General features: G+C 44.2%; 3 protein-coding genes across 8 annotated transcripts; all 3 read right to left on the bottom strand.

The window, feature by feature from the left end:
* Positions 1-1719: 1719 nt before the first annotated feature.
* C13H8orf33 (chromosome 13 C8orf33 homolog) lies at positions 1720-11859 on the bottom strand. 6 transcript variants are annotated; one of them, XM_035130772.3, is made up of 9 exons: positions 11713-11859; positions 10572-10632; positions 9884-9974; positions 9079-9216; positions 7571-8092; positions 7126-7262; positions 6056-6143; positions 4790-4936; positions 1720-4075 (listed from the first exon to the last, which is right to left on the bottom strand). In XM_035130772.3, exons 2-9 carry the CDS (start codon positions 10578-10580, stop codon positions 3870-3872), a joined length of 1338 nt encoding a protein of 445 aa, XP_034986663.1. In that variant the 5' UTR covers positions 10581-10632; positions 11713-11859; the 3' UTR covers positions 1720-3869. The 6 variants fall into 6 exon arrangements, with proteins under 6 accessions (XP_034986663.1, XP_034986664.1, XP_034986662.1 ...); XM_035130773.3 differs by having other exon boundaries at positions 11679-11829; XM_035130771.3 differs by having other exon boundaries at positions 11549-11798.
* A 2166-nt stretch (positions 11860-14025) lies between these two features.
* Positions 14026-28947, bottom strand: AMDHD2 (amidohydrolase domain containing 2). Its single transcript, XM_035130775.3, has 12 exons — positions 28704-28947; positions 26951-27057; positions 26360-26496; positions 25286-25425; positions 21509-21563; positions 20568-20780; positions 19845-19933; positions 19260-19404; positions 18976-19083; positions 18135-18203; positions 17222-17323; positions 14026-16011 (listed from the first exon to the last, which is right to left on the bottom strand). Exons 2-12 carry the CDS (start codon positions 27034-27036, stop codon positions 15923-15925), a joined length of 1233 nt encoding a protein of 410 aa, XP_034986666.2. The 5' UTR covers positions 27037-27057; positions 28704-28947; the 3' UTR covers positions 14026-15922.
* A 7667-nt stretch (positions 28948-36614) lies between these two features.
* Positions 36615-55778, bottom strand: ATP6V0C (ATPase H+ transporting V0 subunit c). The gene is made up of 3 exons (XM_035130777.3): positions 55423-55778; positions 40805-40988; positions 36615-37501 (listed from the first exon to the last, which is right to left on the bottom strand). Exons 1-3 carry the CDS (start codon positions 55505-55507, stop codon positions 37297-37299), a joined length of 474 nt encoding a protein of 157 aa, XP_034986668.1. The 5' UTR covers positions 55508-55778; the 3' UTR covers positions 36615-37296.
* Positions 55779-62416: the final 6638 nt, after the last annotated feature.

Genomic DNA, 62416 nt, shown 5'->3' with positions numbered 1-62416 from the left:
GTACCATTTTCAGGGTCCAGATGAACCAAAGCACTTATTTCAGCAAGAAGCACTACAACCCAGCCCGGAAATTAGTATTCTTGAACATTTAATTTAGAACTCTTAAAAAAACATTTCCTTCATGCTAAATGTCATTCGGGAGCAGTTGACAGCAGAAGCAAAGCTATTTTGAGCACAGGTGAAATATAACAATTACTTCGTTTCTGAACAGAGGCTTAGTTTCAGAATTAAAGATGCTTCGTATCATAAAACCAGTTTTCTCACAGTTCATTAATTTGCCAAAGTCACTTCTCTATATCTTCTTTCAAAACTCAGTCACTTTTGCTGCAGAAAAATGTTAGTGATTTTGAATACTGTCCTAGAAATTTACTGAACGTTTCGTTGTTGTTGGGAGTTTTGTAACGCAACAATTTTAAAATGAGCTCATGTTATGTGTTAGGGTTTTTTTTTGCCGCCTAAAGAACTAACATTACTCAGGTTATCTCCTAGTAATTAAACGATCACATCCAAAATGCCTGTGTTCTTTTTAGACTTTTAAATCAAGAGACAAAAACAGCCACTCAGTGTGCTTGCTCTAAAATGTCTTTTAAAATAAAATAAAATAAAATCTAAATATTAAAGAAAGAATTATTTGTAGATTCCCCTTCCCTCAGTTTGTAAATAGCACCAATAGTTATGGAACATAAAGGGGTGAATTTCTCTCTCTCAAGTAGGCAGTCTGGAAGAGTATTTGATGGTCCTGGGAGTTAGGAGTTAGTCCTCTTCTGAAGCTTTGCTCTGCATGGCTACTGAAGACAAGATTGCCCTTTCTAAACTCTCGTTGCATCCTTGCCTTCCTTTCGGATCCACCACCTAACTATCATAGACAAGGGACCAATCAACGGTCACCAGCTCCGCCCCCACCATTAACCAATCCCAGAATAGGGATCATGAATATAATTCCATTTCCTTACAGGGAAGTTGGACCAAAGGGCCAATAGTGGAACTGGTGAGCCAAAATGTGAATGGAGAAGGCTTGGGCTGACGCTCCTGTTTTCTTTATATCTTCCAGGCAAGGTCTGAGCGAAGCTGGAATTGCATGGCATCGTCCCTGCCAGAAGCTATTTTGTTACAGATGAAAATTCCAATGTTAAGAGGAACAGACAAAATTGGACTACCTAGGCACCTGTTGCCTATTCTGTCTTACACCCCTCAGCTTGCCAGCTGATCAATTCCAGCATTTTTAAATGGTTTGTTCTTAAGACAGTGTCTCCTTATGAATGGAGGGGCAAGTGGTGGCCTTGCCTGTCCCGGGTGGTGGTAGTAGGCATTGTTGGCAGAAGCAGACTTAGCCCATTCGTATCTGAATGCCTCCACCTAAAAGGAAATCTCCAGGATTTGATCGTAATACGGATCAAATCCCTCATAACAGCAGAACTCAGGGACATCAAATGAAGCTGAATGTTGGAAGACTAGGATAGACAAAAGAAATTACTTTTCCCACATAGTGCATAGTTTAAAGTTTAAACTATGTAATCTCCTTCCACAAGATGCTAGTCCTACCCAGTGTAGACCCACGGAAAATAACAGGCATGACTTAGATCCATTAATTTCAATAGGCCTACTCTGAGCCTATTAGATACAACCCATTTTAAATAAATAAAACTTGAATGCCTGAAATGAAAACAAATTACACAAGAATAATGAAGAAAAAAAGAAAGAGAAAAGAGAAGGGCAAGATCTGGAAATCCATTTATTTTGTCTCTGATTTAAGGCATCCATCTGTTCACTAGATCATTTGCTCCTGTTCTTGCCTAGGTGCAAAAGAGACTGGCTTTCTTTCTTTTTTACTTGACATATTCACACAAGTAGGCAATTTGCATTGCATAGGTGTGAGGAAGCCTCCCATGATCTCTAATGTTACAGTCAACAGCTGATGTCACCATGGGAAATGCCTGATCTCCCAACAAGGCAGCCATCTAGGCTTGACTGTACCCACAATGCTTGGCAAATTTCATCAGGCAATTTTTTTCGATATCAGCTATTCAGCATAGCTGCCAAGTTATCCCTTTTTTAAAGGGATTTTCCCTTATGCTGAATAGGCTTCCTCGCGAGAAAAGGGAAAACTTGGCAGCTATGGCTATTCAGTGCCAAGTGACCAATCTTAGCAGCTGCACAGGTTCAGGGTTTTTGCAGATATTCATTTGCGTATGTGTGAGAATTAACAATTGCCAGCAGTGATGCCTTTTCATATCAGGTGGATATGCAGGAATCAGCAGGTAATAATGATAATGCCGTGAAAATCTACTTTGTTGTGCTGATTTCTGAAGATTCGGCTGCTCTTGAAGCCAAAAGAACAAGGCAGGCTATTGTCTGTGGTCAGCTGGCAATCACATTCACTACAGCAGGGGTCAGCAAACTTTTTTAGCGGGGGGCCGGTCCACTGTCACTCAGACCTTGTGGGGGGCCGGACTATATTTTGAAAAAAAATATGAACGAATTCCTATGCCCCACAAATAACCCAGAGATGCATTTTAAATAAAAGGACACATTCTACTCATGTAAAAACATGCTGATTCCTGGACTGTCCGCGGGTCGGATTTAGAAGGCGTTGGGCCGCATTTGGTTTGGGGACCCTGCACTACAGTAACTAAGGAAACAGAAGCATTTTGCTATAAAATTAATATCTATCTCCCAAATGACATGCTATAAAAATAAATGTATTGTTAGTCACTATAAAATATATGATTTTAGCGATTAACTGCACCGTACCAGGATCCAGTGGAAACATATATGTGCTGTACAGAGCTTTGAACAGGGAAGTCACACCCACAGCATACATTTAAAGCACACAGCTTCCCCCAAAGAATCCTGGTAACTGTAGTTTATGAAGAATGCTGGAAAATGTGTCTCTGTGAGGGGTAAACTACAGTTCCCAGGATTCCTTGGGGAAAGCCATATGTTTCAAATGTGGTTTGAATACAGTCGTACCTCGGGTTACGAACACCTCGGTTTGCGAACAGTTTGGGTTACGAACTGCGCAAACCCGGAAGTGTTTTCGCCGCGCACGCGCAGAAGCAACACACACGGTCTGCGCATGCGCAAAGCGCAAAAAATCTTCGGATCGCGTTTGGTTTACGAACTATTCGGGTTACGAACTGCGATCCGGAACGGATCGCGTTCGTAACCCGAGGTATTACTGTAAATGGTGTGCATGTGACCTGTCTCACACAAAAACTCTAAATGTAAATAATGGAGGATTCAATTATTTTATTTCATAAAATTTATATACCACTTGATTGAAAAAATAACCCAAAAACGTCAAAGTGGTTTAATTACAAGGTGTAAAGTAATTCTGATGACATAGATGCACCTGCTGTATTTTTACAGTCCATCTTTGGCTAGGCATTCTTTTGCTTCCTGCTGATTACCTCTCTTCTCTACCAGCTATTTTACTAGATTTCCACCAAGATTTAAAAAGAAAAAGACACCCACTCTGTCTGCATGCACACCGTACATTTAAAGTAGATCCTAAGCACATGGCTTCCCCCAAAGAATCCTGGGAGATGTAGTTTGTTCAGAGCGCTGGAAATTGTACAACTCCCAGAATCCTTGGGTGCAAGCCATGTGCTGCGATGTTTATTAAGCTACCACTTATTTCATGGGGGCCTGCACAGATTACACCAGACCCCCCTTTCTCCTCCTCCCCTAAGGCACTTCCATTAGGCTTTCCAGGCTACTCAACAACATACCTGATTCCATTTTTTTGCAGCCTTTCTGCAAGTAAGTTTTTGGCTTGCTTGTTTCTTTGGTTTTTCAAAACGCAAACCTTGCCCAAGTTTCTAAGACCCAGGTGAAAGAAACCTGTTCAAAGTATTCAACAAACTTCCTTAGAAAAAATTGAAGCAGAATTCCTCTTGGGAAGATGTGAGTGCAAAAGAGCACGTCTCAGTAGAAGCTGTCTGCGTAGAAGACGGGATAAAGGACCCTGCAGGTCTCTGGTCCCTCCTGGCCATGACTGCGGACTTCCTGAAAACCCGGCTGCTCTTCCTGCAAGCATCTTCAGTCACTTCTGCAATACGAGCTGCTTTCGACGCTTGGAGATAGAAAAGATCACTGTTAAAAACTCTTAATTGCGTCACACACCTCAGTGAGTCTGTCCACTTTCTCATCCTGAACACTTTTGCTTGCACAGGCATCTTTTAAAAGGTGAGATCGAGCTGAAAGTAACTGATCGTGTTTGGGGAACCTGCTACCTTTTACATCTGGGACACAGCCCTCCAAATGCTCCTTCTCCCTAGAAAAAAGGGAACAGGAATAACACTGCTTTCCTCTGTTTAAGGCAGACAACTGACCACATTGGCTGTGGCTGGTGGGAGTTGCAGTCCAACAGCACCTGGAGAGCACCACATTGGCAATTTCTGGTGTAGACAATACTGAGAAAGGCCGACCAGCTTAAAGCAGCTTCTGATGTTCCCAAGCACCAGCTACAACTTTGTTGCAGTAAGAACAACTGAAACTTAGGCACACAACTCCTTTGGGCGGGACAGAATTTACAGCATCAGCATCTAGGCAAGGGTTCAACAATTATCTGCAATCTCTTGTCAATCCTTTACTCACTTATCTGGGCTTAAGTCCCACTGAATTCCAAGCAGACATGTAAAGACTGAAAGCTGGAGACTGCTCTGTGCAGTTGTATTCTGCCTACCAGCCCCAATATTAGCCCCAGTCAGAAACAGCCCCTAATATGCTATCGCTGTGGCTCAAAACTCTGTGTCCCCAAATTCTCAGCCATGCTTCGCTTCCTTACCTGCTTGCATGAGCTTCAGCTGCTTCTGTTTTTCCTCTGCAATTTTTTTCCTGTAATCGCCAAATAGGGCACGCATCAACTGGCGCTTCTTTGCCAGCACCGCCTTCTCGCTGCGCAGAGTCTTGATGGCCCTGAGTGCCTCATCCACTGAACCAAAGCAAATGACATTTTTTTATTACTACTTACTATTTCATGTGGTTTTCATAGTCGTCACAAGAGGGGGGCCTGCCACAAAATGTTACAGTGTGGACTGTGGGAGGGAGAGGGATCACACAATCAGCAGAGCATGAAACCCTTAATCTCAGGTTTATGGGCGAGATTTCTGCAGTGCAGGGAGCTGGACTACATGTTCTTTGTGGTCCCTTCCAGCTCTATGAATCTATGATGCTGAACTGTTCTAGTTCATGGTGCTGATGAGCCAGCCGCACCCTCCTCTAAGCTACAGTGGTACCTCGGTTTAAGAACAGCCCTGTTTACGAACTATTCAGTTTACAAACTCCGCAAAACCGGAAGTAGTGTCCTGGTTTGTGAACTTTACACCTTGGTTTAAGAACAGAAGCCGAATGGTGGAAGGGCACCGGTGGCAGGAGGCCTCATTAGGGAAAGCGCGCCTCGGTTTAAGAATGGTTTTGGTTTAAGAACGGACTTCCAGAATGGATTAAGTTCATAATCCGAGGTACCACTGTACTCCGTTCCATCTCCCACCCACCACCCACCCCTGGTTTTTCACCTCATCCATACACACAAACCCATCAACCAATTGGTCTTCTGAGCATGCTCAGTCTTTGTTGGGCTCTTTTTCTCTGCTAAAGATTTTTTTTATTTTTCTGTTCCCCTAAGACTGTTGGCACTTCCTTCATGTACATGGATGGTGTCATTTTTTACACATAAGAATCCACACACACATAATAAGATAAAAAGAGCCCTGCAGGATCAGATCAGTGGCCAATGTAGTCCAGTATCCTCTGCTCACAGTGACCCACAGTGACCCAAACCAGGGCTTCCCATGGGCAGACGCAGGCAATTAGTATATAGCATTATGAAATGTGCACAACACTCATCAGCAAAAGCTTTCAGAGCAGCCAAGAAATCACAAAACAGAATGAAAGCATTGAAGAAAAAAACCCCACACACAAACATTTGCAGATCAAAATAAATGAACATAGCAGAACAATGACTTCCTCCGTGGGGGGGAGGGATCCACATAGGAGAGATACTCTATTTACTCCGCCCCCCCCCCCAGTCTTCCCCAGCAAGTGGACTCACTCTGCTTGGGAGTTGATTTCCGAGTCTTCAGGCCAAGCTCCAGCTGCTCAATGCACCAGTCCACCTCCCTCTTCATCTGTTCATCTGACTGTTGCAAGAAAAATGGGGGTGGGACACAGGAGAAAAGGGAGAGTCAATTAAGACTAGCTGGGCAAGTACCTCCTTTGCAACTGACTTCCCTCTAGGTTTCTGTCGGAGAGGCAATGGATTTCTCTTTCAAGGAGTACAAAAAAGGAGGAGTGGAGAGAGATTTGGTTTCCAGGCAGGACGTTTTAAAAGGCAAGCACAATTTTTTTTAAAAAAAATAGAAATTAAAGTGACCTTAGAGATCATCAGCCCAACCCTTTGCTCAAAGCAGGAACTGTAGTGTGGGATGCAACTACAGCAACTCTGAAAGGTGGCTGCCCAGCCTCTGCTTAAATCCACCCAGCTAAGGAGGGCCCACCATCTCTTGAGGCAGCCTGTTCCACTGTCAAATGGCTCTTAACCATAGGATGTTTCTCCTATTTTTTCTCTCAACAATGGTGGCAACTTGACCTTCTATCCCCATTCAAACCGGTGTGCTGATAAATATGTTTCTAATCAGGGAGTTAAAGAAAGCTTACCCTTCTCAATTCTAAACAGGGTGACATTCTGCCCTTAAAATTTTGCTGCCACCAGGATAAAGCATGCAAATTCACCTACACATAAGTGCTTGCTTCCCCCTCTCCCTGAAAGGAAGAACGTTTATAAGAACGTTCTGAGTTTGTGTTTTCCCTCCACCCTCCCTATTCCTTCTCCTTTGTTTTAATGTCTTTCAGATAATACAGTTGAGGACAGGGACTCTCTTATTATTGCTATTAAAAGTCACTCTGGGGTGCTTTTTCCATTGAAGAGTAGAGGAATAATAATAATAATGATAATGATAATTTGTACCCTGCCCATCTGACTGGGTTACCCCTTAAGTAACAATACTTAAATAAAATAAATGACTACCATGCTGTCAACTGGAGCTACGGGTGGCAGAACTTTGGAAATATTTATACAAAAATTTAGCCGCATTCCTTCTGACGCACAAGGTGTTCACATACCTGACACATGTCAGTTTGGTCAAGTCTACCTTCTCCACAAGGTCTGGGATCTCCATTTACATTGCCACCATGTGCTCCTTTTAAAGGTGGCTGTTTCTTTTTCTTTTTCCTATTGGAAGATCCACTCAGCTTTGTTCCTAGGGGAAAAAATGAAAAATTCTTATTCGTTCACCTGTCTTTTAAATCAATTTAACTGTATGCATATGTCTTATTGGAAAGGCTCCCACAGGCAGAGAAAAAAGGGCCCTTTATTGCATGAGATTCTTACTGCAACAATGCAATAAATTCCATATTACCCTGAGCAATGGCAACAGAAGGCCTTATAAATGAAAGAACATTTGTTAAAATGAGCATCGCCTGGAACCAATTCTCTACTCACTGTAGGCGAGCAGGCATACATCTATTTCAGAAACTTGATTAAAACTTGCAGTTACAGTTTCCATACCTGCTTGGGCAGTCTCTGATTTAGAAACCTCTTGCACGGGGCCTTCATCTCTTCTACCTCCATTGCCCTTCACAGCTGATTTATTGGGTTTTGAAAAAGTCGCACTCTCTGGTGGCATGGTCTCTGTGGCATTTTGGGATGTGGAGTCTACCTCTGTGGCTGCTTCTACCACAGCTTCAGAGCCTGGATCTTCGGCAGCAGATGGAAGAGGGGGAACGTCTGGTATGACAAAGTTGAAAGCAAACTCGGGCTTCTCTGTTCCAATGTCCAGTGTCCCAGAGAGACGGCTACCAGTGGACTGCTCTCCGGAGTCAGCCACCTCATGTGCTTCTCTCGCAGTTCCACCAATTTCTTCTGAGGTTCCCTTGGAAATAACAAAGTCAAACTGAAAGCTGTTGTCTGACGGTGCAAACAATGATGTTGGTGCTGCAGAAGGGTGGTTGGCTTGCTTCCTGTACGCCACGCTGCTTGAACTGAGGGTATCTCCTGGCTGTATCTGCACAGTGTTCTCGGGCTTCACAGCTACAGGAGAAGGAACAGAAGGGTGAGTGTTTTCACTATGTCACTATGGCTTTTTCTAGGGAATTGGTCATTCGCCTGCACTTCTGGCCACATCTGACGAGAAGATGAGACACAACTAAAGGCTGGTCTGTATTTGCTGATGGAAACAACATGCAGCCTGAGGCTTTTGGCAACAGCAGCAACAAGCAGTTCCAGCCTTACAGGCAAGGGTGTGAGATTAAAATGTCTGAAATCTTGTCAAAACTACTCCAGGCCACAGCTCTCATTGGCCTTGCTTCATACCCTCCAGTGTTTTTGCGTGGCTGGGCTGCGCCCTTGAACTCTGATAAGCCTCTTGCTTGCTTGGGCATAGGATAGAGAGGGATTTCTGAGTGTGACATTAGTACTACTTAAAGGTAATTTATATTTGTTGTCCCACCTACTGACCCCACCCACCCACCACTGGCATGGGCCCCCAAAAGGTTGCCCAGAAGGAATTTCATTTCATTTCATCTTTAATTTGTGTATCACCTTTTCTATATTACTACGCACAAGGCAGTTTACAAACTGAAGAACTGAAGAACCTCTGGGTATAAAATTCAATATAATATATAAATTCAATAATACTGTAATAATAAAATAAATAAATAAGATCACACATCTTATAACAATCTGATCAAATACAAAAATATCACACTAAAAAATAACTTTAAAATAAACTTACATCAAATAAAGTAATATTCAATAATCCATTAGAATATAGTACACCATAAAATTTAATATCAGCAAATAATAATTAAACAGAAATTCGCCCTTATCAATTACAATAAATACTTTCTAAACTGTAATCGATAAAAATAACAGCTAGTCAGTGCATAAAATAACACAATACAAATTGAGAAGAATTTTAAAATTTAAAATTGTGGCCCCTCGGACCGATAAAGTTTCCCAACTCAGAGGAAGTAGCATTGCTGAGTGATGCTTGACAGCACAGCTTTCCACCTCACCTGCTTTTGCTGCCCTCTGCCTCTCCTCTGCCATCTTGAGCCGGTAGTCTCCAAAGACATGGTGCATCACCTGCCGCTTTTTCACAAGAGGAGATTTGCTCGAGCGAAGGACCCCAAGGATGCGCTGCGTCTCCTCTACTGCTCACAAGAAGTGGAAGAAAAGACAAACAACTCACAACGATAACTCTGCTTTTAACTTGATGCTCTTACAAAAGTATTTGACAGTCCACAAGTAATCTCAGTAGCCCCTACAAGTACTCTGCAAGGTAACTTCAGTAGTACTTCTCCCCTCTCTACACATGCTGTTTAACATGCACTCCCATTCCATTTTTTAAAAAAGAGAAGAAACATTGCACTACAAAGATGCTGGGTGATTATCAATATCTCTGAAGTTCAAGTCATGTGTGCTGTTGCCAATGTCGTCAAAATGGCACAAGGTATCTGAAGTCTGAATGGCTCAAGAGAGATGGTATAAGCAGGCTTGGGGAAACCCTAAGGTTTTCAGTACAGTACATAAAAACTAAACAAAAAAAATACAGAAAAAAATCCTAAGGGGTGGGGAACAAGCCAATGAGACGTAAGCATGTTCAGTGGGCATGGAATGGTGGCTGGCAGCGCAATGGAGTGGCTGGTGGGGGACCGTGACATAGTAATTTGATTTAATATTTGTATTCTGTTTTTCCAACAACAAAAGTTGAGCTCAAATGGAGCAGGTTAGCAGCCTAACAGCAGCACTCCACACCACAATGTTTTGTGGCTGATCTTACTGGTTTAGGGTTAAGCCAGTGACCTTGAGGCAACACACCTTGCTTTGGAGTTGGGTTGAGATGCAGGAGACCGGTCTCCAGTTGAGAGATGCACCATTCCAGTTCCTCCTGGTATGTTGGTTTGGGAGCCTGGATTAATGGAAAGATAACAGAGATGGCATAAGGGCTGCTACTTAAAAGGTGTTTTTGTGTGTGTGTGTGTGTGTCCGTGTGTGTCCCTCCCTCTCTTTCCACATACTGAGAAACACAGGTGTTTCTAATGCTATTTCTCTGTTAGTACCAGAATTGGATGGAACCCAGACAATTTTTCAGTGGGAAACTCTATAATATTTGGAGACTGTGCCTCCTCTCTTCCACCACAGTAAAGCACAACTCCAAGGGATTTGGGGGAATGTGGGATTTATTCCTTGTGCTTACTTATTCACACATACACAACCACTGTATTAAACCCGTTTGTTTTAAATTGCAATTTAGTGTGACTTGTGAACCAGATCTCTCTCCAGACATAGACATGTCCAAAGTCCAGAAATGTAATAAAAAATGTCATCTGAAACTGGAGGGCTGGTCTCTGTATTTTAATTGTTTTGGATGTGAAGATGCAGTTATAAAACACCTTGCAGCACTGTGACATGACTTGTACTTGCTAAAATTCCTCCTTTTTTAGCTTTTACAGGTATACAGGAGCAAAAGACCCAGGGAACAGAGAAAGGCCCACACGCTCCTTACCTCTTCCATTGGGATAGTTGGCAATGCAGGCTTGTGTACAAGTCCTTACATCATCATTCACCTAGAAGCACAAAATTACAGATCAACATTCCAGAACATTAGAAATTTACAGTTCAATCCCCCACCGAGTTCAGGGGGCTTACTCCTAGAAAGATATGTGTGTATGGTTGCAGCCCTCTGCTGAGGTAGGGACCTGCAGCTCAGTGGCAGGGCATCTGCTTTGCAAATAGAATGTCCTAGGTTCAATCCCAAGTGTCTCCAAGTAGGGCGGAGAAAGACTCTAATCTGAAATCCTGGAGAGCCACTGCCAAGCAGTGCAGGCAATATTAACCAAGATGGAATGATGGTCTGATTCAGTAGAAAGCAGCTTCCTGTGCTCCTATGACCACTGAATACAATGGGACTTACATGTGAGTAAACATGCTTTCCATGCAGATAACTCCAGGTTCAATCCACAGTATCTCCAGCTGCAAATAAGGAGCTGAGGCTGAGAAAAAGTGGCTTGCCTGAGGCTACCTACAATGACCCAGTAAGTAGCTTCCTATTTGTCCACCTAGCCCAGGTAGCAGGCTGTTGGAAAGACTGCTTAGAGACCCTAGACTCGAGCAGCTATAAGTCAGGGTAGACACTATGCTGGGCTAATTCACAAACATTCTGACTGGGCCTAAGTGAGAGTCCTTCCTAGGCAGGTGGCCTTAGGCAAGTCCCTATCTCTCAACCTCAGTCTTCAATCTGCAAAATGGGAACCATAAAAGCAGTTTCAGGGTTCTTAGTGAAGCACTGAGAACCCTACATTAATGCTAAATGTCGCTTTTTGGAGGGGTGTGCATGCACTGACATAACACTTAGAATAAAGGAAGAAGGTCCCCACAAGCACCGAGCTCACAGCCCTTTCACGCACAAACACACCCTTGCTTTATTCATTTCAGCAGCTTAATTAGGACGACACCCACCCACCGACCGCCAGAAAAACTTACTATTTGTTGTTGCTCTTGTTAAATGGTTAGCAAATTCCAGGTCACTCTATAGCAAGTAACCTAGAGTTCTACCAGTAGGTCTCCAATCTATTTTAAGATCATCTATTTTAAGATCATCTTTCTCGCTCACCAAATTCCCCCCTTCCTGTGCCAGCTTCACAGACCTGAGCAAACTGGATTCTCTTTCAAGTTGTTATGTGGATATTTCTGCAGCTCTTCACTCCTTAATTGGCTGCTCAAGCTCTGCCATGCAAATAAGCGAGGCGGACCATGTCCGGGGCCGAACCTCTTCCCCGTCACCTAACATTCTCTGCGTTCAGTTCCGCCGTGAAGTCATTCCGGCTATGCAACCGGTCTTGAAACTGAAGCGGTAGCTTTCGATTGCTGCAAATCTCTTGCTCAGGAATCGCCCACAAAGTATATCACACTTTAAGGAGGTGTTTTTAACTCCCACATTCGGGTTCATTATTCTTTTTCTTTCCTTTCCCCCCCCCCCTCAGTGCTAAAAGCTTAATCTTCTACTCAATCATTTCTACTCAAGAATAATTCCGATTGAGTCCAATGGGGTTTCTTCCCAGGGTTGAAGTGGTATAGGATTGCAATCCTATCCTCCCTTTAAAAAATAAAATACTGTAATAAAAAAAAAGTTGTGGAAGAGGCGATGATAATAATCTCCCTGGGGACATTTATTAACCGCAAGCGCCCTCTGCTGGGGAAAAACAAAAGCGCAGTCACTGAACAAGCTACTGTATTTCGATCATCTTAATGATTGGTATCCTTTTATTCAACGCCGAACTGTTAACTGGTGTTAATAAAGAGGCCTCTCTCGTTCCGAAAACAGTCGGTTATGGCTATGACTAACAGCTGGACCTTTCTCATTACATAATAATTCTTTTGCCCTCTATGCCTTATCTAAAGATGCTTGTTTATGGTGCAACATTTTCCTACATTGTACACTCTTCTGTTTTGTTTTTCTTTTGCAGTTTTGTGTCTTTGACTTCTAATATTGATTTGTAAAATTCCAGAGAGAGAGAGAGAGAGAGAGAATATCCACTTACAAGCAGCGTTTTAAAAATACTGATCAAGGGACTGCATGATGGTTGCAACAGACCCATTAGCATTTCACAGAAAATGAAAACAAGAACACACTTACACATTTCTAACACTCCTGTTCTCACACCAAGGATCACAAGCTGAACCTCCCCTCCAAATATTTCACACACCACTAGAGGCTTTTCTGTTTTTCCTTTTTAAAAAAAGTACTTTCACACTTTCTGTAATTAAATAACTAAGAATCAATGTAACCACAGTTCAGTTAGGGGCAGAAAAATGGCAAGCAATTAGCATTTGTTCTTTTGCAGAGAGAGTTCTGTAGGGTTTCTTTAAAAAACACAAAAACACACACACCAAACTAGCTCTATCTTGGGACCTGGTAAATTGTCAGACTCAAGATGCATCCCCATTAAAATTGGTTTTATTATATTTGGATGTGTCGTATGTGTATTTATTTTTTTAGAACAAAAGTAGCAGAAGACACCAAATGGAACCTGGTGTGATGACATATTGGAAGCAGTGACCCAAAGCGTGGGAATAGGATATTTAGTACCTAAACTGAACTACCAGATGTGAGAGATCAATATAAAGGGAAACTACTCTTTAAAAATAAAAGAGAAACGTTTTCCTTTGGCAGGTAAAAGTCCAGTACAGATGACTAGATCACTATGAATGACTGTGCACAGAACCCTTTTAAACTGTAATGATGATTACATACTTCCTGGTTGAATCGCAGCTAATAGATGAGCAAAGGAGCTATGTGCAAACTGCATAGGAAGAAAAGGCTCATACATACCACAGCTTAATAAACCAAGATATAATTGTCCAGATTCACCCAGAGTCCCAGTCTATGAAAGCTGATACTCATCAGTACAAGTTTAACTTCACTATACAGTACTAATGATTTGTGAAGTTGGTGGGTCGACTGGCCCCTTTAATTGCATATGCATGTATATTCTTGGGTACCATCAGCATATAATAATCTGTAACCCCTGTAGAAGCTGGGTTGAACTTATTCTAAGTCTACTGAATATTTTTACATTGCTCCAGGCTCTTGCACCTTAGTTACTATTTCAGAGTTTAAGCTCTAACTGAATTGCCAAAGACTTAACTTTTTGCATTTCATTGGCATTTAATGTCGACATCTGTAGATTTTCCCCTTTATACTTGTGTATGCAGATATACCAGAAGTAGCTATCCTGGCATGTTGTGGCCAGTCTCTCAAACACAGTGTTACTGCTGCTTTTAAATGCTCTCACCCCAGACTTAAGAGATTTAGACTGCAATTCTATACACACCAACCTGGCAGTAAGCCCTACTGGACACAGGGAGCACTCACTTCTGAGCAGACACACATAGGATTGCACTGTTAACTTCCAGAGACCCCAAGGAGATGCCAAAAACATGGGAAACCCACATCCTCATTTGAGTTTGGAAGTGGGCTACCATTTGTTTATTTATTTAGAATTTAAAGATTTAGAAAACTATTTAGAAAATATGCATATGCCAGCATAACCGACCGCGGCCATTTGTTCTGTGTTTCGGCTGCTTACAGTGCCAAGTCTCTAGCAGGGGCTAGGCCTTTGATTCTTAACACCAACTTCCGACATTTCAAGGACAAGAGGTCAAACAAACAACAAATGAGCAACATGTAGCTGTGGTACCAGGGCTCTTGTGAATCCATAGCTCACAAATCTGGAATGTGGCACCTAGTTCAGAATTCAGGTTTTTGAGAATATCAGCCTTCTAACCTCTAAAAAAAAATTCACACCCCCACACAGACAATCCAGGCTTTTAGTACCTGTCAGGCCACTGCAGGAGGAGACAGCTGGGTACACTTGCCCCAGGCCTTGGATGGCTATGCCAGCAGGGGGCCCTGCCAGGCACTGTCTGCTTTTTCAGTTTATAATTTTAATCTACCAAGGTTCTGCCCTGGGCCACAGACAAGCTCTGCACAGGCCTGATCCCTGTGATTTGGACAGGTGTTCAGGAAACAGTCTCAGAAGCAGGAGGCAGAATACAAGGCCAAGCACAAAGTTTCCACATAGCTTCCTCTCTTCCCTCATTATTCCAGGAAACAGAATGTATTGTGCACAGGAAACTGGTATACATATGTGCAAGATTATGTCAGGCTTCAGAATAGGGCTGGATGGTGTTTATGCAGAATCTGACTTGCAGGGTTCTTTCCTTATTGGAACATTGCAGGTCCATATAAGAGCAGTGCAAAGCCAACTAGAAAGGGCAAGGGATGAGGTGGGTTCTTTTGTGAGGATGGCTTGATGGCTGGGGAGCTAGACACAGTGAGAGGGCAAATAACAGCAACCTAAGGAACACCTCAGACATGGGCGAAAGCACATGGTAGGGTCTCAACCTCCTAGAATTGGAATAACATGCATGAGATGTCTCAGCTGGCTTTAATCTGTGGCAAGGAAGATGACAGTAAAAGAAAAGGCACCATTCCAGCATTGCAAGGGGTAGGGGTGGGTTTATGGCTGAAGGCCACAACGGAGGCACCGTGGGAGGGAAATGGCCAGAGCTCCCCTGTGGCACCTAGTGCAGAATTCAGCATTTTTAAAATCTCAGGGGCAAGTGTCTAGTTTCTGTTGTTTCAGACGTGCTTGAAAAGTTATTCAGATAAAAACAGCTTCATAAGTTGATTTGCGCAATCTGTTCAGCCATGTGCAATGCTTTTCCCCAGGCCTTTGCATTCACACAAGAGAATGGGAGAAGCAAGCATCTGAAGGCAGCCGGACAAGACAACCACCTCCAAGTTTCTGGGGCCAGGTGAGGAAATAAACAGCTCCATCCACAGCTCCTTGGAAACACGTGACTTGTCATGCAGGATGCAATTTGTGAACAGGAGAAAGGACTGCCACAGCTGGAACTTGTTTGAATAAGACTTCTTTTTTCCCAGAGTCACAGGAAGCAGAGATGGCTGGTGTTAGCTGGGACTGGTGGGATGGTCAGAAGATGGAGCCAGAGCCATTGACGAGGGGAGCCACAGCCAATGAGAGGTGGAGCCAACTTATTTGAGATTTGTCCCCCATCCACCTGCTGAGGTGCACAAGGGCAAAACTTAAGACCAAAGCGGAAGAAGCTGCCAGCCAGGGCCACCCCTGGCTTGGTTTTAAGTAAGAAGACAGGCAGGTGAGAACTGGCTGACTGAGGGCCAACTGAGGATGGTGGGGCCCTAATGGACCAGCCTCCACTGCACAGGAACAAGAGAAACAGGGGCATTTGGGGAAAAAATGCTCCGTCTTGGATAGAATCCACTCTCTGCCACTGATCTGAAGTGCTGCTGTCATAGTCTCAGCTCTAGATTTAGATGGCAAAGCTGTCCTGCCTCCAGACCTGCTGGCCTGCAATGTAGGTTGCCCGAACATGGAGGTTGTCATCCAGCAACAAAAAATCTGTATGGAATATAAATTTATGTCACTCAACAGAGGAAGTGGGATACAGTGGGCCATTGGCAGCTGGCACCTGCTGGGGTTGATGGGGTCGAAGATAGGTGTGACAGTAGGTGGAACCAGAGCCAATGACAGGCTGAGCCACAGCTAGGGTTGCCAGACTCAGTAGAGGACAGGACTTCTGTGCCTTTAATTGCCCTGCTCTCTTTTGAGTCTGGTAACCTTAAAGAGAAAACAGCAGACCCTTTGCTTGGAAATTAAACAAAGGGTCTGCTGGTTTCTCTTTAAGGTTTCCAGACTCAAAAGAGAGCAGGGCAATTAAAGGCACAGAAGTCCTGTCCTCTATTGAGTCTGGCAACCCTAGCCACAGCCAATGACAGGTGGAGTCAACTCCCTCTAGTGTTATAACCTTTCCTCCTCCCTGCTGAGTTCTAGAAAGGCAACACTGAGACTAAGGTGGGGGAAACTGACAGGCAGTGCCACCCACCTGGAACAGATGTAAGTTAGAAGGCAGGAAGTTGGGTGGCAGTCTGAAAGTTGGTGAGGCAGTGCCCCATTTCCTCTAATGGACCAGCCACCAAGCACTCCAACAATGCTCAGGGCATATTTGGCACAATGCCTGTTGAAACAGGCACATGAAAAAGAAATGTCCAGTTGAGACTGATGTGAGGGCAGGGATGGGGAAACTGTCGCCCTTCCAATGCTGGTGGACAAAGGTCATGGGAGATGAGATTCCAGCAACATCTGCAGGGTCACAGGTTCTCCATCCCTGATACACGATAATCCCTAAAGGAGTAGAAAACAGGCAAAGGTGGCTTATATCAGGCCATATTATTGCCTACTGGCAGTAATTCTCCAGGGTTTCAGGGGAATGTCTTCCCCATTACATGCTACCTTCTCTGTCCTCAAACTAGAGATTGCTAGGGAATGAATCTGGGTGCTTCATGAAGAATGGGTTCTATTGCAGAGCTATGCTTCCTCCCCTTCCCAAAGTCATAGCTGCACGAAGCACAGCTTCAACTGTCCACTAGGATTCCAGTGAAACTGTCCTCCCTCCCTAGAACTTCACACCCTACTCCAGTTGTTGTGCTCTCCCTGATGAGGGGGAAAACAGACCCTCTCCTCAGTTTGAGGATTTCCCAGCAGAAGACACACACAGGAGGGGCTTAGGGGTGGGAGGTTTGGAACTCGCTCTCCCAATGACAGCCAATACCTGCATCAGTGTCATAATCCAAGGTGCCCTTTCTGTCCTCGATTTTCAAGAGCTGAGCAGGGTGTAGAGAAGCAGCTTCCAGTGCCGTCTCTACAGAGCAACCTGAAAAAGAGAGAAGAGCTATCACTATGATTTTATTTATTTGCTTAAGCAATTTACATATTGCTTAACTACAATAGTCTTTAAGCTGGTTAAAGACAAAGACAGAATACAGCAACAACAACAAAAAAATCAATTAAAACGGTGAAATCGAACTTCAATGAAAATACGTGCAGGAATAAAGAAGCCTTCAGTAGGTGCTAGAAGCTCAACAGGGAGGGAGCCTGTTTGACCTCAAGTGGAAGGGAGTTCCATAAAATTGGGCATGCAATACTAAATGCACTAAATGGACACAAGTTGTGATCCAAGCCACAAAGGACCACTAACAGTAACTCCCCTGAAGACCTCAGTGATCTGGTGGGGATATAAGCGATCCTGAGGTGTCCTGGAGCCTTGTAAATTGTTAACAGGACCTTGAGCCTGACCTGGAAGCCTACGAGCAGCCAAGGCAAACATTTTAGCACCAGCAATAGTCTGTCCCCATCAACAATCTAGCTGCAGCGTTTTCCTCTAGCTGGAGACTCCAGACCAAACTGAATGGTAACCCCACATAGAGCGCATTGCAATAACTGAGTCTTGAGGTTACCAATGCATGGATCACTGTGGCCAGAACATGTTTAAAAGCATAGGCCCCAATACCGAACCTTGGGGGACTCCACTTTCTACATTTCTCCATTCAAAGAACTGTCCATTCCTTCCTGCTCTTTACTTCCTGCTACTTAATCAATTCCTGATTCACAGGAGGACCATTTTGCCCAAGAACGTATGGACAGCCACGGGTTCCCCCTTCTCATCCTACACAGAACAGCCTTACCAGTGGCATCCTTGAAATGTCGAACACATGTGTCCATGGTTGCAACGCTGCCACTCAGCGTTTTAGTCCCTGTGAAGAGGGCAGGGGTGAGAGAACGAAAGAACAAAGTTAAATGGAAAGCTGCTCACACAAGCCAATATGCGAGTCCAGTTTCCTGACTCTTGAGTAGACTAGCAAAGAATTGAGCTGTTAGGATTGAGTCTGCAGCACTTCAACACAACTTCATTCATTCTTCTCTATAAGGTGCATTTTTCTTTTTCCCTTCTGGTCATTAACCTGAGCAACAGCTTTGGAAAATGCCTTAAGTTTAGCCAGTATAATTAAGAGTGCACCATCACTAGGTTGTAGGAAAGGACTAAGTGTGCAATGACTTATCCTGGTATCACACACACATGCTGAGAGATTCACTTTGCACTGGTCCATGGCTTGTGACAGTAGCAGTCAGGATCAAGCATGGAGCCCAGTATAGGCTGCACACAATGTAGCAAGACAGGAAGCTGCCTTTATTGTGAGCCAGACCGCTGGTCCATCTAGCTCAGTATTGTCTTCACTGACAGGCAGCTGTTCTTCAGGGTTTTGGACAGAGTTCTTTCCCAGCCTGGAGGTGCCAGAGATTGAACCTGGGACCTTCTGCATCCAAGGGAGATGCTCTGCCATTGAGCAATGGTTTTGCGCAGCCAACATCATAGTGATGCTGTGCAGGAAGGAGTTTGTTCCTGGTATCTGCAAGGTTTGGGCCTTCAAGAGCTTAATGGTTCAAAAGTCAGGCCACGCAATCCAACCCTGAACGAGAAAGTCGTCCAGGGTCCCGTCCTCCCTACCTGGATTCTTGGGCACTCACCTGCAATGTAGGAGTTCAGCCCATCCATCTCCACCACCTGTTGGCCCAAGGTGTGCCTGCCTGGGGCAAGCCCCATACCTGCGATGGCATCTGTCACCAGTACCAGACCTAAAGGGACACAATTGGCTCACGTTAACTCCAGTCTCGTCATAAAGATGAGCAAAGAACACAGGAACTGCCAAGCCACTGGTTCTTTTAGCTCAACAATAGGGTATCTCTGGCCATCCATATGCTGCTGGACTCATATCCACTACTCAGGGGGTTTCCTGCCCAACAGGACAAACCTTTAGGGTCAGCCCGGTGAGCGATCCGCAGGGCAGCAGGATTCGTGTGGATGCCGTCTGATATCATGCCATAGAACACTTTCTGACCTGGGGGGATCTTGTCGCTTGTGAGGAGCCCCACAATCCCAGGATCTCGATGGTGGAACTGCAGTTGACAAAACCAGGATGAGCATCAGAATGGTGCCCCATGGAGTGTTGTCAAACAAACTGCTAAAGAAAGGAGATTGGCAGGCAGAGGGAATCTGAGGGGGTCGCACCAATATTACAACATATTGGTGGGAACCCTTCATTCAAGGCTCTCCTCCAGGTCCTCTTCCACTCCTGACTCAAGTGCGGGGTTAGGGGTGGACCAGATACAGGGTCTTCTCAGTCATGGCACCAGTTAAAATTTGTTGACCTCCACCCCCACCCTGCATTCAGAAGCCATCATTCCCATATTTTTAGATGTAGCTTCACAACCAGAAAGGCCAAAAACTTGCTTTCCAGTAAAGTAAAAAATGTGCAGAGATTCTTAAGATACCTGCCAGACTGAGAGGGGGCTGGATCAAGGGGCCTGATGGACTGGAGGTAATCGATGCTACTCACAGGTAACATGGCATTGAAAAGGTGAGTGATGAAGGTGGCCCCATGCTGAACAGCCTCCTCGGCATGAGATAGGTTAGCGATGGAGTGACCTAGAATCAAGAAGAACCAGGTGTAAAATGTTGCTACCCAGCAAGTTTCCTTGGGCCTGTGAGTTCACCTGTTGTTAGAGGAACGCTTTTGAGCAATATTAGATTGGGGACTGGCACCCCAAGGCACAAATTCAACAAAGACCCATCCACCCCTAAGCCCACATTTCAGCACATATTCCCAGTATGTGCACTGGGTATATAATCCTTAAGGGAGACCTGGTAGGTCAGTGATAAGAGTCACTTGCTTTGCATAACAGAAGGTCCCATGTTCAATTCATGGCATCGCCAGGTAGGGCTGGGAATATCTCCTATCTGAGACCCTGGAGAGGCAGTGCCTGTCAAGTGTAATCAGCTAGAGGGACCAACGTCTGATTCAACAGAAGGCAACTTCCTATACTAATATTTAGTGGCCATTCCAGCTGTTGGAAATATAATGCGTTTCTCCATTTCTAAAATATGAACACTCTGGCTCCGCTTCCAGGAACCCCCACACCAAATGCATCCTTCGATCAATAATAGAATCCACAACATTATTTCAACTGTTCCAAAACATGTGTGGACCTAGGTTTGTTCCCTGCCTGCCAGATCCCAAACCTCAACCTTTAAGTTCTCGTGCAGAGGAGGCAATATTTACCTAGTGACACACAGATGCCACACTTGGTGAGCTCCTTGATCACTTCACTGCTCCTCTTCATCTCAGGTGCTAGGGTGACAATACGGACGCTGTCCAGGCTCCCATAGGTGTCTAGCAATTCCTGGAAGGCTCCCGTCTCAAAGGTGCGAAGGCAGTGCTCTGGGTGTGCCCCCCTCTTTTCCATGCTGATGAATGGACCCTCCAGATGAACCCCTGTCCCATTGCAGAAGAGATGGGTGAGCTCTAGAGCAGAGCGGGGAACCTGAAGCCCTGCAGATGTTGCTGGACAACAACTCCCATCTTCTCTGACCATTGGTCCAAGTGGGCTGAGGCTGATGGGAGCTGGAGCCCAACATCTAGAGGGCCACAGGCTCCCCATCCCTGTTATTGGATGAGGACATCAATGTCCTCTTCTGCAAGTCCCACCCTGCACCAAGGCAGACCTACAGAGCCAATCAACTCTGTGAGTCTTCGTCTTCTTCCTCTTCATCCCCCTCTCTCTAAGCTCCATCCAGCACCAACAAGAAACACAGTTCCAGGACACATTCCATCAAAGAAAAAGCACTGGAGGAGGAGGAGAGGCCAGTGAGGGGTGAGATCTGGGGGCAGAGGCCGTGGCCTGGGAAGGGTGTCCCAAGGGCCAGACAGAGAGGCCTATAAGTCACATTTGGCTTGTGGGACTGAAATTCCCCACCTCTTTAATGGTGGACTAGGCTTGGAGAGACCTGAGTTCAAATCTCTACTCAGCCATAAATCTCACGGGGTCTCTTTGGGCCACTCACTGTCTCTCAGCCAAACATACCTCACAGGTTTGCTGTGAGGGTAAAGTGACAGGGGAAGGAGCCGTGTATCCAGCCTTGAGCTCCTTGGAAGAAAGGTGAGATATAAAGGTAACGAATACGGCAGATGTTGTCCTGTGGGAGAGCAGGCGTAACACTCACCTAGGACACCAGCTCCATGAAGTCCTCCGTTTTTGACGCAGATCTGAGGCAGCACCTGGAGTCGTCAGAAACATCACAGCTAACCATTGGTGTAAATGTATGAACAGAAAGCCTTTGCCTGCTGACTTCACTTTGCATAATTAACTTGTTCAAACCATGATGCGAGGCCAGCTGGCAAGATTCCCACTTTGCAGATGGGATACAGTCAAGCCATCTCATTGAGTATGTGGCCAAGGTGACAACTGAACTCAGGACTAAAGTCATCCGACGTCACTACATTCAGTGCTGAATTGGCTAACGTGTGCGGCCTCATAGCTGCAATCGTTCACTTGCCCTGAACCCACATGAGTACAAACAATAAAAGAGCACCCCAACTATCTTGCCTTAAGAGTCAACTTTGGCTGTTTGGAGTGGGGGCTCAGACCAGCGACCCTTCCTCAGCGATGGGGCATCTGTGGCCCTCCAGATGTTGCTGGACTCAATAACTCACATTAGCCCCAGTCAACATGGCCAGTGAAATGGACTACCTTGGAAGGTGCTGGACTATTTCAATGGAGGTTTGGAAGCAGAGGTTGGACGGCTATCACCAAGGATTCTTTAACTGTGATTCCTGCATTGCAGGGGGTTTGACTAGATGACCATTGGGTTTCCTTCCAAATCTACAATTCGGTGAGCAACTGGAGGGCTGCGGGTTCCCTATCCCTCTTCTAGAGTTGCAGTGTGGAGTGCTCATGTTTAAGGTTTGAGCCAACTTGTCATGTCATGTCCTGTTCCAGGATACTCCATACCTTCCAGTCCACCCTTTCTGGTTTTCTGGTCTTGCAAATGTGGGTGAGGTGCAATTTTGGCTAAATAAAGAACTGTACTTGGGGAATGAGCTTGCTATTAGCATAGAGCAGCCTTCCCCAACCTGGTGCCCTCTACAACTCCCATCACCCTTGCTGGCTGGGGCAGATGGGATTTAGAGTTCCAAACACCTGAAGGGTACCAGGCTTAAGACAAGGAATATTGCAGGGAAGTTTAAAAACTGTTACTCGTTTTTGTGAAGAGGTTAAAAGGCATGTGTAACATTTACAGCAGAGGTAGGGAACCTGTGGTTCTCCAGATGTTGCTGGACTCCAACTCCCATCATCCATGACCACTGGCCATGCTGGCTGAGGCTGATGGGAGTTGGAGTTTCCTGGAAAGAGGGACTAAGAATTTCTGGAGAGGTTTAGCAGTAAGGCCCATTTCCCAGGAACTCTGGGAATTGTACCTTGGTGAGGGTGATGGCAGCCTCCTAACAACTCAGCACCCTTAACAAACTACAGTTCCCAGGATTCTTTGGGGGAAGACATGGCTCTTTAGAGTGGTATCAGAGTGCAGATGGGGCCCTAGACAGAGAGGCACTTCAGGATAAACCTCCTTCTGGGCCCAGTTCCCTGGTCGCCTTATGGACCCATGAAACCAACAAGGCCTCAGCCCCACGAGACAGAGAGATATCACAGTCTTAGAAAAATGGGCCTCAGCCCTGTTTCGTTACATAAACTGCTGATGAGGTATCCTTTCATTGACTTGGTGAAGACAATCAAAGTGGACATGGGTTCTGAACGTGATCCGTGCAGGAGGCACGTTCGCAACCCGCAGTGTTCGCAAGCTGCATGTGCGGGTCACGATTTGGCGCTTCTGTGCATGCGCAAAGTGCAATTTAGCGTTTCTGCACATGCGCGAGCGCCGAAACCTGGAAGTAACCCGTTCTGGTACTTCTGGGTTCAGCGCGGTGCGCAACCCGAAAATGCGCAACCTGAAGCGTCTGTAACCCAATGTATGACTGTATGTCTTTCACCCCCCCCCCCATTGACACATGGAAGCTTGTGGAGAGACACTTCCATTTGACTGCCGTTCTTGCAATGTCTAAAACTATAACCATCACCCCTGTTTTTCTTTCTTTTCTCTACTCCCTGGTCCTGAATGGGGTAACTGTGCCCCTGAAGGACCAGGTGCGCAGTCTGGGAGTCATTTTGGACTCACAGCTGTCCATGGAGGCGCAGGCCAATTCTGGGTCCAGGGTAGCTGTTTATCAGTTCTATCTGGTACGCAGGCTGAGACCCTACCTGCTGGCGGACTATCTTGCCAGAGTGGTGCATGCTCTGGTTATCTCCCGCTTGGACTACTGCAATGTGCTCTGTGTGGGGCTACCTTTGAAAGTGACCTGGAAACTACAACTAATCCAGAATGCGGCAGCTAGACTGGTGACTGGGAGCGGCCGCCGAGACCACATAACACCGGTCTTGAAAGATCTACATTGGCTCCCAGTACGTTTCCGAGCACAGTTCAAAATGTTGGTGCTGACCTTTAAAGCCCTAAATGGCCTTGGTCCAGTATACCTGAAGGAGCGTCTCCACCCCCATTGTTCAGCCCAGACACTGAGGTCCAGGAGCCGAGGGCCTTCTGGCGGTTCCCTCGTTGTGAGAAGCCAAGTTGCAGGGAACCAGGCAGAGGGCCTTCTCGGTGGCGGCGCCCGCCCTGTGGAACGCCCTCCCATTTGATGTCAAAGAGAAAAACAGCTACCAGATTTTTGGAAGACATCTGAAGGCAGCCCTGTTTAGGGAGGCTTTTCATGTTTAATAGATTATTTTATTTCATTTTTCTGTTGGAAGCCGCCCAGAGTGGCTGGGGAAACCCAGCCAGATGGGCGGGGTATAAATAAATATTATTATTACAACTATTAAGTTCCGTATTTCCAGTGTGGGTATGCGTTGTTTGATAGGAAGCATAAATATATATATATATATATATAGGTCCATGAAAACAGCACCATATCAACAGTCTAAAGGTTGGCAACTAGTAATCTCAGTTTAGAGTCCAACCATTTACTTCCTCGTTTGGGGAATGCTGCAGACAGACAAGGACACATGAGCTGAAGAGGTACTCCACCTTAGCCAGGAGGAGTTGTTGCTCAGTGACTGAACAAAAAGACCACATTCACACTGTACATTTAAAGCACTACAATACCACTTTAAACAGTTGCTACCATTTCAGGGGGTGGAACTGTCTGTCCCAGAGGCATGCAGGAGGACCTCCTCAGGTAGGTCTGGGAATGTCCCCTGCTAAAGCTCTGGAGACTTGCTGCCAGTTAATGTAGACAAGCAATGAGCTTGACAAATCAGTGGCATGACTCAGGAAAAGGCAGGTTCTCCTTTCTGTCAGTGTTTTGCTGGTAGAATTCAGTAGGGAAGAGGATGGGGACAAAAGTGGAATAAGTTGGCTCTGCCTGTCATTGGCTCTGGCGCCACCTACTGTTGGGCTCCCTGTCTTCTGCCCTACCAGTCTCATCGGGAACCAGCCACCTCGGTTACCAGGCGACAGGCAAGACTTCTCCCAAGATGCCAGAGAACTCTAATGCTACTGGGATTCATTTGACAAAACTGTGCCTGCTTTAAGGAGAAAGAACAGAAATGGACAAGAGTCTGGGGTGTGTGCATCTAGATGGAAATAGGCACACAAGGCAGCTCAACTATCAGAGGCTCATCCAGGCCTTCACAATTTGTGAAATAACATGAACAACACAGCTTTGTATTGTGGTATGTCAGACTCTTGTGGGCCTCACTCTGCTGCTCTGTTTTTAGAATCCCAGGCAAACAGCAAAGATGGGAGATTTATCACACTTCTGTAGGCTGCCACACATAGTTGGCTGTGTTCGACTCACAGGTTGTTCAAGGCGTGTAAAAGCTGCTTAGAGCAACATTAGATCTCATGAGTAAGGAAGGGTATTCATAGGGCCCTATTCTTCCTTACCTTGTGATATACAGATGATGGTGAGGACACCAGAGTCGGGCAAAAAGAGGTCACTCCGTGAGACAATATTTTCTGGGCAACCAGTGAGATTCCTGCTCCTACATCATCTGTGGCCAGAGAGAAATCCACTCCAAAGCCTCCTGTGTGAAGGAAAGAACAGATAAGTTGCCACTGGCTATGCTATGAAAACTAGGTTAGCCATCCCTAACCATGTGCCCTTTAGATGGGCGGGGCATGAATAAATAAATAAATGATGATGATGATGATGATGGTGATGTAGTTGATGCAGACTCCCATCTCCCTACCCTAGCTAGTTTGGCCAATGGTCAGGAAAGATGGAGTTGTAGCCCTTAACATCTGGAGGGCACCAGGTTGGAGATGGCTGATCTAGGGTGTCTCTGGAAGCAGAAGATGTACAGGAGTAACATAACACTGGTTGAGTGGAGGGATCCTGCTTTCCAGCTCCCTTGAACTGTACAAATGCCTCTTGCTTACCTGGATGTACAAATATAGACCTAGAAATCTCTGGCTTTTGTGTGGCTGAACTACTTGCCAACTGTACAAATGTAAGATTCAAATATGTTGTCTCACCTACCAATGTCATGTGGATCCTGACGGCTGAAAAAAGCTACCCACCCCTGATCTAAACATAGTATAAAATTGCTCAGTTGGTAGAGCATGACTCTTAATCTCAGGGTCATGGGTTCGAGCTCCATATGGGGCAAAAGATTCCTGCATTGCAGGGGGCTAGACTAGATGACTGCCGTGGTCCCTTCCAACTCTACAATTCTTTCATTCTATGATGACTGTGGGCTTCCTAAGGGATAATTGTTGCTCATATATATGTAAAAACTTAGAACCCACAAAATGATGAATAATTTTGTTTTCTTCCAACTTGCCTCTCTTATCTAACTCGTCTATGCTTTTTCTGCAAGTCACATTTTCACGGCAAAGCTTTTAAAAGATTCAAGCATGGACTACACAAGCAGAATCTACGAGGCAGCAATTTCTGCACTGCTTAAACCATCCTAATCCTCGGTGTTTTCATGTACTAGAATTATTCCAGTACCTTACCATTGATCTGCACATCAATGAAGCCAGGTGCCAGGATGCTTCCCTTGCAGTCCACCTGGACATCTGCAGGTTTCTTTTCATCAAAGAACAGCTTCTCTGGGTTTAGGATCTTTCCTTCTCTCACCCACAAGTCCTCTCTGAAAACAGAAGCAACCAGTAACCTAGAATTCAGCCAGACCTGGTAGAAAGCCATGCGTCTGCAAGTACATTTGATAAAAAGCAGCAGATTTCACTGGAACTTTGTCTACAAATGCTAGTTAGCTGAAGAAATTAGCATTGTCTTTACAAAGATATTTGATCAGGAACAAACACTGGTACATGTAAACATACAAGGCTGGTTGAGATGTAAGTATAAACCATAGTTTAGTGTTACAAAAAACAAGCCTAGCCTCCACTGAGGCTCACATGCACATCCTCCCACTCTGACATGGCCACAAAGAAGAGTTCAGAAGATTTTGATTCCATTTTTTATTAGCCTCAGTTTGCCATGTCACTGGATCCAGGACATACTGTGATTACTCTTAACTATGGCTACACACCTTAAGGCCATCGCAGACAACAAGAAGCAAAGCATCTCCCCCACAGACTCACCTTTGCAGCTCATGATTCTTCAAAATCCAGCAGTTAGTAAACTGGAAGACTGGAGCACCTGAGGTGGCTTTGTCAGGTGGCATCATTCAGGCATTCAGGGAATGTGCCTGGTAATGAGAACGGAAGCAAAATACAGAGAGAATTGGGGGGGGGGGGAGTTCTGCAAGGAAGAAGCAGCCATTCCATCTGGTTGCCTGAATTGTTTCCTTCCCTGCCAATCACCATAAGAAATGTAACCTAAAAAACCAAAGACTGGGTTTGCTTCTCCCCCTTCCTCTCTCCATCTCCTTTTCCCCATGTTTTGTCATTATCCTTTAAATTGTAAACTTGAGGGCAAGGGGCCTATATTGGTGTTGTTGTTGTTGTTGTTGTTGTTGTTGTTGTTGTTGTTGTTGTTGTTGTTATTTTATTGATCTAGAAGTGGGGCCAAAAAAGGGGCTTAAATTTTGAAAATGTAGGTGCAATGCCTGGTAAAGTCAGCAGTTAGATGGCCTGCTCCCTTGGACTTCTCTGTGGCAGAAACAGAACCATACAAAAGCTCCAACATTTTTATTTATATGATTGACAGAGTTCTGCTTTTCTTGCTGCAACATTTTGCATTCTATTTTTTAAAAAAGAACAGAATGGTTAAGGCACATCACAGAGGTCAGAGGCAACCCTCTTTAAAAACACAACTGTGCATGTGCAGAGTGCATTTCCTTCATTAATGGGCAACTAGAATCCACCACCATACATTAGGCCTGGCAGGGGTAGCCAATGTGATGCTGAATGCCTACATACTTTCGCGAATCAACAGTAATTGTCTTCCCTGCAGTAAGAATAATAGGGTAAGAACCACCCTCACTGCTGCCTCTGCTCATAAGAGAAGCCCTGCTGAATCAGGCCAGTGACCCATCTAGTCCAGCATCCTAGTCTCACAGTAGCCAACCACATGCCCATAAGCAGCTCACAAACAGGACCTTATGCACAACAGAAATCTCTCCTCCTGCAGTTTCCAGCAGCCTGGTGCTAAAAATATTTTAATCACCAAGATGTACAGCGTCTGCCAGTCTGTTTCTAGGCACAATTCAAAGTGCCAGTTTAAATCTTTGGTTGCACCTAATTTTATTTTTAAAAGCTAACTAAAAAGGAAAGGAAAAAAGTAGTACACAAATAAGTTCAGCTTCACTATTTTATATTATTTCTTAAACTCTCAAGCCTCTTTCTAAGTTTGTAAAAACACAAGATATATAGGAATATGTGATACGGTATACTTATATTACAATAATGTAAATAAATTATATAGATGTACATTCTCCTGAAAGTTATTGTTCTAAAACATAGAAAAAATAACAATTCTAGTTGTGCTCCATTCATTGCACTTTGTACTTTATACCGCCTGCGGAATATTCTAACATTTAAAGGAAGGTTGTAAATCATATCTAAATCGCTACAATGCAGGGCAATGAAATCTGGCATGTCAGCCTCCTCCGCCTTCGCTTCTATTTTCAAGACAGGTAGCAAATCGGCCCCCATGGAGAGGATCAGCCCAGCATCTCAGTTCGGAAACTGAGGGGCGTGATGTCATCTGTCACTCAATGCGGGGGGGGGGGGCAAGTTGCCCAAGAAAGAGCAGTCCCGCCTATATTTGCATAAATTAGCATGCACCTTCTCATTGGCTAGCATTTCTGCTCCAGGAAAAGAAGAGGTGTTCCGAGTAGCTGCTGAACCCCCGTGGTTTCCCTCGGAAAGAAGCGCAGAGCATTGGCCTTACCGGCTCCCAACACATAAGCCGTCTCTCGGGTCGCCCAACTTCTGCCTTAACGGTCTCCTCCAACGCGGATCCCGCTCACGTGACAAGTCTTTCCTCGTCAGCTGATAGGAAAGACGGGGGGAATGGGCTCCCTACGGGCACGTGAGCGGCACAGACGAGCCGCCATGATGGGAAGGGAAAGGAAAGGAAGGAAAGGAAAGGAAGGGGTCAGTGCCGGCAGCAGCCCTTACCTCCATCTTGAGATGGTCAGAATAGCAGCTGATTAGGAATGGCTGAGCGTGCAATTCTATGGAGACGGGGAATTAGGTGGTAGATTTGTTTATTTGATTTAGATGTTTTATTTAAGAAATTTATTGTTTTATTTATTTTTATTTATTTAAACATTTTATCTTACTTTTATTTATTTGAACAAGTTGTTGTTGTTGTTGTTGTTGTTGTTGTAATTATTATTGTTATTGTTACTGTACCGCTTAACTACAATCTAATCCAAGGGGTGTACAAGAAATACAATATTTATTTATTTTAAATGTAAAAATCGGTTAAACTATGAAATCTGACTGCAGTTAAGATGCCTGCTGGGCAGACTGAGGTTGGTGGGACAGTGCCCCATTTGCCCTAATGGGCTAGCCTCCAGGACATTTGCTAGAACTGTTTGTTTTGCTTTCTAGCCGCCTATTCTTTCTTGTTCTCTTCGGCCCCTGAGGCAGCAAGAACATGCCAAACAGCAGCTAAGAAATGGGCATGACAGACAATAAGAGAAAATTCCTGCCCAACGGACTATTGGATTTTTGCCCGCTGACTTTCAACGTCGCAATTAGACAGGACTTTCTGCCCCCCCCCTTTTGCATACTGCTGGCAGTTTCCTTTTTTTCTGAAGGGTGACAATGGTGCTGAAGTAAAGCCCAACCAGCGACCAGGATCCAGCCACATATCTGCTTGCTTATTGGACAAGAACGTCTTTAGAAAAAAAAAAAACACCAGTTCTTCTCTGCCCTGCCCCCTCACCATCATTGCTCTTGTAGAGATACTGCATGTTAGTACATAAGATCCATGATATGTGTGTATGAGAGAGAGATGGAAATGAGGCAGAGGTAAGGTAGTAAAAATGAAATGGCATTTATAAGTGCTCAAATACTTCACATATGTTGTTGTTGTTGTTGTTGTTGATGTTGTTGTTGTTGTTGTTAATATAGTTATACCACAACTTTTAAGATATGAGTGAAGCTATACCACCAGTCAGTAGAGCATGAGACTCTTAATTTCAGGCTTGTGGGCTTGAGTCCCATGTTGGGCGAAAGATTCCTGCCTTGCAGGGGGTTGGACTAGAATGATCCTTGTGGTCCTTTCCAACGCTACAATTCTATGATTCCTCAGCCACACACCCTTCTCACCAGGTCAACACCCCACCCCGCTGGCCTTGCTTTGCCCCTCTCCTTGAATGTTTTTGCCTGGCTGGGATGTAGCCTGAATTCTGATAATGAATGCCTCTTGATTGCTTGGAAGGAGGTGAGAGAGGATGTGGGTGCATAAATTAGCATTTGTTGCTCCACCTACTTTTGCTCATGGCCCCACCCACTACTGGCATGTGGTCCTCAAGAGGCTGCAGAGAAAGGAATGTGGCCTTCAAGCTGAAGAAGATTCTTGAAGCCTGCAATACTAATAATTAATTCAGCAGCACAAAAATCGGGAGTTAAATGTGGATTTTGGAGAGGGTGCTAGCATGCACAGAATACATAACTTTAGTAACACCCTGCTCAAATCTTCAGGACCATGTGCCCATTTCAGTGTCAAGGATCTTCTGGCTGATACCATCAAACTAATTGCTCATCTATTGCAGATTTCAGGGCATTGTGGGGGGGGGATATATATATATATATACAACACGAATGTATGAAACAATGATGCTTGCAGGAAGACATACCGTAGTTGCAAAACTGTATCAATGTGATGGAAATCTGAGGTGGCTCTGAAAACCAGTCATCCGCCTATGTTGTTGGTAGCTGAGAGGTGTTTCTTATCCCCTGCCGAAAGGTTTCCTGACAACAGGTCTGGCATATTAATAAAGGCTTCTGAGATCTTAGTGGCAAGGCAGGAGGACATGAGCTAAGGGCTGAGTCACTCATGCTGGAAGGCACCGCAAAATAAGTAGACTCTTCCTCCTTGCCACCACTGTTCCTGCTAAGATGGCAGACGCTGAATAATGATCACACACCCTAAAGGCTCTTCAGCCAGATTTTGCTTTATGACCCAGTGCCTGGTTTTGCCTCACAGATCTGTAGAGTTGGAAGGGACTCCTAAGGGTCATGTAGCCCAAACCCCTGCAATGCAAAGACTTGGTAGAATAGAGCTTGTTCATATTTGCACAAAGTGCTCTTGAAATCTACTTTGACATTTCTCTTTTCACTTTATAAAGAATCCTGGGAATTGTAGTCCCTTAAGGGTGCAGTTAAGGCCTGAGACAGAAGTGGAGAAGCCCTCTCTCTGCCACCTCCTTTTAGTTCTCTTTCTGAAAGCCCATCTCCCCTCCTTGCCAACAGAATAAAAATGAGGCTGAGGGCCCCCCTCAAGCAGATGTCTGAGTTCTACCATGGTGTTTCACATCCACACCATACATTTAAAGCCTTTCGCCAAAGAATCCTGGGAACTGTAGTTTGTTAAGGGTGCTGGGACTCACAGCTCTGTCGTTGGTAAACTACAGTTCCCAGGGTTCCTTGGAGTGGGGTGTATGAATGTGCTTAAATGTATGGTGTGTACACAGCTATGATGCCAGGTAATGATGGTCATACGCCACCATTAGTGCTGATGCAGACTCTGTTCCTGTAAATCAGTGAGAAGGTGCTCCATTGGTAGTACTGTACCGAGGCATGACTATAGAGCACCACACAAGGAGGTATTGGCTCAATCTTCACAAGGTAGTGTTGTACATGCATAAAACACCTTCCAACTGGGTTGACCCATATTTGGTTGGAACACACGCTCCATGTGCACTGGGGACGAACGAGTCAATAGTCATTGTAGTTAAAATGAAACTGCCATGGACAGCAGCAGTTTACCTCTGAATGCTAGATGCCAGGGTGAAGCAATTGGGGATAGCCATCACCTGTATGGCTTGCTTGTGAGGCAGAAAATTAGATTAGGTGGACCGTGGGGCAGTCCGAGGGAAAGTCCAACTTTCCCTTCTGGTCACCCTTCTGAGGGCCACATGATAGTGGTGGGTGGGGCCAAATGCAAAAGTGAGCAGAGCAAAGGATGTAGATTTCCCCTTTGTACAGTAGGTTGAACGCTTGCAAACCCTTCTCCATCCAGACAAGCAGGAGATACTATCAGCACCCAGGGACACATTCCAGCCAGGCAAAAACACTCAGGGTGCAAAGCAAAGTCAATGAGAGGCATGGTGTGGCGTGGGAGGAGTGGGTGTTGCCAGAGTAGAGTTTCAAGGGCCAGATACAGAGACCCCAAGGGCCACATTTGGCACCCCAAAGTTTCAGTTTCCCCACCCATGAGATAAGACTTTGATCTGATCTGCCACGGCAATCCGCTGTTATGCCTGCCTTCCTCGGTCCTGGCCCAGCTAGGAGAGCAGAGGGAAAAGGGCTGACCAGGAGGCCATGTAAAACAATCCCTCGAGCTGAATTCAAGCTGCGAAGCACCAGTTGTATCACTTGGCAACAGGCACATGATCTATGGTACATGTAGGGGTTTGTTGGTGTGCGTTTTGAGCCTCTGTCCTTTTCTCAGGCCTCTCTGTAGATTAGATTGTTCTTGGAGCATCAGCTTCCAGGGGGAAAATTTAGGAGCCTGAGTTAGCTACTGTTTTGATCCACAGAAACCAGATCAGATGCAGAAAACAAAACACAGGATAGGACAGAGAGCAGAAGCAAAAGACTGTGTGTGGTGTCTGTTCAGAAAATGGATGGATTTTGCTAGTGCTTGGTTTGGTAGCATTGTGGTGGAGTGGTTAGTGTCGAACTAGGTCCTGGAAGAGCTAATCTTCACTTGGCCATGAAGCTCACCGAATGACCTTAGGCCAGTCGCTGCCTCTCAGCATAATCTACCTTGCAGGGTTGTTGCAGGGCTTAAATGAGGAGAGGGAGGGCCACATAAGCCACCTTGAGTTCATTGGAGGAAAAAATGAGATCCAAATACAATAAATAAAATAGAAATAAACAATAATGTTTATTGGGCAGGGGTTCCCAAACTGTGATGGTCCTTGAATTTCATTCAGGTGGTCCGTGGCATGTCGTCATTTAAGTTTTTAGTTGTGATTTTACTGTTTATTTTATTCCTTATTTTGTATTTCATTGAGTTCCATGGAATGCAAATTGTAATACAATAAAAGAGAACATAAGAAATAAAAGAAGCAATAAAATACATTTAAAAACTACTGTACACAGCATCTAACACAGCATACTCCAATTGTTACAAAAGACAGAAAAAGGAGTCTGCCAGCAACTTACAAATGATCCACAAGGAAAAAAGTTTGGTAACCATTGATCAGGAGGTTCAAAGGAATTAAGAGTACTGAATTTGAGTGATTTTTACACAAGGTCTCAAAAAAAACCCAGCAACTAAAAATAAAGTTTGCACTGTAGACTGTACAGTAAAAAAATCTCAAGTCTGGAGCCTGTCATCCACACAAAAACTTTGATCCAAGCCATGGATCCTCATGGTTTTTACACAAGAAGACCAGCCACAAATCACAGATCCCATTTGTGGACACAGTCAGGTGCTGGTGGTTTTGATGCTAAGATTATGAGGATCCAGAAGGATCTGGGGTGGGAAGCGTGACCTGGAGCAGTGTTTCTCAACCTTTTTTGGGCCACGGCACACTTGTTCCGTGAAAAAAATCACGAGGCACACCACCATTTAAAAAGTTTAAAAATTTAACTCTGTGCCGCCCTATATTATAATTATGACTGTAAGAAACACTTGCCAAATATTGCTTTCCGGCGGGTTAGTGTTGTTTATTGGCGGCTGCCAGGCACGTGACAATGCAAATCGCCCTTCTCGTCGCCGCACGTCGCGGCACACCAGCCAGCGTCTCGCGCCACACTAGTGTGCCACGGAACAGTGGTTGAGAAACGCTGACCTGGAGGATCGGAGAGAGAAGGGAACAAGTGTCAATGTTCCAAAAGCTTGGCGACCCCTTGTCTACACTGATGGGCAGCTGCTCCACAGGGGGTTTATATTGAGGTCTCTCCCACTACCTGAAGATGTCAAGAAACTGAATCTAGGATCATCTGCATGCAGAGAGCAATGCACTCTACTCCCCAATAAATCCAACCTTTATTTGAAAAGGAATCCAGTATTTTCAGATTTTTTTTGGCAGGCTCAATAAATAAAGCTTACAACCAGGTTGCTACACATGTAGGTCACAACAGCTATAGCAGAAAATACACTTTAGTGTTCCATTCAGAGAGAGTTGTTTGGGGAACCGCTGGCTCTCAAGATGTTGCTGTACTATGACTCCCAATAATGACTCCCTATAATTGGCACATTTAAAACACTATCATACTGCGTTAAACGGTCATGGCTTCCCCCCAAAGAATCCCCTGAGAGCTGTAGTTTGCTAAGGGTGCTGAGCGTTGTTAGGAGACCCCTGTTCCCCTCGCAGAGCTGCAATTGCCAGAATTTCTTTCAAAGTGGGATTATTAAACCACACTGGGAACTGTAGTTCTGTGGAGGGAATAGACAGCTTGGCATTCTTAAATTCCTTTAATCCCTACTACTCATAGATCCTTTTGTGGGAAACCATGGTGATATTGCTTTAAATTTATGGTGTGAACATGACCATAGACAATGCTGGCTGGGATTGATGGGCATTGGGAGTCCAGCAACATCTTAAGCCCCCCTACCCAGCTATTAGTACTACGAGATCCTCCTTTCAGAAAAATGAATTGACAGGACCTGTAATTATCTACACTTCTAATTAATTCTTCGCTAGGAACCTATGTCAGTACAGGCTTGCTTTTCCCTCCCCAGGGCTTTTCGGGGGGGGTAGCTAAAAGATGAAGCATAGTCAACAGAAAGAGAATTTACCTACGCAATCAGCATTTGACTTAAGGCCTCTTCCAGGGACCGAGGTGGCCTATTAATGGATATTATCCATCACTACTGCTGCTGCTTCTTCTCCCTCTCCCTTCTGTCAGCTTCTCCCTCCCCCTCTCTGTTCCTCTGCAGGGCTGACTCACTCTGCAGCGCAGAGCTTCAATGTAAAATCAGAACAAGGCGATCCGTTCCATTTCACAAGAGCTTATCTGCAGACCCAAACCATTTTTTCCTTAATTAGATGCTGCATTTCATGTCCCACCCCACCCCCCTGACACCCACCACCACTGCAAGGAGACCCATACAAGTATTGCCTTGGCAAGGTGGGGGGGCGATGCTCTCCAATCCAATCTGTGAAGCTCGTAAAGGGTCTGAGGAGGGCTGAATGAGTCACGAAGAAGTTCTCAATGGCCCAAATCACTAGAGACTGCCTGCTGATGTAATTGCAGGGATGCCTCAACCTACTTCATCCTTACTAGGATGCACAAACACGGCTTGGGGGCGGGGGGAGAACCAACCTTATTCTGGGCTCCTGTGTTTCACTTCTCTGTATTTCTGCACATGGTCCCTTCTGTGGTTTTTGTCTCCTCTGCACTCAATAAGACATCAGAATCTCAGAACATTTAGACTTGGGTAATGGTGCATAGGTGGATCATTCACTTTAAAAAATACATAGGACCCCCCTCCCCACACACATATTTGTGAAGGGTGCATGCTTTGTACATTCCTTTGCAGGTTGTATTTTTCAATTACGCTGCTCATTTAAAGAGACTAGTGGTACATCATGCTCCTTTCACTTTGGTATCTCCACCCACCTGTAACTTAGGCCCCAAACATCTGAAAGTGTCTGCTTCCCTACAGACCTTCCTGAGGGTTAAGATCAGTAAAGGAGACCCTCTTTGTAGTTCCACACCACTCTCAGAGGTTTAGGTGACGGCAGCCCAGGAGAGAGAATTCTCTGGGGCAGCCCCTAAATTGTGGAATTCCTACCCATAGAGGTGTGCCTGGCTTTTTCACTATACAGCTTTTGGGGAATGCTGGAGATGCACCTTTTTACCCTCACCTTTGACATCCAAGATGTGTGTTTTTCAGAGCCCACCTGTCTTTAATTGTGAATTTTAAATTGTTGTAAACCACCTTGGGGCCTGCTGGCGAATGGATGCTTAACAGCAACAACAGGCACATCTGGGAAGGAAAAGCTGCCACATGTTTACTCTGAAGCATTCAATTCAGCTGAGCCAACTCCTAAATTTGCATGCACAGGATTGCAATCTCATCGTCTCTTTTGAAGAGGGGAAATGGAAATAACGATGGACTAAGGCAGAGGTTTTAAAACTGTGGTTGCCCACCTGGTGCCCAGAAATCTCCACATGGTTGCAACTGAACCCACAGCAGTAGTAAAATGTGCCTGGGAAACTTCAACCACTGGATCCAAGTCCAAAGTTTTTGGATATTTTGTAGTCAAAGACAGTCCTGAAACTCATATATGACAGTGAGGAATAGAGGGCAGGGCTCCATCTGATCAGGAAGCCTGTTTTTCCACAGTCCAATTGGGTGGAGTCCTGCTTATGCATGCCACAGACATGCCTTTGAGCAAGCTGCTGCCCATGTGCCAACTGCTGTGCAGAGAAGAGACCCATAGTACAAAGCGGATTGTGCCTAGCACCAAAAAAGCAAACAGGAACAAGTACAGCTATACTCCCCAAAAATATGCACAAGGAACTAGGGTGCCAATGGAAAATCAAGACTAGTTTATTGACGTCCAGGCGCTTTTTAAGGTGTCCTTGCATTTACACAGAGGGTTAGGCGGAGCCAGTGTTTCAAAAGCCTGCATTTCAGACAAACCACACAGAGACACACCTCTTTACAATGATGTAGTGGAGGAAATTTTATTATCTGGAAACGTATAACTGCGAAACCCAACACTGGGTGCACAACTTTGATGCCGGAGCATACAGATTTTTTTATTTTTATTTTTACTACTGGGAACACAGGAGTGCCTGACATTTTGCTGTTATTTGTATAAACACAAACAGTCTCACACTCCAATACCAGGACACGACAGCAATCTTTTGAGATTCAAATTACATCCAAGGATTTCTCTGCACTTACAATTAACCCCACAGTGTATTAATCTACCTATATATGAGATTAATATATATAAGCATGGGAAATTGAAAACTCTTGCTCCATATGTATGAACATGTCAAGTCTTATAAATAAAACATCCAGTGAAGAGAAAAAAGTTACCATTTCTAGTTCATATTTATACATAAAGTACTCTAATGGCAGAATGGATGGAAAATTGCACATGAGCTTCCCCCAAGCCTTGCCTAGAGGGCTTGAGGCAGCTCATCCTGTTTAATATTGAAGTACACACAAGACAGACGAGTCACTAACATACATTGCGCATTTACAAGAGATCAACTACCAAACTGATGACAACTGTACACATTGTGGAGAGACCATTTTCATTCTGGAGATTAGTTTGTTTTTTCAACTTTTTTCTTAAACACATCATACTCTGATTTTTTGATATATTTTTTTACTTTGTGGAAAGGATAAGGGCAACAATGAGGCCATAGAGACCCAAGACTTCAGCAAAGATCAAGATCAGGATCATGCCCACAAATAACCTAGGCTGTTGTGCCGTCCCCCGTACGCCTGCGTCACCCACAATGCCGATGGCGAAGCCAGCAGCCAGTCCACTGAGGCCTACGCTCAGACCAGCACCCAGCTGAAGGAAGCTCCTGCGGGTGAAGAACAAGGGAGACAAACGTTTAGCAGCGAAAACAAAACAAAACCAACCACATTGAGACAGCCCAGTACTGTTCTTATAGGAATGGCAGGACAAACGCATTCAGAAATTTCCGGGAAAGCCTTTTCGGCCCAATCAGCATTCCTAGACTATGCAAGCATTCTGCCTTGATAAGATTCTGCCCAAGTTATGGCTGCTGTGCAGTGATAAGCAGTTTTTCCTGCTATTCTAGCTCAGTTAAGAGCAGACGTTGGCAACGTGCGGCCCATGAAGACCATGTTACCGGCCCATGAGCCACCCACTTGGCGAGTCCCCTGCTTGCTGCGTTAAACCAGCACACTGCAGTGCAGGGACTCATTGAGCGATGCTGGAAATCACGTCTGCGCACGCGCAGATACCAGAAATCACTTCTGCACATGCCCAGATGCCGTAAATCGCTTCTGTGCAGGCACGATTTCCAGCATCTGGGCATGCACAGAAGCAATTTCTGGCACCGCAGACATTCGCAGACGCGATTTCTGGAGTTGTGCTGCACCGGTCCAGCCCACAGAAAATCTCCACAGGAGTGATTCGGCCCATGGCCGATAAGCCTTGCTGACCCCTGTTTAAGAGCTTTGTTAAGAAGTCAGCTTCAAGTAACCATGTCTAACAGGACTGGGAAGACCACCTTCATGCTTAGTATTAGTTAACAATTAAACTGTGGGGATATGAGATTTTAAATGGTTTTAATTGGCATCCTGTCTTATCAAACTAATTTCCACTCAGAGTAAACCTAACGAAAATGGGCATGATTTAATTAGGCGCATTAATTCCACTGCATCTACTCTTGAGTAGGAACTTGGCTGGATACAACCCTTTGTTTTTTTAATTGCAATGTTTTGCTGCTCTGTTGTTTGTTGTCCTGGATGCCTTTGGGGGGGAACAGCAAGATATAAATTTAATAAATAATATAAAAGGGGGATTTTGAGCTATTCACAGTTGCCAAACAGACCAATTTTAGTTGCAGGAAGTTCCCATTTCCTGCCCCTTTGAAAAGCAAAGGACAAGGTAGCCCACAATTAGCTATATAGTGGTACCTTGGTTTAAGAACAGTCCTGTTGACAAACAATTCGATTTATGAACTCCGCAAAACTGGAAGTAGTGTCCCAGTTTGCGAACTTTACCTTGGTCTAAGAACAGAATCTGAATGGTGGAAGGGCACTGGCGGTGGGAGGCCTTATTAGGGAAAGCACACCTCGGTTTAACAGCAGTTTCGGTTTAAGAACAGACTTCTGGAACGGATTAAGTTCATAAACCAAGGTACCACTGTATAGACTCTGGAGACTGCTCTGTGGCTACTTTTTCACTACAGCCATACCTCGGTATAAGTACGTCTCGGTTTGAGTACTTTCAGTTTAAGTACTCCGCGGACCCGTCTGGAATGGATTAATCCACTTTCCATTACTTTCAATGGGAAAGTTTGCTTCAGGTTAAGTACGCTTCAGGTTAAGGACGGATTTCCAGAACCAACTACACTCATACTTCGGGTTAAGTACACTTCAGTTTAAGTACTCCATGGACCCGTCTGGAACAGATTAATCCACTTTCCATTACTTTCAATGGGAAAATTTGCTTCCAGAACCAATTGTGTACCTAAACCAAGGTACCACTGTACTTTCAGGAGTTCCTAACAAAAGCAATCTTGTTGCAGTTCAATCTTGTTGCCACAAGCTTTGCTTTAAAGTCTGGATGTTATGCTAGAGAAACAAGTCCCTTGGAATAGCCTGCATCTGAGTCGGCAGATCTTCAACAGTGACAACCAAAAGCCCAAGAAAGAAAACCTTGGAGGAAAAGTAAATAGCCCAAAGTGGATAGATATGGCATAAGTAACAAAATTAGTGCAAATATTTGTGTTTGTTTCATTCATACAACTCTGCTTTGTTAGCAATAAAGTTCTCCATTCATAACGGTTCTTGGCAAGTTATTAACAACTTTCTTTGGATGGATTTTTAACTAGACATCCAGATAGCCATCAGCTACTACATGCAAGTTCTTACATGATCTCATCAGTTCCTATTAATATTAGTTCTATTGTTCTAGTAATGAGCCACAGTTAAAACAGAAACTATAGTAGCCAAAATGCACTCATAGTTGATTATTTCCTTACAGGGCAGATATGCCCAGTAGGAGTCACAGGCTTGTTACAACTTCTCATGAAAGTTTAACACAGATTGGGTTTCAGCTCATTCTAGGTACATAATGCAAGTATCCGTGCCTGTTTAAGTCTAGTGTAGCAGCAAGAGATTGGTTTACAGACATGTTTCAAATTAAGCATCACTGAATAATTCAGTGCTTCACTACTGCACCACATGTCAGAATTATTACATCTTAAAGTATTTTGCCTTATCCAGTTTGAAGACTTGGAGGGCCCCTCCAAGCTTTCAAACCGCACATAGCCCAGTTGGTTCAAGTGAGCAGTCAGTTCTGCAGATCAAGGGAGGGGGCCTCGTACTATTGTTTCAACAACAGCCTTAACATGCTGTATGAAAAGCTAAAATTGAAAGAGTTTGCAGTATTATTACATGAGGGCTTGATGTTCAGAAAAAATCCCCCCCCCCCGCCCCAGCATGTGCTGAAAATAATACCTTTTATCCCGGTCATTACCAGAAGGCATTTGACAGTTGAATCCAGCTGGTTGAACACCTTTCTATCACAATGCTAGAACTTAAGTCTTAAAGCAGAGGGACTCTACTAAATAATGATGGGCCACTGTAAGCACAGAGCCCAGTGTTCCCTTGAGCTTGCAATTTCGACTGTACTTATACAAAGTTGTGCCAGACTCAATCTGAACAAGATGGATTGATTTTGAAGCTATGCTTCTCTATGTTGAGTATAACCTACAAGGACATACCTGGAAATAGCTGGGGCCTTTAGCAAATTGGACCCCACAGTTGCTGACGTCTCTCCTATTTAACCTACATCTGCTGTGTTATTAACTTGGTTTTTAAAAGCTATGAGTAGCACGTATTAATGCAAGTGCTGCCAAACATTACATGGCAACCATTTTCCAAATGGCGCTATCATTAGTCAAGCATGGCAACATAACCAATAAGGGTTATCATTTGCATATAGAACATTCTTGCTTTTTTGCACCTTAGATTTAAAGGAACTGAAAAGCGTATTCTCTTATGGATGTACTCCCACATGCTACACAGCCACTGAAAAACCTGCAGCTGACATGCCAACTGGCCATTTCAGTGATTTTTTAAAATTTCAGCATAGCTCACAATGCAGAGGACTCAAAAAGAAAACTTACTTGTACAGTGGCATTGCAGGTATGATGGAATTGGCAATAAGGACTGCCACTACCAAGCCGTAGATTGCTATAATACCCGCCATGACAACAGGAATGATTGACTTCATTATCAGCTCTGGTCGCATAACAGACATGGCTGCAATGCCTGTGCCGCTCTTTGCTGTGCCATAGGCAGCTCCCAACGCTGGAAGGAAGAAGAGAAAAGCCAGATGTGAGTCTTGCCAAGCTTACTGTACCCTTTTAATACAAAAGAACGAGGGACATTTTTGGCACAGAAATCAGCACTGTGTAAAATTATCTTGGACTTTGGTTAACATGCAAAATTATAATATGAATAAAATACAAAATCACACTATGGGTATGAATGTCATACATACATAGAACACAGTACTATTTTACAAATATTTGCAATTTACAAATTACAAGAATTTCTAAACTTCTGACCATGTAGTCCATCAGCTGCTTTTTAACAGTAATTATTGTGTGTCCTGAGCAGCAATGTAGCTTCACAAGTTACAAGTTAGGCTTGTGTACAATGTGCCAAGCAAGCCAGGTTTCAGAGAGACCACAATACTATATTATCCACACACTGTGACTAAGATATTTGTTTCTAATTTAGGGGCCACCGCCAGTAGATTCGAAGTAGAAATGGTAGACAAAGCATAGTGTCAAGAATTATTGTGCAAACAGCAACAAGACTATATAAGTTTTAGCTACCGCACAGGTAGCTGACTACAATCTAGGGCAGGCATCCCCAAACTGCGGCCCTCCAGATGTTTTGGCCTACAACTCCCATGATCCCTAGCAAAGAGGACCAGTGGTCAGGGATGATGGGAATTGTAGTCCAAAACATCTGGAGGGCTGAAGTTTGGGGATTCCTGACCAACATTCTTGATGCAGCACTGGAAGCAAAGAATAGCAGCATCTAATTGTTTTACAACATGGCCTCAGCTTTCGTGTCCCCCACCAACTTATGTAAATGCAGCCTGTTATTTTCAGGTGGCCGTCTGTAGCCATTTGACACACCTTTCTCCAGAAAATACAAAGCCCCCCCCCATTCAGCCCTAAGCCCTATTTTAAGGTAGAAAGTTGAACAGTATCCTAGATAAAAGGATGACAAGTTTCACTCGAGACATATGCTGGTGGCCAAAGCATTAAATGGCTTCAGGACTTTTTAGATAGACTGTCACTTTACAGTAGTGTTTTGCCCCTCTTCCTGAGCCCATGGATCCAGGATGCTCAATTACATTAATATGTGCCAAAATGGCTTCATCACTAGAGCTGGCTGATTTAGTCTTGCATCACCAATGGAGCCTCTGATCCATGTACCACAAATGCAACTAAATCTAGTACACCACTTTAAGCTGATCTAATGTAGCTTATCTGTGCTTCTGATGTACAGAAACTATCTACTTCAAAGGAAGATCATAAAGGATCTAAAATAAAGACAGTAACATGTTATGGCAGTTGTAGTTTTTGCACTGCCAGATTGCAGTAAGGCTACAGTATTCTTCCAGAGTCTCATCCCAGGAATGCAGAAATTTTAAAGTCCAGTCTTAATTGCAATGCTTTGCTTTTAAGTAGTTTTGACCTGCGTAAATATAATGGAGCAAAGTTCTCAAACCTGAAACCTGTAGTAAGGTTGCAAGATATCAGCTTGTTTATTGGCTGTAAATTAAGCCTTAATTAAGCCATCAGCATGTTTACATGACACTTTCCTGGGGTAGTGCAGCACTTGGCTCTTCCCTACCATAAACTCTCCTTTGGAAAAGTGGAGTTGGAAACAGTTAAGTGTCAGCGGTGTTTGTGCCAGCCTTATGTTACAGAGCGCCTGTTCAGACACTTTCATGTGCATAGAAAACCAGCTAGGGAATGTTTCAGTTCTCTTTTTACTCACTAAAAAAAAGGCATGGTGACCACCTGAACACAACTGCTTTTATAGGGTTTCCTCCAGGGTCCATTTTTACCACTTAATAGGTGGCCGAAATCCAAAACAATCATGTACTATTATGGGCTTGATACTAGGAATCTAAAATGTATTATTGGGATTCAGGTGGTAGCTTCAGCAGAAGTCTAATGGATGATTTCAAATTTTATCCAAGTGTCATCTATGCACCACCTTTGTTCACTTCTCAAATTGTGAATACTGTGACCACCTAATCACTATGAACACTTCCCATCTCACTGAAGGACAAACAAGCTTCTGGACATTAAATTGGAACAGCTAGTTTAAGTACCAGATGGTTGGTGAGCAAGTAAGTGATCTGTAATTGAGCATCAATAGAAGTGAAATGACATGAAGATCTTTATTGGGGCAGTGAAGCGATTCCCCTACCCCCAAGAAGTGTATTTTTGCGCAGATACTGCTTTTGGGGGGGGGGGGAGATTGCTGGTTACCTCTTACATAAGCAATACATCATGCATCTTTCAAAATAGTAATATTGTTTTAAATACAGTGGCACCTCCGGTTGCAACCGGATGACCGCTTCTGTGCATTTGCGCGGGACAGTTTAGTGCTTCTGCGCATGCAACAAAAGCCGGAAAAATACTTCCAGGTTTCCCACATTCACACCCTGAAGTTTACGTATCCAGAGGGATATGTAAATGGAGGTACGGCTGTATTTAACAAATTTTGGCAAGGATCCAGGGGGCTAATTTAGGCAAGCTTACGTATGCTTGATAATATTTATCCCCACCCCCACCCTTTGAACAGAATACTTTTTCCATTATCAAACTGACTTTTCAAACCTCTGTTTTACAAGCAGTTGGTAGGTACTGGAGATTGCTGCTTGGGAAATAAATCCCTTAATAGTGATAGCCATTTGCATCCTGGAATGCAAACAAACATTTAAACAGGTAGCATTTAACCCTCAATACCAGATGTTGGGGACACACAACAGGGGAGTGTTGGCTCTGTGATCTGCTTGTCATTTCCCAGAGTTATTTGATTAGCTATAGAGAGGACAAACCCTTGATTTGATCTAGCAAGGCTCATTTGACAGATATAAAAAATACTGAAACCATCCTTACCAGTGTCATCAAGCAATCAGTATGCATTCATTTAATTTGAAGTGATAAGCTTGCTTTAGGTTGGTCTACCCCAGGCACCCCGAAACTGTGGCCCTCCAGATGTTTTGGCCTACAACTCCCATGATCCCTAGCTAGCAGGACCAGTGGTCAGGGAAGATGGGAATTGTAGTCCAAAACATCTGGAGGGCCGAAGTTTGGGGGTGCCTGGTCTACCCTATGATAATGAGTTACAGCAACAGTTTGTTAGATTAGAATGTCTCTTGAATTCATTGCTATATAAGCATTTGACATATTTGATTTTGATTGATTATTTATATTTCTATGCCACTTTTCATTCAAATGAATCCCATGGTGGCTTACAAATAACATGATAGAACACAACAGAACATCAGAAATACAGAATAAATCATGTGGAATAATTAACATATCATCAGTGAAATGATTACAATCCATAACAGTTAACAAAACAAGAAAAGATCACCACAATTAAAGCAAAAGTCCTATTATATGATTAACAGATCAATACAGCATTTATAATCTATAAAACAATATTAACATTAACAAATAGCAGCCAAAAAAGAAATTACCGTGAGCACTGCTAAGTTCACATACACACTCTCCATACACCCATGACTCAAACTTTCACTCTGTTCTGCTCATTAAAATAAGTATACATATAATGCCCATGGCAGCAACTCCTTCCTGAAGGTTCCTCGGGCCCCCGGAGGTGTAGCAGCACAGTTGAAACCAACCACCCCAGATGGCAAAAAGTTCCCCTCTCTCTTCTCTCTGGATACAGCTCTTATGAAGACTCATAGGGCAAAGCAGGTAGAAAAAACCATTACCTGCTGGCCGACACAGTCTCTCGCCCCTCACTACTGTCATAGTTAGGATCATACTATTACAATCATATTAGGCTACAAACATCAGGTTCAGAAGATTTTTAAAAAAAATCCTATGGTGCATGTTGTTCAAAAGTTCTGCTATGTTCTTCCCTACTTCTGTTATATAGGGGATGAAGCAAGTCAGCCTTGTTGTTTCCCCCCTCAATTGCCCCAACCCATCATTTATTGTGATGTTAACTGGACTACAGTGTCCTAATCAAAAGTACAAAAAGGCTGCCCACAGCATGCATCAAATTAGCCATTACTCTAATAAATCCAGATTCTGCAGCTCATACCGGTAAGTAGCAATGGAAGCAGTGTTAGAAACTGGGATAAAAAAAAAACTAGGAGCCAAATGGCTTCTGGGACCTGGGTTGTGGGCACCAAAACAGAATGTCTAGTCGCCATTTGGTTGGGTCGTCATGAACTAATACGAAAAGCTCGTAAGTGACACATTGTTAATATCACATTTTAGCAGAAATTGTTAATATATGTTTAATTTGGTTTACAATAAAAATATTGATACATACCATACTTTTTTAAAACACTCTACTCTTTATTGTTAAATTCCTTAACGTATTGTCTATCTTTAATACTGTATATACTTCAAGGCTTCAAAGCACATACATTTGAGTAATCCTGAGTGTCAGCCATGCGCAAAAAATGGCACCCAGACTTTGAGGTGCTTGAAAATGAAGACATGTGCCTGGCGCCCTGCTAATTTCGAACCCTGAATGGAAGTACTTAATCCTCCTACATCCAGGTAAATGTCAGCCAAGAGTTTTGCAAAAGATAATGACTAGTCTTATGGACTCATTACCATCTTCTAAATCTGTACTTGCTGAACAGTTGTGCTAGAGAAGCTAGAAGTCATGATTAATAGCTCTATGGACACTGGAGTACTGTGTCCAGTTCTGGGCACCACAGTTCAAGGAGGATACTGACAAGCTGGAACATGTCCAGAAGAGAGCAACCAAAATGGTCAACGGCCTGGAAACAATGCCTTATGAGGAATGGCTTAGGGAGCTGGGTATGTTTAGCCTGAAGAAGAGAAGGTTAAGAGGTGATATGATAGCCATGTCGAAATATATTAAAGGATGCCATATAGAGGAGGGAGAAAGGTTGTTTTCTGCTGTTCCAGAGAAGCGGACACGGAGCAATGGATTCAAACTACAAGAAAGAAGATTCCACCTAAACATTAGGAAGAACTTCCTGACAGTAAGAGCTGTTTGGCAGTGGAATTTGCTGCCAAGGAGTGTGGTGGAGTCTCCTTCTTTGGAGGTCTTTAAGCTGAGGCTTGACAGGCATATGTCAGGAATGCTTTGATGGTGTTTCCTGCTTGGCAGGGGGTTGGACTGGATGGCCCTTGTGGTCTCTTCCAACTCTATGATCCTAGGTTTTTTAGTTTTTGATGTTGAGAAGTTTTTTGGTTTTTTTGTGGTGGTGGTGGTGGGGGCTGTAGTTGAGGTTGGCAAAAATTGCTCCATCCCTTACACAGAGGAGCCAAGTTCAGGGTCCAAGTTAACTTGTTCAGGAAAGGAACCTTGAAAAGGGTGGCTAAGGCCAAGGAAATTCCACTTTTCTGATATCCAATAATCCTGTTGGAAGATGCACTGCTATAAAAACAGAGAAATGCAGCTGGCAGAATTTAGCTAGGCACAGTAACAGCTGAACAACTCTGTCCTAAATAACTCTTTGCTTATCTGAAACTGAAGAAAAAATTGTGCAAGTAGACACAGTGAATCTTACACAGGTTGTAGAATCCACCTTTTCATGTCAGAGGCTTGCATTTTTATCATACAGTGCATACCATGATCATGAGAATTCAGAATGCTTGCCCAGTGTCTTTGCTGCAAGGAGTTGCTAAAGCTTTGTTGCTGAAGTATGTGAAGTTGTGGTTTTATGCTGGAGGCTTCCAAACAATACTTAATTTAGTTATTCTAGTAGCCACTGCTCTGAGAATTTATTTAATGACATGCTGTTAAGCCATGCACAGCTTTCATGCAGAAATATTGATTGTGGTGGAATATTGCATGGATGCCAGGAAGTTTGTGATCTATAGAAGGATTAAAGAATTAAGACACAGCCTTGTTAATTTAGTCACAAAATCAGGAGCTACTTTCAGAACCTCTAACTTGCTTGAGAAGGAAGATACTTTAGTCAAGTGTTTTCAGTTGCAGTCTCAGCTTAAAAGCCAAAGTCCCACTGCAACAGAATCTTCATTTTAATCAAGATTTATTAGCAGAATCTAGAAAGTGCTGACAAGATAAAGGCAAATGATCTACCAGTAGTCACTTCATTCTCCTTGATTCAACAGTAAGCCAGCCTTTGGTCAAGAGTCCACATGATAACAGATTTAGGAGATAGTATGTTCTTCGTGTTCAAGCAGAGCATATCCTTGCCACAATAGTTAGGAGGACTGCGCTAATACTGTGCAAATCTGAATGAGGGAAAACCTTCTTGCACCTTAGACTGAAAAACTGTCAAAAATCTTTCAGAGCTCTAAAATGAGAAATGGGCAGAAACAGCTTTAACTGGGACATATGGACAAGCCATGTGAAAATATTTACGGTAAGTGGCCTGCTCAGGTCTAAGGAAGGTTGGTAATATACAAATACAAGTCTTCATTAATTTTTACTGGAGTACAAAATCCAGTTACATTTTACTAGTTCAACCCTAGTACAGATTTCTAAATTAGAGGCCAAGCCACTTGCTATTTGGAAATGTATTTATATTATAGCAGCTTTCTAGCAAACCTAATATTTTTTTATTGCTCTAGTCTAGTTAGAAAAAAGCTTGCAATTATAGGAAGAAACCCTGCTTTCTAGCATGAATTCACATGCTGGAAGAAAATCCATCAAGGTAGCAAGCAGGTCTAAATTTCTGCACGTTAAAGAGAACACTTCCATACAAATGAAGACATAGCAACACTATAAAGGATGTAGGCATATCATACACTTCATAACATATATGCTCACCCTTCAACTTAACAGCATCTGTTGTGGGTTTTGCAGCTGGCATTTCCTAGCATTACAAAGTTGAGTTTTATTTGCCTGTACACTTAATTGCTGTTGGAAAAACCTCAGCAGGATTTTGTAGGATAAAGACATGCTAACATAGCAGTCAACCTCCTCCCTCCGCCCCACTTGCCCCACCACAGTCAACTGCTATTCTGCCTATAGGACTGAGAACCTGTTTCTAGAGACTTGACTTAGTAAGATGTGTCTCCATGGCCACAAATTTACTTACTTACAGATTTAAGGTAATTTTTTCTTAATTCTGCCAGAATGTGAAGTACTAGCACACCGTGACTTGTGCCCCACCCAACATGTAAAGCACTTTGCAACTTCCTCTTGCTAACAAATCTTGGTTGCTCAATTCTTCTTTCCATGATGTCTGACTCCTCAGTGGTTTCTTACAGCAACTTGCCATTCACAAACATTCAAAGAATGAGTTTTCCCATCCTTGGACTCTTCCTGTTTTCTCTCCCTGCCTCCAACTCCCAGTTGGGTGTTAAACAGTTCTTGCACATGGGAATTCAGATAAAAGCTTTAAAGATCTTGGCTCTATCAGTTCTTATTTAGGCAAAAATGTATTACTCAAATCTTCATTCAAATTGTGAGCAACAGTAAGCCAAGAGATCCCATTTTTGCTAGGCAAGTTTGGAGATCACTAACAGACAGAGAGGAGAGGAGAGGAGGCCTTCAATTAACTATAGTGTGAATGATGGACCTATGCCTGAAAGACCATATGGTGTTCTTTTTGGAGAGTGGGGGAGAGGGCTTCAAACATGTTTTGTGCAGTGCTTTAAAGCTAGAAGCTGAAATATCACTTAACTGGCTGGCTTTCTGGGGTTGCAGATCTGCTGTCAACAACAGTCAATACATCTCTAGCTTCTCTTAACACTCACTTCAAGTGGTATCTGAAGAAGTGTGCATGCACACGAAAGCTCATACCAAAATAAAAACTTAGTTGGTCTTTAAGGTGCTACTGAAGGAATTTTTTTATTTTACTTCAAGTGGTGGTAACAGACAGTTCCTTGTCTGTGGATCATGAAGATCCAAGTTAGTATTCGACAGATGTTTGCAAAGTTTGGGAGAAAATTGCAATGTGTTTCAAAAAGATTTTCCACCATCTTAACTGGCACAAAGATCCTCAATGGGAGGCAGGGCAAGCTATCACTTCCAAGCTTATATGAACATTTAATGTCGAGATCAGAAAAGCCAATGTGTTTTGGACTGGTTCAGCACACCTTACTTGGTATTCACACCAACAAACCCTACCGGTAATTGATTTTTTTAAAATAAAACGTTATGAGTAGGCCTCTTAGTTGCGTGGAAGCCTAGCGAAAGCTAACACCAGCACTCTGTAGGGCTTCCAGAGGCCAAAGCCAGACATCCATTCTCCTTCACACTTTCCACCCATTTTACAAGTTACAATCAGGATCTGCAAATATTCTACAGTTTACAATACTTAAAATTTTGAGGATCACAAGAACACCACCTCATCATCAATAGAAACTAGCTATTATGCAACTATGTCAGCCAGGGCTGAAAACAAAGCTTTTACTCATTTCTGTGGAAAGGAGACTTGTAGACCAACATAATATTGGATGATGGATTAATTGAAGAAACGTAGAATGAAACACTTGACAAAGTGACCGTCACATTAGGACAATGATCACAGCAATCTATGTTCATTTGTCTGTCTCAGCTTTGGAAAAAATGCAACTACATCTTACTGACATGCTCATCTACTGCAGAACTCTGTAAGTTTATTGAAGTGCAGCTTGACATGACCAGATTATAACATACTGTATGGTGTTAATGGTTGCTTATAGTTCCTAGCAGATTCCTCCTATGTCATCTTCAACCAGGCCTTTGGCTGCTTAATATTCTACATGTGTGGGGGTTTTGGGGTGTGTGTGTGTATTATTTTGTTGTTTGTTTTAACTATTTGTGTTTTTACCTTGTATGTTTACTCTGTGAACTGCCATGAGATCTTGCAATGAAGGGCAGTATATAAATCTATTAAGTAATAAAATAATAATAATAATTTAGATATGGCGTGCAGTCTCATGTGTTTGTTTCTGGTGTACTAGAATACTGTATGAGATATTAACAGTTTATGGCCAACCCGAACATCTGGCAATACCCAACTTTTGTAAGCTAGTCCTTGCTAACTGTAATGCTATTTTAAAGCTTTGTAACAATCTGCTTTTGGTAACAGCACTCTGTGAAGTTTAGTCAATCTTGTTGGTCAGGAAATTACAAAAGAAGAATCCATTTTAACAGCTGCTGCCTTTTTAAAGCAGCCCAGAAAGCTCTTGTCACACATATAAGTTTTGCTTTCATTATACTTCTCCACCATTCTGGGATCCACCCAGCTAAAGAGCAATTTAGAGATTTAAAAAAATAAAAGCTGTGCAGCTAGCCATATTGGGAGCAGAAATGTGCTCCCCAGCCAGGCAATTCCAGGTTTCACCTTTCTAAACTGGATGCACATTACTGTACAAGGAAGATTCTATCAAGTAGGAAGTTAACATGGAAATTATTGTCACCCATTTCCTTCTGCCAGTGTCTAACTATGTTACATGGAAATATTAGATAATCACATCATTCAGAGGCATCTGATAATCCAATGAAGCAGGGAAAACCCACAAGCCTTGTGATTAGAGATCAGTCACCAAATAAGTACTTTATCACAAAATATGGTTGTATGCTTGAAGGTCATGATGGCACTGGAAGCAGAAAGGTAGCACCATCACAAGGTTAGCCAGCAATGACCAGAATGAGTTTTATAAGCTGTTTACTATCATCAGAAATTAGTGTGTACAGGACCAAGATATGGGTGTTTATACAACATGGTTTCTGCCTCAAGCTGGGTAGCACAAAACAAGGCCTGAACTTAGTAGTAGTAGACTGGTCTTGCACAGCTCATGAGGAACTAAGACATAGTGTCTTATTTAAGGTGTGCCAGGGCAGTGTTCAATGACAAACCAACAGGTACTAAGCCATTCATCTTAAGACACTTCATATCCAAGTCTCTGGAATGGAAGCCTTTGACAAGTTAGCTTCTTGCTTCTCTGAAGATTAGCATTCAGTGCCATTTGCAGTTCACCAATAGACTGCTAGTTAAGTTGTCTGGGTATTTAACAGAACATCCACCAAGAACTATGCATGGTTGTCCAACATACTGTAGTTTTAATCATGAATATCTTTCCAAAAATTGATTCAATCTGCAAGTTCTATCAAACCACTTTTCAATATATGAACACACCCATCTATCTGGCAGAGGTTTTCTCAACAGTGCTCTTAACACAGCAGGACAAAAACGTCCAGGTGTTTAGCCAACTACCAGATCCGATCTAGAACAAGTCTGTCAAAGCAACTGTTCACACCTTATTGCTATTTTGTTGAGAGGTCTAGCCCAATGCAGGGAACAATACTCAATAGCAATCTCAACTTGGGGTGCTACTGACAATATGAACTTGCAATGCAAGTTTTCAATTTGCTGCTTTAAGAGACTACAGTTGGGACACTATTTTGAAATATCATGCATTCAGACTACTAAACTAGCCATCTGCCAACCCCTTTCACTATATAAATGCTTCTTACATTTAGCTATCACAAGGAACATCTGCATGTCAGATGAGGAATCTACCTCAAGGGATTCTGGGGCAGCTCAGTCTGTTGGGCCCATTCAAAAGACAGCTTTATACAGGAAGAGCAAACTGCTGAGAGGAAAACAGTATACAAGCCATCTTTCCCAAGACAACTTTGGTTGTTACTGGCCTTCTCAGAGTCACTGATCCTGGCAACACAATTTGGAAACCCCACCACAACCAGTTTCCACTGGAACAGAACCCATCCAGTTCCCCACGCTCTTCCAGAATAGATTAGAGGCAGTTGTATGTAGCTGTATTCTGCAGGGAAATGTTACTTGGCTAGAATGTGCCCTTGAACTCTGATCATGCATCTTGCATGTCTGGATAAATGACAGGGGAAAGCAGAGGAGTCAATTCCTAGAGGCCAAGATCCCTCCACATAAAATATTTGAGGAAGCCCCCCACCCCCAGTTGATGGACACTGCCACTGTGATAGATTATGAGGGGCTGGGCTTACCTCCCCTCCCCAATATTTTTATTCAACTTGTCACCCCTGGGGTGTGTGTGTGTGTAGAAATTAGCCTATTGCACAAAGTCACGAAGTAAGTCATATTAAGTTCAGCAATCTTCTTGTGTACAGTGGGAATTTATTAAACCACAGAGCCTAGGGCTTGCTGATCAGAAGGTTGGCGGTTCGAATCCCCGCAATGGGGTGAGCTCCTGTTTATCAGTCCCAGCTCCTGCCCACCTAGCAGTTCGAAAGCACGTCAAAGTGCAAGTAGATTAATAGGTACCGTTCCGGTGGGGAAGGTAAACAGCATTTTCGTACGCTGCTCTGGTTCGCCAGAAGTGGCTTAGTCATGCTGGCCACATGACCTGGAAGCTGTCTGCGGACAAACACCAGCTCCCTCTGCCTTTAGAATGAGATGAGCACCGCAACCCCGGAGTTGTCGGCGACTGGACCGAATGGTCAGGGGTACCTTTACCTTTCCTTTTGCCCATATGCTCATTTCATTTGATTTCAGTAAAATAATTCCTGAAGACAAAATCAGTGGCTAAGCTTGGTCAGAAAATACTAGTGTGCTAGGTAAGAAACAGCAATTGTCTTAACGAGAGCCATGATAGTATAGTGGTTAGAATGACTAACTAGTTCTGGTTCAAGTCTCCACTCAACCATAAAGCTTCAACCTTGGGCTAGTCACTATGTCAGTGTAACCTACCTCTCTGGGTTGTAAAAAGGGGAACGAATAAAGAACAGCCTAGAGTTCCTTGGAGGAAGAGCTATGCATCTTTTTTTAAAACAACAACAATGCTGCAGTGGATACTCTAGAACAGGCTTCCTCAAACTCGGTCCTCCAGATGTTTTTGGCCTACAACTCCCATGATCCCTAGCTAGCAGGACCAGTGGTCAGGGATGATGGGAATTGTAGTCTCAAAGCATATGGAGGGCCGAGGTTGAGGAAGCCTGCTCTAGAACTATTTAGGTGTGCAATAGCTCAGTGGAGCTTTATATGGAAGGAGATTCTCCTGGAGGCTAACTTTTAGATGGATGATTATTTTCAAGTTATGCTCAACTTTAATGGAACTTACTTCCAATTGCTACCTAAACAGCACAAGGAATTATAGTTGGCTAGATAGAGCCATGCTGGTAGTTTGATGCAATTTGTACATGGGCGTCAAGATTAACGCCCCCCTTAAGCTTAAAAGTAGCAGCAATAGTTTAGCAAGATGCATATTTTACATGGCTACAGATAACAGCAGCAGCAATGCTTGTTAGATTATCCTTGCATATTTACGGAAAGCTGCAAAGTTTAGTGTGTCTGCATTTTTCAATTAGTAACAATACGTTGAAATTCCTCTTCCAAAAACATTTACATTTGTAGGTGCTTTATATAGTGGAATTAAAGGCAATCTGACATAGCTCATTTTGTTTAGTGGTCAATCAAGCAATTAAAGACTTCTGTGGACTTTTGGACAAGTGCTATGGACAGGTTTTGAGAGAAAGAAGTGAAAGGGAAGGAGCTGCAACTGAGAGCCTAGAGCAGTTTTGTTGGCACAGCTGGCTAGCACTCTTATTAATCAAGAAGCTATTAATTCAGGACTCTGATTATTTAACCACCACTTCCCATCCAATACAGATTCTTTCAGTATGACCATGCTCAAAATTTAGGTAGCCCTTGCAGAGTGTTATTTGCATTTCACAAGCCCTCTCCGCTTAAACAGAATGGTGTGTCAGTTTAATAAAATGACTTTCAGTTGATAAGCCAACATACAGATTCAAGAATGACACCTCCAGGAAAGTCTTGTGTAGAGATAGGAAAAGACCTGGTTGGAGTTAACACAACTATTCAGTTCCAGAGCAACCCCAATGCCTTAATACGACTTCAGAGGGCAGGCCAAGCTGCATGCTACATCTCAGCAAGGATAAGCCAGATTTTGCAACCAGCAGACAGCAAGTTAATCCAAGCGCTGCACATCCATCTGACTGCCTTGTGGGAGTGCTTGCTTGGTACAAGATGGAAGATGTTTCAGCCTCACTGGCCTGGATGAACTGACTGCATGGAATCAAGACTGCATGGAATCACCTAGGTTTAGGTTAATTCATCACTCCGGATGGCATGTAGTGAAGCAGAGGAGGCTGCAACCCCCCCCCCTCCCTGCAGTCACATGGCCAGCCAGGGGCTCCTCTAGCAGCTGATACTCTTCCCCTATGACGTCACCCTCATTGCCCCTTTGCATCTCTGCTTTCCGAAACAGCAGTAGTCTCCTTTTCTCTTTCTTTGCCTCTGCTCCCCTTCCTGCCAATACCCCAATGAGCCAGCTGGTAGGAGTAGGGCAACAGAAGGCAGAGAGAACTGAAAACCTTCAAAAAGGGAGAGAATTAAGAAGAAAAAGGTAGACACTGAAGCAACGGAAGTGAGAGGCAGAGCACGTCCAGCTGGGCTGGGATTTCGCCCCCGCATTGCCCTCTCTCCCCTATCACTTGGGCAGGGACATTCCTGCAACCATAGAATGGCAAGACAAGGAGGGGCAGGCCGCCTAAGCCAAGCCCTGGAACTGGGGCAGGCTGGAGCAAGGAAGGACACCTGCCATCTCTTGTATTGAAGACCAGGATACAATATAGAGCTGGCAGATTAAATATCTAAACTAAATACATGTTGCCCCTCCCAGGTTGTAAGCAAAGGGAACCCCAGTTAAATATCTGAACTAAATACATGTTGCCCCTCCCAGGTTGTAAGCAAAGGGAACCCCAGTTAATTTTAAAGGAAAGCTTTAAAAAAAGAAATGAAAAATCCAATAATCAGCAGCATGCCTGCAGGCACTCTTCATACCCAAGCAGAGAAAGGACTCAAGGAACCACATCCCTCATTGCCCCCTCCCAATAATTCCTTCCTTTCCCTAACCACCCCACAAGCTTTCTGCAGGGGGGTTGCCAACCCTGGGAAGCAGGGGGAGGGGAGACACTAGATCATTCCCTCTCCAAGTAGGGCAGGGAAAAGGGGAAACACCTTGGCAGGGGGGAAGAGATAACGCCAGACTTGCCGCCTCCCCGTGCCCACGCCTTTCTTGCCTCTCCCAAGTCCAAAAGCAGGATAAGGAAGACGGTTTCGTGGAGAATTGCACAACACGAGCAGGAAGGTGCTGGGAGAAATGGGATGGAAGCCCCCCATTCCCCCTAAGGCATATGAGGGGGAGTGGGGAAGAAATGAGACACGCATATATATATATAAACAGGCAGCCAGCAGACGTCCTCACGGAGACACGAAAGAGCCTCAGGGTTTGGCCAAGGCAAAGCTCCCCCCCTTTCAATACTGTATAATGATCCCACTTGTCCCCCTCCCCGCTTGCGGCAGGAGGATGTGCAAAAGAGGTGAGTGGGTGGGTTGGAACCAAGTCACCCAACTGCTGCAGAGCCACCCTGGCTGAGCGGAGCGCCTTCCCCCCCGCCGCGATCAGGATGACACCCAGCCCAGTTACGCAAGGCCACACAGTAGCAGCAGCAGCAGCAGCCTCCTCACATGACGTCCTTCCTCAACAAAACCCCCACCGCCAAGCCCCACCCGTGTATCCTCGTCGGAAATGCCCCATAGCCTCACCGCTGAAGATCATGGCAGCCGAGGCACCCATGACGGCGAAGAAGCAGGAATATTCAGGAGGAGCGGTGGTGGCTGTGGACGACATGGCTGCTGAGATGCACCGAGCCGGCGGGGGGAGGGAGAGTTTTAAAAAATAAGAATAAGCAGCAAAAGGGGGATGGAGGAGGGAGGCTACGTCGGTGCCAAGCTGAGCCGGGCGAAGGGCTGGCGGCTCCTTAAGTCCTCTAGCGCCACTGCTTAGTCCTCTAGCGCCAAGCGGTATTCAAACGTCCTGACAGGCGGCGGAGGCTGCTGCAAATACGGTGGGCCTCGTTGGTTAGCGTCGGCAGCGGTGCTCTACCGGCTCCGTCCCTCCTTCTAGTCCTGCAGCTGCTTGCTCCGCCACTGCGCTCGCGGCTCGCTCTAAATACCCAGCCACCGCAGGACAAAATGGCGGCTGCCCGAGGGTCACGTGGGCCCGAGATGGGCACCTCCTCCTCCTCCTCCCCCCCTGCTCTTGGAATGTGCCAAGGGAGAGAGGGAGTGGGAAAGGGGAGGGTTTTTCATAGGGTACCACCTCCTGCTCCTCCTTCGCGGTCATTTCGCTGATCTGTGATCATGAGGACGGTTTTTATTTTGCTTTTTAGGGTTCGTGAAAGGGAATGTCAGACAGGGTCTTGGGGTGTCTCTTTCCCCCGACCCCCCCCCGCCGAAGAAAATGGCTAGGATGGTTCCGTCCCCTCAGGATTTCTCGGCTCACTCTCTTCGTGGAGGGGCGGGGTTTATTTGTTCCCCCTCCCGTCAGGTGAGCGTGATTCAGCGCTGATTAACATAAAGGGCGGGGGCAGCGCGACAAGCCCAGCCCTCTTTTCTCGCTAGGCTATTGATGGGCCTACCTGCCTGATAGAGGTAGCTTCCTCGATCCTCAAATAATAATAACCTGGTTGTGGGTTTTCCTCACCAGAAATGATACCACAATCTTCCAATGGGTGCAAATTTTGCCTTTTTACAGAAATTTCTGCACTTCTCTGTCCTCCGGATGCATCACACTTCAAGGACTCATTCCAACCAGGCAAAACCCATCCAGGGTATAAATCAAGGCTGGTGAGGGGGGTGGCCTGGGGAGAGTTCAGGGCGGGGGCCAGAGAGGGAAGACTTAAGGGCCACATTTGGCACCTGGGCCTGAGGTGATAGGGCCTTAGGAACCTGCCTTGTTCCAATCAGGCTATTGGTCCATCTATCTCCGTATTCACTGCCAACAGCTCTCCAGGATTTCAGGCAGGGCTGAGGGGTTTGCCCATTTTATATGGAATTGTCTGGTTTTTAACCTGGGATCTTCTGCAGGCAAAGCAGATGCTGTACCACTGAGCTACAGCCTTTCCACCTGCTTCATCAAATACAGTACACAGAATGAACAGAGAAGCTCTTCAAAATAAGCAATAATTTCAAATAAAACATTGTGGTATAATACACCGCAAACATTCCCTCCCATCCTCCGCTCTTCCAATACTCTGCAAGTATTACACTGTAAGGAATATGTTCTGTAATGCTGCAATCCTTTATGGAAGATTAAGTCCTCATAAAATCAGTGGGACTTACCTTTGAATAGACATGCATTGGATTGCACTTTAAGGTATCTGTGTCCTGCTTTACAGAGGTTGTTGTTTAGTCGTTTAGTCATGTCCGACTCATCGTGACCCCATGGACCAGAGCACGCCAGGCACTCTTGTCTTCCACTACGCCTCCCGCAGTTTGGTCAGACTCCTGTTCGTAGCTTCGAGAACACTGTCCAACCATCTCATTCTCTGTCGTCCCCTTCTCCTTTTGCCCTCCATCTTTCCCAACATCAGGGTCTTTTCCAGGGAGTCTTCTCTTCTCATGAGGTGGCCAAAGTATTGGAGCCTCAGCTTCAGGATCTGTCCTTCCAGTGAGCACTCAGGGCTGATTTCATTCAGAATGGATAGGTTTGATCTTCTTGCAATCCATGGGATTCTCAAGAGTCTCCTCTAGCACCATAATTCAATAATCCTCTATTTAGAGGGCTGTCCAGTCCATGTCTGGTATAAAGATAAAATGGTCATAAGAAGAGAGAGAGGGAGCCTTAAAGTTGTCCTTCAGCAGTGAGCATCTGGGTGGCAGACTGTGTGGGCACACAGATCACTTAGTCACTCTCTTCTTCAGAATGGTTAGTGAGAAGTATACCTATTTAAGTTACAGTAACTTCAAAATCTGCTTATGTACATGTAAATTATGCAAATGTTAAGTAAATGTGCCCCCTTTTTGGTGCTGCATTGCCTATTTTGGTGATGAGTTGGAAACCCTAATGAACCACTTTACGCTGCAGTCATAAACATGCTTACTAGAGAATTGGATTCATCAAACTTAGTGACACTGGAAAAGGTGGTAGCATCTCAACTCCAGACAGTCATGAATGATACTTCTTTACTTGGATCCATTTCTGTCCAGTTTCTGACCTGGTTATGAGGCTAAAACTGTCTTGGTCATCCGGTGAATGGCCTGTGCAGAGGCAGCCTTTTCAGTGGTGGCTCTTCCAGGGCTTTTTTACAGCTGGAACTCACTGGAACTGAGTTCCAGCACCTCTTTGTAGCGTAACAGTTGCTCAACAACTTAGGGTTGTCCGTTAAAAAATAAGGGGGCGGGAGTTCCTGCACCTCTCTTTCTAGAAAAAAAAGCACTGGACTCTTTACCTATGATCATCCTCACTGGAAATCTTTGTCAAGTTCCATCTCTGGATGCTTTTCGACATGAGCTAAGGTTCTGCCTCTTCTGCTGAGCCTTTCTTGGTGGTGGTTGTTGTTAAAATGTTGGCCTCCCTATATTTTAAAAAAATGTTTAAGCCTCCCTAGTTTGATCTCTCATGCTGTTCTGATGTTTATCTGGTGTCAAGTTTTAATTTGTATATTCTGTTTTGATAGTCTTTTTTTCTGTTGCCGGAATCCGTTTTGTGAGGACGTGGTTCTAAAAGGTGGAATATAAATGTTTAATATAAATAACAACACTGAGCGAAACTCAGGAATGATTTACAAAGGGATTACGTTATTGTGACGTGCTTGACTTCTGTGTAAGGCACCTTTTAATGTGTGAAGTCCATAATGCACAGCCATGTCCGCATAACCTCTTAACAGTACTTATTTATACATGCGTTCTAGTTTCACCTTGTTGATATCTGCAGCAGGTGAGCCTCTTTCGTGTCCCAGCTGTACCTGGTTAAATAGTGCTGCACCTTTTCCCTTACAATGTGTACCTGTTGCTAGTGTAGACTGAAGTACCTCATATGCTTTATGTACTGTTTTTCTAGGGAGCTGCAGGATGTCATTATTCTGAAAGTGCATGCTAAATTACTCCTTCAAGTATGAGTTCCATATAGATTGCAATACTGTAGTTATTGACCACATTATTCATTAAATTATCTAAAAACTTGCCCTGAGCCCACAGGATAGAAGGTTTTTTTCAATTCAATCAGTACAAAAAGCACCCATATTTTTAGAGCTTAGATTAATGGATCAGTCTGTCTGCATCAAGGGTGGAGATTTTGTGGCCCTCCAGATCTTGCTGGACTACAACTCCCAACATCCCTATTGGTCATGTTCACTGCGGCTGATGGGAGCTGGAGTTCAACAGCAGTTGGAGGCTCACAGGTTCCCCATCCCTGTTCTAGATACATCTGTCGCTCTAGAACCTGAAAACAGGTTTTTGGAGTGAATGTTGTGTGACAAGAACACACACACATGTATTTGTGTGTGTGTATTTGTATTTCCTATATATTAATAGCAAACTTCTAGCAGATGCCCCACTACACTGACAGAGGGCCAGTTATGCTGCCTCCTTGGCAAGATACAAGCAGGCAGAGAACACAATAAGCCTAAACAACACTCTAGTACTCACTAAGATGCTGAACCTGTGGCTGGGCTGTACCGCTTCACATTGCTGGTAAGGGCTTAGGCGCTTCTATGTATTTATAGACAGGGTTTCGTTTTGTTTTTTTAAAGCAAAAAGCCCAACATCCCTCCTCTGCAGTGTTCTTTCCGTACAAGGAAAGCCCCTCCTGGCACTTTCTATCAGTTGCAGAAGTGGCGAGTGCAAAAACACCATGGTTGCAAAATGAATGTTAATGGACATTGTTGCTTAATATCTTTCGCAATGACCCCCAGTTCATGCTGCGACTTCAGTTTGCTCACATGGGGAGGCCTGATACCCTGGTGCGCAGATTTATTCTGGCTGCAAGACAGAAGCAGTCTGCAAACTAGGGGCTGTGGTACTTCATTATTATCGTATTGCTTGATCATATGCTGGCATTGAGCCGTTTTGCAGAGGCAGGACAATCCTGCCAATAGAGCCAGGGATCTTTCTTTGCACTGGAGCAGAATACTTCCTCGGACAGCTGTTGGAAGTCCCAGCATTCCAGGATAACCTCCTCTGCTGACCTGCTATGATACTCCTTCCCTCAAAGAATTCTAGGAGAGGCTTCCTGAACCTTGGCCCTCCAGATGTTTTTGGCCTACAACTCCCATGATCCCTTGCTAGCAGGACCAGTGGTCAGGGATGCTGGGAATTGTAGTCTCAAAACATATGGAGGGCTGAGGTTGAGGAAGCCTGTTCTAGCAGCTGCATTTTATTAAGGGTGCTGTGAGTTATTAGGAGACCCCTATTACTCTCACAGAACCACAAATTTCAGAGTTCTCTTTGAAGAAGGATTAGTTGTTTAACGACACTGGGGATTATAGCTTTGTGAGGGGAGTAGGAATCGCTTAACAATTCTCAGCACTTTTAACAAACTATGGTTCCCAAGATTCTTTGCAGGAAACCATGGCTTTTAAAGCAGTATCAACGTGTCTTAAATGCATAGTATAGATGTGGCCTTAGCTGGCCAGTTCCAGTGGGAACTAGCCACTGTTGGGGGTCAGGCAATGAAAAATAGAGCTGTGTGCCATGTGGCCTGCTCCGTGTCCTCTCAGCAAGCTTCCTGTGCCATTGCCAGTGTTCAAATAAGATTCAACTGCCAATCCCAATGGCTTCTATCTGTGGCGTGGAAAGGTGGACACCAGCTTGGTCTTCCTCTGGCAGCAAAAATAACTTGATCTGGCTCTTATGGGGGTCATGTGAGAAGTAAGTACTGTATAATTTAGTTAATGTATTTTGCATAAAGCCCTTCTTCTTTTTCTAAAACCAAGTAAGTAAATAAATCCGAGGACAGTTAACATAACAGTGCAAAACCAAAATATAACAATATAGTAAAACCCAAAGTCAATAAAACAGTCGAGCAAAGTGGAAATTCCTCTCAACAAATAGTTTTATTAAGTTTCCATTTACATGTGTTCAACTGTTCACACTTTATGCAATCTGTACTTTTCTGTATAAAACTATGGTTTGTTTGTTTTTACTGAAAAACTATGTTTAAAATCGGGGGTCGTCTTATACATGGGTAGTGCCTAGGGGGGACATCTGATTGGTTGATGCAGTGAGCCGGAGATGGTATGCAGTGTGTTATTGGTATCTGCAGTAGGCAATAGGCTGCTTCTGCTGGTGAGGGGACAGACGTTAGGAGACTCTTGCGACACGCTTGAGTGTTAGAGTTGGCCCGACGGGTGAGTGATTTTCGGCAATCCCCCCCTTAAAAATGCTCAACAACTCTGGGCAATCTCCCCCATTATCTGAATGTTAGTCCCCCAAAATAGGGGGCATCTTATACATGGGGGGTGTTATAAACGGAAAAGTACGGTACTTAAAATGCTTCTACACAAAAGTGGAAAAATTCTATCAAAACAAATTGTTCTAAAATATGAAACCATTCCCAGGTGATCATTCTGAAAAAAGCTAGACGTATCTGAAGAAGTGTGTATGCACACGAAAACTCATACCAAAATAAAAACTTAGTTGGTCTTTAAGGTGCTGCTGGAAGGAATTTTTTTATTTTGTTTTGACTACGTCAGACCAACACGGCTACCTACCTGTAACTAGACATTAGTTCACTATAAGGACTTCCTCTAGCTGCTGTTTTCCAGACCAGTCCTAGCTGCAAGAGCAGACTTGGGTCTTTCAAATTTCAGCAGCTCTCTGTGCGAGGCCAAAATTCAATGTACCCCCCTGCCTTTGGTTTTGCTCAATTTACTATGTCATAGTTACAATGTCTACAGCACCCCCTAGGCTCAGTGCCCAGTGCGGTGAAACTGGTAAAAGGTAAAGGGACCTCTGACCATTAGGTCCAGTCATGACCGACTCTGGGGTTGCGGCGCTCATCTCGTGTTATTGGCCGAGGGAGCCAGCTTACAGCTTCCAGGTCATGTGGCCAGCATGACTAAGCCGCTTCTGGTGAACCAGAGCAGCTCACGGAAATGCTGTTTACCTTCCTGCTGTAGTGGTACCTATTTATCTACTTGCACTTTGACGTGCTTTCGAACTGCTAGGTTGGCAGGAGCTGGGACCGAGCAACGGGAGCTCACCCCATTGCGGGGATTCGAACCGCCGACTTTCTGATTGGCAAGCCCTAGGCTCTGTGGTTTAACCCACAGCACCTCTCACAGAACTACAATATATATTAATGCAAATAAAATATATAATAAATCAAAATAAAATAGCATCAGAACACAGCAACAACTACAGCTCCTGTAAAAAGGATTTGAGTATCACCAGGCGCAGTGCACTGGAGATGGCAGAATTCTTCCATTCTACCTTGGTTCCTTGTGGGAGTGAAGAAGTAATCAGAACCAGCATGTTGGGGTTTATTCTTACACACTGTGTTAGTCAAAACAGCACATTCCTAGCATGTTTACTCCAGAGTACCTGTATCATACTGTATTGCACAGGGTTCATTCCCAATAAGAGCACATTGCACTGTAATCCTAATGTTGCAGCTTTATATGCATTTACCTGGCAATAAATCTCATTAAGAGAGAGCTGGACCATAAAGAAGGCTGATCGCCGAAGAATTGATGCTTTTGAATTATGGTGCTGGAGGAGACTCTTGAGAGTCCCATGGACTGCAAGAAGATCAAAC

The sequence above is a fragment of the Zootoca vivipara genome, chromosome 13 (genome assembly GCF_965207765.1).
Source record: "Zootoca vivipara chromosome 13, rZooViv2.hap1.1, whole genome shotgun sequence".
In the NCBI taxonomy this organism is placed as follows: Eukaryota; Metazoa; Chordata; class Lepidosauria; order Squamata; family Lacertidae; genus Zootoca; species Zootoca vivipara.
Note: the sequence above shows the minus strand (reverse complement) of the source record. Positions and strands in the feature narration are given on the sequence as shown.

Bases quoted from the DNA above. Each gene is read 5' to 3' on its own strand.
- AMDHD2 (XM_035130775.3), bottom strand. From the start codon at position 27,036: ATGATGCCACCTGACAAAGCCACCTCAGGTGCTCCAGTCTTCCAGTTT. The intron at 19,405-19,844 runs GTGAGTAGCATC...TGTCAACTGCAG, and splicing joins TTTTCAATGCCATGTTACCT to TTCCACCATCGAGATCCTGG. The intron at 18,204-18,975 runs GTGAGTGCCCAA...CCCTCTTCACAG, and splicing joins GCTGAACTCCTACATTGCAG to GGACTAAAACGCTGAGTGGC.
- C13H8orf33 (XM_035130772.3), bottom strand. The intron at 8,093-9,078 runs GTGAGGTGGAAA...CTTCTCCTGTAG, and splicing joins GCAGAGGGCAGCAAAAGCAG to CTGTGAAGCCCGAGAACACT. The intron at 6,144-7,125 runs GTATGTGAACAC...TTCTTGCAACAG, and splicing joins ACCAAACTGACATGTGTCAG to TCAGATGAACAGATGAAGAG.
- ATP6V0C (XM_035130777.3), bottom strand. From the start codon at position 55,507: ATGTCGTCCACAGCCACCACCGCTCCTCCTGAATATTCCTGCTTCTTC. The intron at 40,989-55,422 runs GTGAGGCTATGG...TCTTCCTTCCAG, and splicing joins GGCTGCCATGATCTTCAGCG to CGTTGGGAGCTGCCTATGGC. The intron at 37,502-40,804 runs GTAAGTTTTCTT...CTTCACCCGCAG, and splicing joins CCTGCAATGCCACTGTACAA to GAGCTTCCTTCAGCTGGGTG.